Source organism: Armigeres subalbatus, chromosome 3, assembly GCF_024139115.2.
Source record: "Armigeres subalbatus isolate Guangzhou_Male chromosome 3, GZ_Asu_2, whole genome shotgun sequence".
NCBI lineage: Eukaryota > Metazoa > Arthropoda > Insecta > Diptera > Culicidae > Armigeres > Armigeres subalbatus.
The window spans coordinates 181,953,189-182,018,925 of NC_085141.1; the positions used below are offsets into that span (position 1 = coordinate 181,953,189).

Below are 65,737 nucleotides of genomic sequence, written 5' to 3' on the forward strand. Positions count from 1 at the left end.
ATAATCGGCGTTGCACCGACTCGATTCTGTCGGAACTGTTGTTATAGTTCGGGTTCCACACTGCGGAGGCGTATTCCAGTATAGAACGTACCAGCGAGGAGTACAAGGACTTCAGACAATAAATATAGGAAAAGTCCTTTGTAGTGCGAAAGATAAATCCTAACGCTCTGGAAGCCTTGTCCACGACATATGAGATGTGCAGCTTGTACGTGGGTTGGGAGTCGAAGATAAACCCCAAATCTTTCACCTGAGTCCTCCGTTCGATCGTGGAGTCAAGTAGCTTATAATCGAAATTGATTGGTTCTTTTTTCCGGGAGAACGTAATCACAGAGCACCATTCGGTTGATGGAACACCAGCCAGATAATAATTGTAGTTGATTCTGCAAAAAGCGACAAGCGTTTATCGAGTTGATCTGGAGGAACATCTTCAAATCGTCAGCGTATGAAAGCCTTGGACATTTAATTATGAAGTTCACGTCATTGAAGTATAATAAGAAAATCAGCGGTCCTATAGGTGGCTTCCTTGTGGTATTCCCAATGAAGCCGAAAAATCGTCAGATGTGCATTCGCCGACGGAGACCGACAGCTGGCGTCCAGTCATGTATGTACGGAGCCATTCTAAGAAAGAACCACATATTCCAAGCCTTTGGAGTTTTGCTATAGCGATAGAGTGGTTCAGCTTGTCGAAGGCGGCGGATAAGTCGGTATATATTACGTCCGTTTGCGCCCTGTCATTCATGCATTCCGTAATATATGAAGTAAGGCACAACAAGCTAGAAATTATGGAACGGCCGATCGTAAACCCATGTTGGTCTTCGGACAGTTTGCAGGAAAGCAGAGGTTCCATGATGACAAGTTCGAACATGGAGATTAGTATGGGAAAATTACATGGAGATTAGTATGGGAAAACGTACTTTTTTTCATTTTTGCTCTTAGCGGCTTTAATTTATCATCAATCACGTGACTCAATACGTTAGCATCTAGTCTGGAAGATGCTAAAAGACTTTGCCGAAGAAGGTACGTAGCTGGAAGGTAAACCATATGGAAGTAATCAATGTTTCTGCCAGCACTACCGGACAACCTATGGTTCTCGAAGGGCAAAACCCATCTTCCTTCTCGTCGGATTTTTTTCTTTGTGAAATGATTCCGGGTAGCTCCCATTAGCTCTAAAGCCCTATAAGATCAATTATTTTGAAATAACACTCAATTAAATTATTGGTCTACGTAGTACGGCAGTGCTGGCAGAATAAACGATTTTTTGCATATGGTCTGAACACTCAATGTACGAAGCGTTATAACTTTTTTTAGTGGACGTTCCAGCAACGTGCCTTCTTCAGCAAAATTTTTCGGCATCCTTTGGGTTATACTTTAACGCAATGTGCCAATTGGTTTACGACGAACTGAAACTTCTAGTAGTAGAAATGCAAAAATATACATTCTCCCATACTAATTTCCATACAAACTTCAAACGCGATGCGGAAAGCGAGGAAGCAACCAATCGGTCCCAAATTCCGCACAGTTGTTCAGGACCCAGAATGGCTTCGAAAAACCATTGATTTTAAAAAATGACCATGACGCCCCACTCTAATAGTTATCCACGTCTTGTCTATTTCCCTTTTGTGAACAGGAAACATGTTAGCAGTCTTCCAGCATGAAGGAAAGTGACCATTGGAGATAGATAGCCTAAACAGCGCAAGCAGAGGTGTTTATTAAACTAGAAATGTGTTTCTTCAGGAATGCAGAGGGGATACCATCGGGGCCGGTGTTAAATGAAAGCTTGAGTCGTGAAGCTGCAGTCGAGATCATTTCGGCGTCGATGTCGATATTGCTCAGTGCTTGGACGAACAGTGGGACGTTATTCGCTGCGAGAGTAACTTCGGCGTCGGCCAGCTGCTCGTCGATGAAAACGTCAGAGAATTTTAACGAAAAAAGACGACAAATGTCCTTAGGAGTTGAAGCGGCTCCATCGTGTAATGTCATTGTCGAAGGAAGACCAGATTCTTTCCGTTGTTTGTCCACAAAAATCCAAAAAGTCTTCGGATGGGTTTTAAGCTTCGATTGCACGTTTCTTAGGTATTGCGAGTAGCATAAACGACTGAGCCGCTTATAATTTTAGTTCAATCTCACATAGTAGGATTTAAGTAGAAGTGTACGATGTTTCTGAGCTCTTTGCTCAGCAGCTCAGTTTTCTAAGCTCCTTTGTTTGCCAGGAGGGATGAGAATCTCTATTGTTGATCTTTTTAGGAACGTGCCTTTCGATTACGTACTCCAAGACGTGCGAAAAAGTAAGAGCAGCATTCTCGATGTCGTAGGAGAATATCGAACTCCAGTCCATACTTCCCAACACTTCGACGATACTTTCGTGGTCGGCTTTCCGGTAGTCGTACGCTACGGGAACAGGAAAATCGTCGAAGTCGTTTTCCAAGTTCTCCGGAATAGAGACAACTAAAGGTGGATGATGCGGGACGAGTTTGACCAAAGGAGCAGGGGTCATGTAGATGCATGGAGCGACGTCTCTGGCACTCACAAAACATAGGTCCAAACTGCGTAGATTTTCGTTTGCGACGTGATTAACTTGAACTAGCGTCGCCGCGCTGTAGCTGTCGATTAACTTCAATGCCCCGGAATGGAAAGTGGAATGTTCGCCGTCGGGATAAAGAAACCCATTGTGAGATGGTTTGCATGAAACACCGGGTAAATTGAAATCTCCTAGAACAATAACTTTGTCGCTTGAGGCCATATTTTCCACTATAGATGAAACAGAGTGGCAATGAGTATCGATGTAAACCAGATCTCTAGTTCTGTCAGGAGGAATGTAAACAGCGCAAATATGAAGGAGGCGATCTTGCAGGACGATGGTCACCCAGATCTGCTCCAAGCGTTCCCATTCAGAATTTTCGATGACTCTAGCCTTCAAACCACATCTTACTGCGATTAAGAATTCCTGGAATATTCCCATCAGTATTCCTGGAGGATGGAGGATATATAGAAGATTCTCATTGGAATCCCTGAAACTTTCCCGTCAGAATCGCTGGAATATTTCCGTTGGAATTCTTGAAATGTCCATTTGCACTTGAAAAGTCCATTTTACATTATTTCGAGAAAACAACAAAAAACTGTTTTTTGAACAAATTTGCACCGAATATTTCGATTTCTTCGATACTGATCAATAGTTTTTGGCAAAACTCAACACCCTGGGGCATTTTCAGTGCAAGAGATCTAAGCAGTACTCTAAAATTGCTCTTCAAAGTACGTGGACATATGAAGTTTCTCAAACAAACGAAAAAAATTTCATGCACTTCTGAAAAAAAATTTTTTTTGCCAGAATACGTATTTTTGGACGAGGATTCAGAATATATAAAAATCTCATTTTGGCCAAAAATGTTACATATGCAGTTTCTCAAACAAACGGTTCAATTGTGAGAAGTGACAAATTTGAAGTGAGAATTGTGAAGTGAGAAATGAAAAGTGAGAAAAGAAAAGCAAAAAGTGAAAAGTAAATTGTGAAAAGTGAGAAGTGAGAAGTAAGAATTGATAAGTGAGAAGTGAAAAGTGAAAGGTCAGTAGTTAGAAGTGAAAAGTGAAAGGTAAAAAATTTGAATAAAAAAGTGAGAAGCAAAAAGCTTTAAGTAAAAAGCGAGAAGTGAAAAGTAAGAAATGAAAATTTCGAAGTGAGAAATGCGAAGTGAGAAGTGAAAAGTGAGAAGGGAGAAGTGAGGAGCGAGAAGTGTGAAGTGAATTGTGACAAGTTAAAAGCGAAAAGAGTGAAGTGAGAAGTGAAAAGTGAGGTGAAAATTGGAATTTTTTAACTTAATCTTTATTCCTTCTCATCATTCCTTCTCCTTTCTTCCTGCTTTCCTTGAGAAGTTAGAAGTGAAAAATGTGTGTAGTAAGAACTGAAGAACATATGATTCCGAAAATTGAAAAAATATATTTGGTCAATTTATTAAAAGTATCAGATTAGTTTATTATTTATTATTTGTTATACGCCAAGGCTATCGTTTATACGCGATGGTTTGAAGCAAGACGACTTAGAGTAGAGTGGGGCAAGAGTGTGCGTGGAGTAAGAATATGTTTAGATTTTCTGAAGTTTGGACAAAAGGTAAACTAGAAGGTATTCTGACCAACTACACTGAGCCAAATCACCCGCCATGTAATACATTAAAAATCATTCAATTATCTATCATGGAATGAAAAATTCATGTGGATGATTTTTTACTTGATCCTGATATATATAACAAATATCATTCGCAAACAACATTTAAAGTTACGTAATTTTTAATATTTCATAATATACTTTCAATACACTTAAGTACAGTACAATCCGGGGATTAAACCACCCGACTTGGACATTAATTTACAATGTTCTGAAAACTCATATGTGAATATGTACATTACACCCGATTCTGTTTTTACACGGATTTTTTTTACACGGCCGTGTAAAAAAATCTCATACAAAATTTTTGCAAAGTTGATCCATTTTGCATGATTCGTCGAGAAATCATAAAACTTGTTTACGGGGATTTTCAAATTTTGAACTGAAATTTTTTTTACACGGAACGTATCCTTCGTGTAAAAAAAAGAATCGGGTGTATGTGGAAGATATTGATTTGAAAAATGTATTGGAAGTAACCACTTTCGCTTCGATGGGACTGAGGATCATGGGTTCGAGTCCCATCGAAGGGAAGGTGGTTACCTCCAATACATTTTTTTAAATCAATATCTTCCACATAATGTACATATTGACATATGAGTTTTCAGAACATTGTAAATTAAATGTTATTAACACTAGGGTTTATTCGCTAAAAAACTTACTCGGATATATTCGTGCAGAAAAATTGTTGTTACTAAATTTTCAATTGGCTATATCTCAGTTGTTTTTTTAAACGATTTTTTCAGTTTTTTCATCAACCTCTTAGCCTTCTCTTCTAGTCTCTGGACATTACAAAATATAGTATCTAGGAGTGTTCATTTTTTTACTAGAGCTGTGGGAGTAATGCAACAAATTTATAAAATGCGATTTTGGAGATATACTCATATTTCAGACCGCCAGCTAAGGGTTGTGTACTTAACTGGTGGTGCAGTCAGTTGTCCTTCTGACATCAGCTGCTGATTCACGAAATGCTGTATCGCGTCAGCTATACCTAAGGTGGCAGCTCCACGAATAATGACTATAATTGGAAACTCGGTACCTGGAATGTCAGGACCCTAAATGAACCTGGACGAGTGAGCCTTCTGGCTCGTGAATTCCAGAAGGTTGGAGTGAACGTGGCCGCTATTCAAGAAGTCCGTTGGCCCAGATCCGGAGAACGTGAATTCCGAGCCGTGGACACCACGACCAACACTGCATCCAAATATAACATCTATCACAGCGGCGGAGGAAAAGATGGAGTTGGTTTCGTAGTGATGATGAAGCGAGTGATGCGGTGGAAACCCATTAGCGAACGAATTTGTGTGTTGAGGATACGGGGAAAATTCCTCAATTACAGCCTAATCAACGTTTACGCACCGACAAACGATAAATCTGACGACGTGAAGGACACGTTTTTGATAAAGCCATGGAGAGTGCCCAAAGCATGAGATGAAAATTGTTATCGGAGACGCTAACGTCGTTGTCGGTAAAATTCGATCACGGTTGTCAACTGTATCGAACGAAAGATCACATCGAACGATGCGTTACAATATCCAGCTCGACGAACGGATAAGTGCAATCAACGTTAGCGACAACATCAACGATCTATGGGTGGCGATCCATGGAGCGGTGAGCAACAGCACGAGAAGTGGTAGGCACTGCACAGAGACGACCCAGGACGGGTTGGTTCGATGTGGAGTGTCAGAGAGTAACAGACGAAAAGAACGTTGCCAGAAGCCGGATGTTGGTGTCGGGTACCCGATCGAATAGAGATCGGTACAAGGAAGCAAGAGCAGCCGAAAAACGAACCCACCGCAGGAAAAAGAAAGAATATGAAGAACAAGTGATTAGCGAGGCGCAGGAAAAAATGGAGCAGAATGATATGCGGAGGTTTTATGAGTCTGTCAATGGCGTGAGCAGAAAGACAGCGCCATCTCCCGTCATGTGCAACGACCAAGAAGGGAATTTGCTAACAGATAAAACCGAAGTGGCTGCCAGGTGGAAGTAACACTTCGAGACTTTGTTGAATAGTGGAAGTGACGGTGCATCGGTGAACAGAATAAATATTAGCGACGATGGACAAACTGTGGAGTCGCCTACACTAGATGGGGCATGAGGTTAAAAAAGCTATTAAAGAGCTGAAAACATAAGGTTGCGGGGAAGGACCAGCTCCCGGCTGAACTTCTCAAACATGGCAGTGAGCAGCTTTGTGAAGTTCTGCACCATATTATGTCGAAAATATGGGAAGACGAGGAATTGCCTGCTAGCTGGTTGGACTGCCTAATTTGACCTCTTTTAAAGAAACGGCACATACTGGAGTGTGTCAATTACCGAGGAATAACCTTCCTTAATTGAGGTTATACAACACGGCAGACTACGATGGGCTGGACACGTTGTACGTATGCCGGAAGAACGTCAAGTAAAGATAATATTTAGTAGAGAACCCGGAAGGAACGTCAAGTAAAGATAATATTTAGTAGATAACCCGGAAGGGGCCGCAAGCTTCGTGGAAGGCCGGGTACACGATGACTTTTTGCAGTTGAAGAGGACCTGAGGGCGCTCAATGTTCAAGGCGACTGGAAGCGATTGGCCCAGGAGCGAGTCCAGTGGAGAAGGTTACTCCATTCGGCGTAGGTTCATCGAAGAGCGAATGATGGATATTGGTATATGAGGCATATGAGATGTTGTGAAATCATCAAATTGTCCTGGAGTTTGAATCAAATGGTCTACCGAGTCAACCAAGGCTTCCATGATGTCTTCAGCCTCGGTACCAACCCAATTATTACCTCTTAGTATTTGTATTTCACTTGCGTCTGAATTCCAGGCATATACGATGTTGTAAGATCTCCAAATTGTCCTAGAGTTTGAGTAAAATGATCTATCGTATCAACCAAGGCTTCCATGATCTCCCGTGCCATGGGAGAAACCCAGTTATGTCCTCCGAGTATTTGTCTTTCAGTTGCGTCTCAAATCCAGGCATATGAGATGTTGTAAAATCTCCAAATTGTCCTGAAGTTTGAATCAAATGAATGAACACTCCAGCCCTGAACCCAAGCTAATTGAGCAAAATGTAGTCATGTAACTATTGTCCCAAAGCTGATTTTCCGTTATAGCACCCAAATGAATGCTACAATGTGTTTTTTGCAATTCCTGATCATAATATCTGGTTTACAGTTTGTCTTTGAGTGATAAAATGGCCTACTTTTCCATACCAACGAAATGGGTGCTTTAATGAACATTATGCAACTCAAATGGGTTGCATAATATTCATTATAACACTCATTTGGGTGCTATAATGAAAAACCAACATCAGAACAGTAGTTACATGACTTCATATTGCTGAATGAGCTAGGGGAAGTCTTCAAATAGTGTATTCTCTGCGTCGCGTAATAAATGAAATACTTTGATGGACATGACATCAAAAATTTCCAAAGGCAAGTACATCTATCGCTTCACGGCTCATCGAACTATGCAATGTGGCACGGTGAGATGGAATCTGATTGTTCTATGCAGCAAAATAATTTATTGCCATGTGGAGTAAATTAGACTATACAATTTTGGACAGATTTATCAAATTAAAGTTCATTTTTCGTCATTGCAAAAAATAGCGTGTGCAACTCGTTGCAAAACTCGGTTTTTTCAGCACTCGTAGTATTTATAGGTACAACTCGTGCTGAAAAAATCATCTTTTTGCAACTTGTTGCACAAACTACTATTATGCAACCCATTTGAGTTGCATAATGATCATTAAAATACCCACTCATTGGAATGGAAAAGTAGGCCGTTTTATCACTCAAACCTGAACTGTGAACTGAATTGTGTGTGTTTATGGTGTTTTTATGACGCCTATAATTACCATATGGGGGATATGGCCACTTCTTAGGGCAAGACGAGCGAAGACTAAAAATTATATCAAAAGTGTTTTTTTTTTTTCTTCCTAAACAATGGAGGGGGAATCTGCTCAACAGACATCCTGGGTTGACCATGAAGTGCTGGGTTAGGGGCCACCTACAATGAGGGAGGCAGGACTGCATCCCCGACCCGCTAAACCGTTTCCATTGCCGCCAAGCCCATCGTCCCTTCGGTACAACCAGAAAGTAATGCTTCAAAGGGGGGCCAGTGCATGACGCACCCTCGAGGTTAGCTGCGTGTCCTTGCTTTTTTTTTCGCTTTTTTAGAAGAACACCATGGTATCGTGCCAGCGCATTGCCGGCTTTCCAGGTGGCCTTACCACGCCCTATGTCCTCGGAAGGTGGGCAGGGTCGACTTCGCGCCTGCTTCCCTCTGCACGACTGGTATCAAGAATGATGATGCCGCGTGCACCCCAAATTGACCTTTCTGCGATAGGGCCTATTCGCCAGCACACAGAGGGACTTGCCGACGCGGTGCCTACGTCTGCCCCAGCCTTGACGAGGACCCCTTTCCGTCCTCGGGCTCGGAACCCGCCCGGTTGACCGACGATACCATGTTGTTCTTCACGCGGCCACTTGTTCGATAAAAGGATCGAGTTCGACCACAGGGCACCGGTATGACCCATGAAGCCGACTCCGAACCCTTGGACCACCTCTTATTTGCGCCTGAACTAGCCATTCCTCGAGTCCACGCGCCACCTTCTGTGTAGCTCCGAGACGATTTGGACGATAGCCGATAAAACGGCGTTCCAGCCAACTTCATCTTTACACATCCTCCGGACTAGGTTGTCCGGGGTAGTGTCCAGACCACATGTGGCAAGCATGTGGTCGCGCATTGTGCGAAAACGCGGGCACACGAACAACACGTGTTCCGCCGTTTCCTCTAAACCTACGCACACCGGACACTCAGGCGAGGCCGAGTGTCCGAACCGGTGTAGATTCTGTCTGAAGCAACCATGGCCTGTAAGGACCTGGGTCAGGTGGAAAGTGATTTCCCATGGCGCCTCTTGACCCACGTACCTATCTCCGGTATCAACCTATGTGTCCATCTACCCTTAGTGGAACTGTCCCACGCACGCTGCCATTTGACCATTGAGGCCAACCTGACAGTCCTACGGATGCCTCTCGTGCCGCGCATTTCGAAGCACTCTATGTCTTCACCGATAACGATGTCAATAGGCATCATACCGGTGATGACGCAAAGTGCATCGTGCGACACGGTACGGTACGCGCTCGCAACTCTTAGGCACATGAGCCTATACGTATTTTCTAACTTCGTTCTGTAGCAGTTAATACGCAGGGCCGCCCATACCTCAGTATGGACAGAGCAACGCTAGCCAGAAGCTTGCGCTTGCTGACATAAACCGCAAAGCTATTGGACATCATCCGGGACAATGCCACTATAGCTGTGGAGGCACGCTTGCAGGCTTGACGTGGCTACCAAAGGTGAGCTTATCGTCGATCATTACCCCCAAGAGTTTGATGGAGCGTTCAGAGGTGACCGTGCAGTTGCCTGCCCTTATCACCGCTTGTTGCTCCGACTTTCGGTTGTTAACAACAACCACCTCAGTCTTGTGGTGAGCCAGTTCTAACTTCCTGGAACTCATCCACTCCTCCACAATTGCGATCGAGTGGGCTGCAGTCAACTCCACCTCTTCGATCGATTCGCCGTAGACCTCCAGCGTAATATCGTCAGCGAAGCCGACGATTGCCACGCCCACCGGGAACTTCAACCTCAAGGCACCGTCGTACATGACGTTCCATAACACCGGACCCAGTATGGAACCTTGCGGAACCCCTGAGGTTATGTCAACACACTTCCGACCCGCCTCCGTGTCGTATACCAGTACTCGATTCTGGATATCAAAAGTGTGCTGAGTTTATTTAGAACGGGTGACACATTTCTTGCACTTCTAGGGATTAGGTTCAAATGATGCTTCGCTCGAACATGTCGTATTCCATGTTGATTTGTTAACCACTGGCTGTATGAGAATATCTGAATATGCCTATTAGCATAAGTCTTACGATTAAAACCATATCCGTTGTTTTGAAGCATCTCTGGTGCAGGCAGAAACTATTTTGATTATTTTTTAAATGTTAGGCGAATCTTAATCCTGGAGATGATCTTGTTCCTAATACAGTTGGTAATACCGCCCCAAGTCAATATATATCCAAAGATTTACATGTTTTTGATCATAGTTACGGCAAATCTCTTCAAATTATTAATAAAGATAGGCTTTAGTTGTACAACAGCTTTGGTAAATATCAATTTGTGCTGAAAAATGAAAAAATGATAGTGTCTGTGGAGCACCATCAAATTTTGCACCTTCTAAAATTCATCGAATTGTTCCAACAACAAAAAGCAATATTTGGCACATCTTCATGGTACCATTAGACTGCACCCCACCTGACCAACTTTGATAAAGACATCATCTTTACAAATTTCAAAATTTTGCGATAACATTATTTACTACTAGTTTATTTGTGGACGCTGTAGCGCCCGTGGCAAGTGTTTTTTTTTCAATCAAAATTTTCCACGTCTGTTGTCTGTGATTTTTTTCATCAAATGCTGTGTCTGGTTGTCTAAGGTTGTCACTGGTTTTGTTTTATGCATCTGATAGAAAAAAAGAATTGAAGTGTCAAATATTTTATTTTTAGAGAGAATTTCCCGCGTGCTGCGTCTGGTTGGCTAGTCACCGGACAGACAAACAGGGCTATTATATATATGATAATGTAGAATATTCCATATATCGGTATATATTGCTAACTTTTTTAATAATGATTTCATGCATACCGCTACTTACCGGCCAAATTCTAAACCAATCAATGCCTTATGTCAAAGCAAACACCTTCCTGTACTTTTTTGAAAATTGATAATTTAAGATGGTCAGGATTTTCAGATGTTAGTAACATAAGCATAAAAAATCCCTGATTTTATACCTTTTTACGAAAACCGCTTTCCACGGGGTGCCCGTGGTCAAACTTAGGTAACGTCCTGAAAGACTATTAAATTATCTCTTGAAACCACCCAAAAAAATCCGAAATTAGTCAAATGTTATAAACGCTATTAAAAATGGCCGATGTTCCCGGTTTCGTCCAATACGGTTAAATTCATGGTCAAAGTGGAACATTTCAATTAACGGGTACCACATGTTTTTTGTCGATCGCACAAATGTTAAACATAGGATTTTCAAGATGAACCCTGTTGAACATTCAACAGTTTATAGAAATATGCATTTCATTGTGATCAAAGTCTACTTTCGTCAACATTATTTTGTACTCCACGCCAATAGCAATAAAACCAACTAGTCCAAGAAATTTCACAATAATAAAGATTAAAAATTAATTTCAAGAACCACAGGGTACGTTTATTACAGTATACATGTTTTTGATACGCATTTAACCATATTGCGCTTAAATCTACATAGAGAGATACTTCATTAAATCCAACGGGTTCAATTTCATATTTTATAACGATTCAATGCGAGGTCAACTTGCATTTGAATAAGAGCTTTACTTTCCTCGAAAATTTCCTTCGCCAGCATTTGACGCTTCTGCTCCAGTAAAGCATTTTCCTTGGCGTACTGGCCCACCAACCGTTCGTAATCTTCGTTGTCACTGACGCTGCAGTCCAAACTACTGGGACCGTGGTTTATTACGCCATTATCGGTGACCAACAATCGCTTCATTCGAACAATTTCTGCTCGCTCTGCATTGATTCGAGCCTGCAGTTGTGCCTTCCAGTTTAGTAACTCTTGATTCTCTAACTGTAGGCGAATCAGAAGCAGATAGTCAGGATGGTTTTCTGGAAGCAGCATGAATCCATTGTCCGTTACAGTGACTTTATCGCTTACTCTCGCTGGGTCGACATTTTTGGGAACAACGGTCTGAGGTGGGTCCGACTTTATGTGTTCAGGTGATTCAATCTCACTTATTTTCTGTTCGATTAACGCAGAATCTTCTGGCGTCTCGTGGGGAGTATTTTTCGTCTCGGTGTTTGTCGCGGATTCGGTCGATATGCCGGCAACGGTTTTAATTGAAGATTCGTCATCCGAACATGACAGCTTAGCCTTTTGCAAATCCATGGACATGTCGCCATCCACCGTGTCATCCAAACTTTTTTGAGCGCCATCGGATTTTTTCTCGAACGATTTAAGTTTTCTCTGGAATGAATAAAGATAAACACGTGAAAATAGGTCATGGCCAACAGTACATCTGCAACATCAGTCGCATACATTTAGCTGTGTAATGATTCGCTGCACTTCCCACAGTTGCTCCTCTCGTTTCTTCGATACAAATCCTGCATTCATTTCGGCGTGTATTTGTGCCAAAAGGCTCTCCTGTTTTCTCAATTCGGTAGAAATTTCCTCCGGTGTTTCCGGCAGATTAGGACTTGATGCAGTAATCGGTGGAACATATCTGAAACATAGCAAAACAAAATATTCGATAATAAATTAGTTCGTCAGTGCAAAAAAATGATACAATACTTGGCAAACAATCGTGAGAAAAGTGATAATTTGTGCTTCTTGAATCGCTTCATTGATCACTCGACTGCAAACCAGCAAAACGACTGAGTAATTAATAAGAATTGCTTCACAAGCCATTGTCACCTTTCCTGTGTAAGGTTCCTAAACAGCAGACGTTCAAAAGCAGAAGAGCCACGTTATCTTTGTTTGTTCAACGCGACGACAGCATGTGTGCTTATGATTGTATCTTTCGGAAGAGTTTTATCTCATACAGGTAGACGCAAGCATCATCTTGAACACTGTTGTAGTAGGTAATGTAACTGTTCTGAATTGAGCTGCAATTACGCAAGTTGATGCGATATTCTCAAGGGTTATATAAAAATGTCAACGAATGCTGCGAGCCGGCAATGTTCCAGTAGTGCGATACGATGCCAGTAAAAAAAGGAGAAGAACATATGATATTGAAAATGCGTGATTGAAAAATAGGTTGAAGGCAAACATAATATTCAATTTCATGGTAATTGTCGCAATTGAATCGTAATTAACTGCGAAGAGTAAATTAACAATATCAGGAACTCTTTCTCTAAATTTTTGTATTACTTATGGGGGGATAGGAAGTCTGCAATTTTCTTACGCTCCGTACAAATCAAAAATAATTTACATGAAAAAAATAGTGTTCTATTACTAGACGCGCTCCCTCACTCGATGGAAAAACTGACTTGTCTAATCAGTTTCCTCGTTCCTATATTTTATTTATAAAAACTCAAAAAAAAACTTTCTAGGTCGTATTTCTAGAATTAATTACTTTTCCAGATGTTCCAGAGTTTCTGAAGCACCACTTAGTAGCCTCCCAGGGACAATGGAAGGTTTTTGGAAAGATGTTGCGGTCATTTTGCAGCAAACATTGTTTTCTGGACCGTTACTTTTTGTTGACGAATTTCAAATTTTTTCCTTTACTTTGGATGTTCCGGAGTTAATGGAGGACCGTTTAGTAGATTTTGTCCCTCACGTTGCCAGAGCAAATGGTGTATAAAAAGTTACAGAAGTCTAGGACGATTTCCAATTTGGTCACTAATCCGGGTACTCCGAAACTTCCATAAGACCACTTGATGGCCAATTGAATTCAGTTTGTGGTCCTTGCATTGATTTTGCTCTCACAATGCTACAATAAGGGATCTTCAAAGTCGTGGTTTTCTAGGACGGAATTTCATAATTGTCCACTTCTCCGGATGTTCTGAAATTTCTGAAGGGTCACTTATTGGCCATCCGGAGTCGATGAGTGTTCTAGAATATTCCATAGAATGTTCCATAGAACACTCATCGACTCCGGATGGCCAATAAGTGACCCTTCAGAAATTTCAGAACATCCGGAGAAGTGGACAATTATGGAATTCCGTCCTAGAAAACCACGACTTCGAAGATCCCTTATTGTAGCATTGTGAGAGCAAAATCAAAAAAATCAAAAAAGTTGCACGATGCAGCTTTGTAAGACAAATTATCAAATTTACAACTTCTTTGGAAGATCTGGAACTTCCGGAGGACCACTAACTGGTCTTCCGTGATTAATGGGAGGTCCTTGGAAATGGTTTTGCTGTCATAAAGCCGCGGTAGAGCGATCAAAAACCAGAGGAGCCAAAGTCTTAGCCCGTCAACGATACTCGGCTCTTGAGAAGGAAGTAAAACCACAGAGAACAGACATGGATGCTCGAACAAAATTTCGTTGAAAACGTGTGTAAAGATTTAAATCGCACCTCAGCGCCGCCAACGCAGGCTGCCCGACATAAAAACTCAATTCCACTAAGTGATGGCGTTGGTATACACTTAATAAACAATGTAGTGCTGCCACCTAGGAGCGAGCCTAGGAGCAATTCGGAATGAACACTAGCGCTAAAAAGTAAAACACGGCAAATTTTAACCATATTTATCAGCACACTAGCACCGCGCAACGGGGGCATAACGACATACTTTAAAATGACCAGTACAAACTTTTACACAAGCACGCGAATGAAGATGAACGTCTGTTCTCTGTGGTAAAACGCTCATGTCGACGGGACAAGCGAGCGTGGGCAGATTCTCTGGCCGACGAAGGAGAGAGAGCCGCCTCAACCGGGGGCAATCGCCTCCTCTACGATATCTCACGACGCTTAAGCGGGGCGAAGATGAATGCAACGATGCCTGTGAAAGACGCGAATGATCAGTTATTGACCAACCCAGTTCGAGCACTTCGAACAACTTTTTCAAGTGCCAGCCAGGCCATCACCCCCTCGACATGATCTGCCTAGGATCCGACGTATAACACGCGTCAATACCGAAGCTCCATCACTGCTAGAGATTCAAACAGCCATCCAAAGCATGAAATCGAATAAAGCCCCAGGGGTCGATCGCATATCAGCCGAGATGTTCAAAGCTGACCCCATGACATCCGCTCAACTATTGCATCGTTTATTTCATAATATCTGGGACACCGCAACTTTCCCGGTCGACTGGATGCAAGGTATCTTAGTGAAGGTGCCCAAAAAGGGTGACCTCCGTTACTGTTCCTCATCGTAATCGACGAGATTCTGGTAAATGCGATTGACCGTGAACCAAACCGCGGGCTGTTATGGCAGCCTATAACCATGGAGCACCTAAACGACATCGAATTGGCTGATGACGTTGCACTCCTCGCGCAACGGCGCTCTGATATGCAGAGTAAGCTCAACAACCTTGCCGAGCGCTCCTCTTCGACAGGTTTAGTCATCAACGTCAGCAAAACCAAATCGTTGGATGTAAACACGGTGACTCCTTCCAGTTTCACAGTAGCCGGGCAACCAGTGGAGAATGTTGAAAGCTTCCAATTTCTTGGTAGCCAAATGGCGTCAGACGGCGGTACCAAGATCGACATAGGCGCACGGATCAAGAAAGCAAGGGCTGTCTTTGCGAGTTTAAGAAATATCTGGAAAAGTGAACGCACCAAAATACGAATTTTCAACTCTAACGTGAAATCTGTGCTGTTATACGCTAGCGAAACATGGTGTGTATCAGTGGAGAACACTAAACGGCTGCAGGTGTCCATTAAGAGATAACTGCGTTATATAATTCGGGCCTGGTGGCCTCACAACTGGATCTCAAACAACGAGCTCCATCGTCGTTGTCACCAGAGGCCGATAGCAACAGAAATTCGGGATCGGAAGTGGGGCTGGGTCGGCCACACTCTACGTAGGGGCGGAAACGAAATCTGTAAACAAGCATTAGACTGGAACCCAGCGGGACATCGCAGCAGAGGCAGACCCAGAGGCTCATGGCGACGAAGCCTCAATAAAGAAATAAAAGAAGTCGACCGAAATCTAACCTGGCAACAAGTTAAAGCGATAGCCGGGCAACGCTCAGGATGGAGATCTTTCAAGTCGGCCCTTTGCACCACCGGAGGTGTACAGGATGTGTTAATCGTATAGCTCAGGAATTTGAATTTTCTGGCGGAAGTGATTATGTAGCACAATGAAAACGCGTGTATTAGTCTTCAACAAACAAACATTTTATTAACTAACTTAACATTCGAATTTACTTCGCGAGAACCGCACTCTTCAAAGTCTTCTAGTGGACTGTTTCCTGTTGCAATATGCTTTGCGTTCACATTGCCTATTTTCGGGTACTGTACTTCCTGTTTCCTCCACTCTATCTAGCGAGCTTTCAACTTGGCGCGCGAATAAAAATCTACCAAGAAAGCTCATGTCAAAAACTGACATTTGCGGTCCTCTGCAGCATGAATTTATCGCTCAAATAATTTACGGCGCTCCAATTTAATTAAAATTCAATAAAATTACTCTACATTGTTAATGTTTCCTCTGACATTCTCCCCCGTTAAGGCCTCTGGCTCAACAGATGGAAGGAATGCAACCTTAGTTATTGCCCTTTTGTACTCTCCAGTCGTAGTTCGAACAGTCACCACTCGTACCGCTCCGTCGTCACCAGGATGAGCTGCAATAACCCGTCCTCGTCTCCATTGCTGTGGGGGCAGATTTTCGTCTAGTAGCAGAACTAATGCGCCAATTTGGACCTGCTTCACACCGCTGTTCCACTTGTGTCGGGTTTGCAATTGATGCAGATATTCCTTGGACCATCGGGACCAAAAATGCTGTTGCATCAATTGAATGTGTTGCCATCTACTCAGTCGACCCACCTTCTCGTCGTGTAATGCCGGTTCCGGAACTGTCAATCCCAAACGCCCAATCAGAAAATGGAATGGGGTTAGAACCGACATGTCGTTGGGATCATCGGATACTGGTATCAATGGTCGCGAATTCAGTATCGCCTCCGTTTGCGCCAAGAATGTTGTCAACTCTTCAAATGTCAATTTCACTTCACCGACAACTCGTTTGAGGTGGTATTTCATAGATTTAACACCAGCCTCCCAAATACCTCCGAAATGAGGACTTCTCGGTGGAATGAAGTGCCAGCAAATGCCTTTTACTGCACAAAATTCCTCGACCTTCTTCTGATGCTGCTGATCTTCAAACAATTGCCTTAGTGCCACTAGTTCGTGATTGGCACCTACGAATGCTGTTCCGTTGTCTGAAAATATATCACTCGGCAGACCTCGTCTGCCAACGAACCGATGCAATGCAGCGATGAAATTGTCCGTAGAGAGATTCGAGACAACTTCAAAATGAATAGCCTTCACCACCATACACACGAAAACTACCACATATGCCTTGTAGAGCTTTGGACTTCTTCCTCCTAGCTTCAACATAAAGGGTCCAGCGTAATCAATCCCAACCTTTGAAAACACTGGCGCTGGTTTAACACGGGATTCCGGAATATTTCCCATGAACTGACTTCCTATGGCTGGATTGCATCTTCCACAGATTTGACACATTGATATCACTTTCTTGATGATCGTTTTCACCTTCACTGGCCAATAACGCTCTCGTACGATGGCCAGCATTCCTCCTTGACCGACGTGATGATTCTCTTCGTGTAGCTTCCTTATTAATATCACTGTCACGTGGTGCTTCTCCGGAATTAGCACTTGATGTTTACCATCATATGGTATCGCCGAATATTTCAGGCGACCTCCAACTCGTATGAGGCCATCTTCTCCAATGAACGGAGCCAGGTTGGACAGACTATGTCGCTTGCCTGACTTCGATCGTAATAACTTCAACAGTTCAAAAAACACTTCTTGCTGAACCAATTTTAATATAACTGTTTCCGCCATAGCCATGTTTTCTGCATTTATACTAACGTTCATCTTTTCTTTCTTTAGGTGAATGAATCGCAGCACATACACCCACGCTCTTTGTAGCTTTCTATAATCGCTTATGCGATCAAACGAAATTGACGGAACTTTGCTGATAACCGCTAAACTCTTCACTATTTTCAGTTCCGGCAACTGTTTTTCTTCAAATGCTTCCAGTTCTTGCACATCGTATGCTTGTTGCCACAGAAATTCTGGACCGTTCCACCACATTTCATTCTGCAACAAATCATTCGGCATCGCACCTCTCGAAATGACATCAGCTGGGTTCTCTTCGGATCGAACATAGTTCCAACTGCAGCCTGGCGTGAGCTCCAATATAGCTGCTACTCGATTGGCCACAAATTGGTTCAACGCCAACGGAGATTTCTTCAACCAACATAATACGATCTGCGAATCACACCACAAATTAACTTCATTGAAATGGAGCGCCATCGACGTTGTAACTTTCTGCACCAACTCTGCCAACAACTTGGCGCCGCACAACTCAAGACGTGGAATTGTTAACGGCTTCAATGGTGCTACTCTGGATTTGCTAGCAACCAGATTTACTTCCACTGTGTCATCTGCTGCTATGCTCCGAATGTAGACTACTGCCCCGTACGCCCGCTTGGAGGCATCACTAAAGCCGTGTAGTTCGATCCAAGTAGCCTTGCTTTGAACAACACAACGTCGTTTCTGCTTGATGTTAATTGCTGGTAATTCTTCACGGAAATTTTGCCAATGATGCATCAACTCATCCGGAAGTGTTTCATCCCAGTCCAGTCTGAGACGCCAAATGTCTTGCATGATCATCTTGGCCAATGCAATTATCGGTCCCAGTAATCCCAACGGATCGAAAAGCCGACCAATATCCGATAATACTGCACGTTTTGTGGACGACACACGTTCTTTGGTTACCGGTTGGACGTGGAAAGCGAAATAATCTTGATAAGGATTCCAAATCAAACCAAGAGTCTTGATTGTATTATTAATCCCAGATTCCTCAAAACAGACTTGTTGCTCTTGAAGCTCTTCTGGAATCGCTGCAAGTACTTCATGGCTGTTCGAGCAGAATTTATGAACACCAAATCCTCCTCGGCTCAATAGCATAGAAAGCTCATTGTACATGGCTTTACTTTCATCACTGTTTCGCCACCGGTCAGAAAATCGTCAACATAGCTGTCCTTCTGGATTACCGCAGAAGCGAAAAGAAACTTCTCGCCTTCATCTGCAACCAACTGCATCAGCGCCTTCGTTGCGTGATACGGTGAACTTGCTACGCCATACGTAACTGTCTGCAGCTCAAATATCTTCATCTCGTTCTGTTCGTTGCACCACAAAATCCGATGATACTTGCAGTCTTCCGGATGCATACCGACCTGTCGGTACATTTTCGGAACATCAGCTGTCAGTACCACTTGATGACCACAGAATCGCAATATTACTTCAATCAAGTCACTTTGGACGGTGGGTCCAACCATTATAGTGTCATTCAGCGATACTCCGGAAGTCGTTTTAGCCGAAGCATCGAAAACAACTCTCGTCTTCGTAGTCGAACTAGATGCCTTATACACCGCGTGGTGTGGTATATAATACCCGTCTTCGCTGGGATCATCAACTTGCTTCATATGACCAAGAGCGAGGTACTCTGCCATAAACTCGGAATACTGCATTCGCCTTTCAGGATTTTTTCGATAAGGAGATCATCAGCCGCTCGTAACGCTTCTTCGCCCCAACGAAAGAATCACCAAGTTGACACTTTTTGTTGTTGAAAGGAAGTCGCACCACGTAACGACCGCACTCATTCCTGGCATGAGTCTGCTTGAAATGTTCTTCGACGACTGCCTCTTCCTCTGATAAGTTAGAACCAAGACGAACATCCTCGATTTCCCAAAATCTTGCCATAGTTTCACACAACGCTTGTTCTTGGCGACCAAACTGGCATATGCGTGCACGCGGTACACTCTTCCTCATTTCCACTGATCCTGCAACGATCCAACCAAACTCCGTTTCTGCTAATGTAATCGCACTGTTCTCTATTTTCAGGCGCCCTTTCTTCACCAAGTCGAAAAATATCTCGTTGCCGATGATGAGGTCAATATCTCCTGGCGAATAGAATGATGGATCAGCCAGTCGCACTCCGGTTGGCAGTTTCCAGGACTTTGTGTTGATTTCCACTACTGGAATACTCGATGTTATACTCGGCACAATCAAGAAATCCAACACGTTCGTTGCGTACGAGCTGATTCGAGAAAGAATCTTCGTTGATAAAAGATGTTTCACTTTCGTTTGCATGTCGTTGAGACCGCTGATTGGTACGTCGACACGATTCATTTCCAACATCAGTTTGTTAGCCAATCTCTCTGTGAGAATGTGACTGTCTGACCCTGAATCCAACAATGCACGACACTTGACGGTAGAACCACCATTTCCAACCATCAAGACCTCTGCCGTTGAGAGCAGCACTTGCCGCTTCGCTGATCCAATCTTCGCACACATTGCAGTTGCACGCAAACCTGATTCCTGTTTGTTGCCTTTATCCGTTGTAGACTGTGGCTTCTCATTGCTCTTCGGTAGACTCGCTTCGTATTTGGGATGCAATAGACTATGATGCTTGCGACCACAGCCTTCGACCTTGCACCCTTGGTCAGACTGACATTCACTGACCCGATGTTTTTGCTTCAAACAGTTATAACACAAGCCTGACTTTGCAGCTACAGACTTGCGTTCCTGGACATCCATGTTCTGGAACCGACTGCACTTATAGATGACGTGCTCATCCTGACAACACGGACACATGTCCTTAGCCGTTTGGATGAACGACTTAGATGGCTGTGCTGATACCTTGTTACCAGCTATCACGACTCGCTGTTTCCCTTGGACCGTTGACTGCTGTGGTACCTGTTGCTGCTGCGAGCGGTTTGTACGTTGCAGAACACGTCCTCGTTCACGCAGGAACTCCATGAACGTTTCGTAATCAGGAACCTCTCCTCGTGGTACCTTCAGCTCCCACTGCTCTTGTGTTTCCTTGTCCAGTTTTTGTAGAGCACATTCAATAGGATCAGCTCACCTAATCCGTCAACAAGATAATTGTGCCCTTCCAAAGCGTCGACATGCTTCGAACATGTTTCAACCAGTTGCGAAATCGACTTTCCTCGGTTGTCCTTGCTAACCCTTGCGCAATCAAGAATAGCATCGACGTGTGTATCCAGTATCAGCCGTTTATCTTCGTACGCATTTTCAAGAATCTTCCAAGCCTTCTCGTAGTCGTTGTTGTTGACGACGTCTTGGTCGATCTTGTCTCTCGCATCTCCTTTCAGGGAATGACGCAAGTGCAAAATCTTCATTGCAGGTGTCTCGTTTGGGTACTTCGCCATGATGCTTTTGAAGAGGCTCTTGAAACTGTACCAGTTCTCCGGTGTTCCATCAAAGGTTGGAAAGGGAGCATGCAACTGTGGTGCTGCTGCTTGTACCACAATCGGCTGTTGGATACCTGGAATACTTAAACTATTTGACGTACCTTGATTTACGCGACGTGCGTCTTGCGCTTGGGCAACTCGAGTTTGCAAGTCAACGTAAAGTTCGTTGTGTATCTCCTCGAATGCCGCATACTCCTGGCGTATTCCAGTTCGTTGTTCCTTCGGCAATAGGGCGGACATGTCGGCATGAATTTTATCAAACTCGTCCGCGCAACGCCGCAATGTTTCAAGGTGAAGGTTAAGCAAATGTATGCTGACACCTTCTCCTCTCAACGTCTCCTTCATGCGTGTCAGCTTCTCCTTGATGAGATCACGCCGATCCGATAACACTTCTATTTTGAATTCCATCGCTTTCTTCTCCTCGCGCACTTGCTTTGCAATCTTCTGGTCTGCCACCGACGGAACTAGTGGCTCTTCTTCACTTTGCGTGCCCGTTAACGCTTCCAAAATGTTTCTTTTCGTTATTTGTTTAAACACTCCACGGGGTGTTTCTTCTTCACTCATGCTCAATCGTGTTCACTCTTGTTCAATCACGCTCGCGACGTGTCACGGACACATGTGCCGCAGGAACACTTTTGAAAGTTCACTGTTTTCTGTGGCCTCGGCCACGATACGCACCCGGTGCGCTCAATTGGTCAACACTCGATTTAATTACAGCCATGGGCTGCACCACGCGCACGACGACACGACTCAACTCACAGCGTTTAGTCACGGACTAAACTCGCTTCGCTTTGCACACGGTGCAATCAGCTTCGGAAAAGCGCACTTTACGATTTTGGCAATTACGCACACGGTGCGTCGGATTTTGCCACGGACACAATCCAGCCAATCATTGATCACGAACCAATTTCAACTTTCGCTACGAGCAAAATCGAAACGCGGATCGGCCACATGCCGCACTACTGCACACGATGCAGTCAATTTTCCCGAATACTATGCCATGGGCATAATCGTCGTTGTTCTTTCGGTCACGGACCGCACTTTCACACATGCACCAGCTACAACTTCGAGAAACTTCCAGAAAATCCAATCACATCATCCGGCTCGGACGGACCAAAATGTTAATCGTATAGCTCAGGAATTTGAATTTTCTGGCGGAAGTGATTATGTAGCACAATGAAAACGCGTGTATTAGTCTTCAACAAACAAACATTTTATTAACTAACTTAACATTCGAATTTACTTCGCGAGAACCGCACTCTTCAAAGTCTTCTAGTGGACTGTTTCCTGTTGCAATATGCTTTGCGTTCACATTGCCTATTTTCGGGTACTGTACTTCCCGTTTCCCTCCACTCTATCTAGCGAGCTTTCAACTTGGCGCGCGAATAAAAATCTACCCAAGAAAGCTCATGTCAAAAACTGACATTTGCGGTGCTCTGCAGCATGAATTTATCGCTCAAATAATTTACGGCGCTCCAATTATTAAAACTCTATAAAATTATTGTACATTGTTCATTTTTCCTCTAACAAGATGCATAAGTAAGTAAGTAAGTCTTATATTAGAGTTCGTTTTGGAATTGACGTTTTTTCGTATACATAGCGTACAAGAACGGTAAAACGTTGTAGTCAGATAGACTTTTTTTTATTGTCTTTATTAGGGAGAATTTCAGCCCGAGGCTGGCTCGTCTCCGAGTCAGATAGACTGTAAAAACGTGCAAAAGTAATGAAATATTTGTATAAATGTTCAAAACCATTTCATGACACAAAAAATTACCCAAATCGAGTTTTTATTATTGTGCGCAGAATTAGCAACATTGTGCGCAGAATATGAAACATTTCAAAATATGTGGACAGAATTAGGAACCATATGGCAATTTACAAATCGATTAATAATATATGTTCTTACTCAATTTTATCGAAATTTTCATGATTCACAGTCTTCCGCGGACTATAGTTACAGATATACTACATATATTCATAAACCATTGTGGTTTCTCGATAACAACGATTTTATTTCAAAATTTCCTCAATGCGCAGAACATGGTACCTCCACGGTACGACATTTTAAAAAATCATGCTATTTATACAAGATGTTCAAGTTCCTCAAAAACGTCCTTGGGTAATGGGTTCAGACCACAGTATCTACAAGTTCAACCACGACTTTTGCATTGTCCTCAGCATCCGAGGTAAGCAAAAGCTGATTTAACCCATCACTTTAAACTAATTTCCTCGTTTATATGACGTCATTTATTCAAATATCTGTTGATCACATTGAACTAATGATATAGGGGCAGTAGAGGTAATATGAACATACGGGGCAATATGAGCCACCCTCATTTCGAGCTTATTGACAAGTTTTTTCATGTAAAAGTTATATTATCTTTAGGAGAATGCTCCACATATTCCTCAACGTGAAAACCGCATTAAAATTCAATTCGAACATGAAAATGCACTTGAAAATGTAAATTTTTGCAGCATAGGCCAAATTAATATAAGATTTGAAGTTTATAAATGAGGTATTGACACAAAACTGATTAAAATACAGGTCAAAAATGCATCACAATCAAAAGATCTATTATAATTGAATATTGTGCACACATGTTTGTAGTGATGCAAATCTCAGCTTATCATAAAACTTTTTTTTTCAAAACCAGTCTCTATAGGGCAATATGGGCTGGGCATACCTGCACCAAATACAAGAATATTATCATCTATGTAAGATTCATTACGGATAAATTACAACACCGCATTACTGCGATCGGAACAGAAAATATGACCTTTGATCAATTGAAATATGGCTTTTCAAACGGTGAAGAGTGGCAAATCAGTTCGGTCCGCTGCTGTTGTGCGGTTTATTAATTTTATTTGGTATGGAATACTTTAAACTGTTGTAGGAATATCATATTCTTCCATAGTACCTCACTTTTCTCTCCCAAAAAACGTTTTGGATGGGTGGCCTATACTGCCCCAAATGATGGCTCATATTGCCCCGTCGGGAACACATATTGAAATTAATACATTTTTAAACATGCATCCCAACAATTTCCAAACGCATTTTCACCATTCTCGACGTAATATGAAAGGTAACACTCCCTAGTATAAGTCAACTACATTTGAATGATGATTGTTTGTGCTTTTCAGCGCTTTTCGGAACGATTTCCTTAGGTGGCCCATATTTCCTCGATCACCCCTAACCAGCAGGACGCTTAGGAGAGCCTACTGTACTGCCGTTCTACGCATAACTGTCCCATGTATACAGTGTAAACTGCGTCCGAACTGCAGAACTTGATCAACCTTCTACGTTGACCCAAGAATCTCGCGACTTACTCCCCGACGCTTTCCCAGAACCACAGACTCGACGAACAACTGTGAGGGATTTCGGATCGCTGTACAAACGCGACTAGCTCGTTTGGTTGCTATTAGTAGACTAACTCATATTGCTGAAATTGTTACATCTATAGCAGGGGGTGTTCTATATCCATACGCACACAGCAATAATCGATTTGCCCGTTAGCACCCACTACAAAATAGTTCACAATCGGATACCTAGATTCACCTGATTTCAAATTAGGTATTAGGGGCCCTCTTTAGCCGTGTGGTAAGACGCGCGGCTACAAAGCAAGACCATGCTGAGGGTGGCTGGGTTCGATTCCCGGTGCCAGTCTAGGCAATTTTCGGATTGGAAATTGTCTCGACTTTCCTGGGCATAAAAGTATCATCGTGCTAGCCTCATGATATACAAATGCAAAAATGGTAACCTGGCTTAGAAACCTCGCAGTTAATAACTGTGGAAGTGCTTAATGAACACTAAGCTGCGAGGTGGCTCTGTTCCAGTGTGGGGATGTAATGCCAATAAGAAGAAAAAGATTATTCAATACAAATTCAATGAGTATCCCAGCAAACCATATGTCGTATATCAATGGACACAAAAAATCGTATATATGTGGAGATATAATCGAAATCGTATATAATTCTGTATAAGATTGTTCCATGCAGATAAAAAATCCTTATTAATTACATGTTTCATCACAAATACGATTGGGTTTATTAAGTCGTATAAATGTTTATACTTTTCCGTATTCAATAGCATCGAATCGTAATAGGTGAGAAAATTGATCATAATTACGATTGTTTCCTGAAATGCGCCTCAATCGTATATCAGTTTTTGTCAAATCGTTAATATCACCTATATTTATCGTATAAACAGATGTTAAATCATGTTATCGCCAATATCGTATAGTACGGACAATAGTCATATTTAAAAAAGTAAATATTTTTGTGAGTTTTGTTTCAAAAAACAATACAACGAAAATGCGTCAATTTTTACTGAACCATAAATTGAAAAGCATGAGAAAATCCGGAACATACAGCCGATTGTTGCGGAAATACAGATCATCGTTTGAATCAGCTGCTCAAAAACGCAAAACTCAAATGACAGATATTCCGAAGGTTACGGAGGCTCGTCAACAGTCTGAAATGGATGTTCTGGAAGCTGAATCGGCGTATCAAATGATTGCTAATTCCAATTTCTGTAGAGAATCGGATGGAGATTATTTGGAAACGGAAGGTAATAATAAGTATTTCATATTTCATAGGCAATAACTAATAATAAAATGTGTGATAATTCTCTTTTAGGCACCCGATCGGACCTTATCGGATCTCTCCAGGATTGGGCAACAGAATTTCACATATCACAGTCTGCTATACAATCTCTCACTCAATTGCTGAACTCAAATTTGAAGTTAGATCTGCCCAAAGATGCTCGAACAATAATGTCCACACCGCGGAATTTGGTGATAACGCCCATGGAAGATGACGGTTTCTATTGGCATCAAGGACTAGAACGGTGCCTTCTCAGAGCGTTGAGTGGTATACAACAATCTATAACTATTTCATTGAACATAAATATTGACGGCCTACCAATATACAAAAGTGCTATGAAGAACTTTTGGCCGATACTGTTCAACATTCATGAGTTTCCTAAATTACAACCGTTCGTGATCGGTATTTTTTATGGAGTTGGTAAACCTAAAAACGCCACTGAGTTTTTAAATCCATTCATTGAAGAATTGGTAGCGCTACTGAACTCTGGTCTACAAATTGGGGACAATAAAGTAATTTTGAGAGTACGATGCTTCATTTGTGATACGCCAGCACGCGCTTTCATTAAAGGAGTTATGAATTTTAATGCGAAGTACGGATGTATCAAATGTACTACTAAAGGGACATTTTCGCAAATATCGAGAACAATGGTATTCCCTAACTGCAATGCCTCTTTGCGAACTAACGAGTTATTCAGAGCCAAGGAATACTCCGACCACCAACGCTGCGACTCACCACTAATCATGCTTCCAATAAACATGATTGAAGACATAATTGTGGCTGATGCGCTGCATTTATTAGAATTAGGAGTTATGAAGAAACTTTTGAATGGATGGCGAACAGGTTGCATGTCAATGAAGACAAAATGGAGTACTTACGAAAAAAAGGAGATTTCTAAAATTCTGGTTAGTGTACAGTTTCCCATGGAGATTCATCGTAGAATGCGATCTCTTGACTTTGTATCTCTTTGGAAAGGACTGGAATATCGCAACTTTCTCAATTACGTAGGTGTTGTTATATTGAAGGACTTTTTGCCGGAAAAATACTTCACTCATTTTCTTATGCTTTTTTGTGCTGTTCGCATATGTTCGGTAAAACTATATTCGAATTTACTTCATATTGCGCGTTCTCTGATCAATGATTTTTTGAATGATTTTAAGGTTCTCTACGGGGTTGAGTTCATGACGAGCAACATACATAATTTGTGTCATATTGTCGATGAAGTTTCGAGATTCGGGCCTCTTCCGACACTTTCTGCTTACCCTTTTGAAAACTGCCTACATTCGATGAAAAAGATGATCAGAACAGGGCCTAACCCTTTGGCACAAATAGCAGGTCGTATTACAGAAGCAATGCAATCAATAGAGCCTGTTAATATCAACCAATACAACATTTCCGTTGATACTAAAGGAAGACAGACTTTTGTTAACACTGAGATTACTAGTGAATTCCGTCTGGTTGTAGAACAGTTCACACTAACTACTTATTTCAAAGACAAATGGATTCTGACTAACGACCATCAGATTATGGCGTTTACGAAAGTAGTGAAATTGCAATCGAACTATTTCATCGAAGGCAGGAAGGTCCAATCCAAACATAATTATTTTGAAAAACCATTTAAATCATCGTATTTGCATATTTACATTGCAGATTTAATTTTGGATAGACCAAGTGTAATTGATATTGATTTTATTTTTTGTAAGCTAGTAGCCATACACAGAGTGACAGGGGTGGTATTTATACCTCTCATACATACCATAAATTGATTGCAATTCGGTATTGGTATAATTTCTTCAACATGTTTAATAACTAACCGATGCTTCATTAGAATTAGTTCCTAAATTTTGTAAGCTCATATGTAACTCAAATGATATCTGACAATAAACAAAATATCAAACCCTTTGTAAAAAAGCAATTTTTTTTCAAATATTATATCCCCAAGAAGAAATCCAAACTTAAGAAATCCAAACTCGACATAGTAGTGATACACATTTCTCGCATTTTCATTTTCTTCTTCATAACAATGGCCGACTTTGCCCCCGGTCGAATGCAATCTGTTGCAAGAATATCGGTTGAGAATTACTATAGCAAAGTTGTCTAATGCTTTTCTTAGTCCTTGTGCACACACATACATATACACATACACATGAACAGACAAACAGTTGCTCAGTTCGTCAATTGGTATATAATAGTATGGGTCTCCAAGCCGTCTATAAACAGTTCGTTTTTGGAGTGAAAAGATATCGTTCGATACAATTTGTTATATAAAGAAGGCAATAACTAATCGAATGTTAATGTTTTGAAAGCTATGAGTAGAAAACTATATTATTATATAGCGTTCCAAAGCTTGCAACCGTTTATTTCGCGACATACCACAGTGGGCAGGTTAGTTATGAATAGTGCTTAGATGAAAAATCTCTATTGCCTTCAAGGCAGTTTTAGTAATGCAATATTTATGCTACACAGCATCTCTTTGGGCATGTTAGCTTATGCATGTGCCGAGATGGAAAGTTGACTTCAAGACACAGCGACTAAGTCGATTATTTCAATAGATAGACAAATCCACCAAAGAACCCACAGTACAGTTTGAATATTTGAAATTACCTCAACTTTCTTTTGTCATAAGACGGGTTTGTACAATCCCATTTAATTCTACCACTTAATTGTACCTTGACAGATACGTATTTCGACCTCTACACGACGACCGTCTTCAGACTCAACAAGTCGAGTCAAGTACGAGACACTGAAGACGACCCTACGATTGAGGTCGAAATACGTATCTGTCAAGGTACAATTAAGTGGTGGAATTAAATGGGATTGTACAAACTCGTCTTATGACAAGTGAAGACATTCCACTAAAAAGCTCAAAATAATTTTCTAAACTCTCTTTATTTTTTCAAAAACACTGTACAGAATTCCATTTTATGTGTTCTTAAGTTTAACGAGAAAATCATAAATGTTTCATTTAAATTATTCATCATTCCAAAGAAACTTCGTTGGTCTCCATTTGGTCATCAGCATCATCTAGCTCGATATCAGCGTCATGTTCAAATGTTGTATCTGGATCCATTTCTCCTTGGCTGCTGTTGAAGGGCTCCGTATGGTCACTTGAATCATTAGGTTCTTCTTCGTGATGAGTCATATCATTCAGATTATCGTTTTTCTTTTTTATAATCTCCTTGCGTTTACGAGTTGGACGGCATGATGACTTACGTAGTCTTTGGTTTGTGCATCTCGATTTGCTGTATCTGAACAAACGTGTTCTGCAGAATACTTCTAACTTCTGAGCTGTATATGTGGGGTCGCCAATACGAACTAGCTTAAGTAGCAACTGTAGAATATTGCCAAATTCTCTAAAACCCCTTTTGGATTTCTCGCCGCGACTGATTCCGGTCCATGTGAAGTTATTCCAGAAGTCCCGTGTAAACAGACAATCAACAATCGTGTAGCACGCATTATTTCCGTTGCTTTCATATGAATTTGGGGGGATGATGCGTGTGAAATACTGTAGCTGAAATAAAAAAAATGTTACAATATCTCGTTTGCCATAATATAGGTTTTGTTTCCATATATGCGGTAACATAGCTTTTTGACGAAAAAACGAAACGACGAAAAAAAAAATGGTCTCACCACTTATTGCTATTTATAGACGAGTTGTATTAACGACTATTATAGAAGATTGATATAATCAAATTTTCAAGGAATAAAACATGGATCCGATCATATATCAGGTTTGTCTAAAATATAGGTGATTCATAATACCGTAGCTCAGTACCGTAATAAATGGAAATAACAAGTACATTATAATTACATATTGGCTACATAGTTCTTCATTACGTAGTTTCACATTCCAGTCGTGGAGCTCAACTTCATTGTTGATTCGAGCATGTTGTTCCACCGGGTGGTCAGAAGGTTCGGATGTTGTAGTAGTAGATCGCGCTTGCATTTCCACCAGTGCAGTCATGCGAGTGAAATGAGTTTGAAAACACTCCTCTACCGCAGCCTTAACACTGTTTTGGATGAATTGCTGTAAATCCTTTTTCAAGTCCGCATAAGTTATTGCTCCGTCATTATCTAAAATTTGAGTATTTTTTATATGTTTGGATGCTTGCAGAAGATATGAAACACGACTCGTTGCACCAGTCAGAAAAAGCCACATCGCCGAAAGCAAAGCAGCACCGGTGACGGAAATGTAGGATTTGACAGTTCATATTTTTTCTGGCACATTCTGCTACTTCCGCTGTCGTGATGGTGTATTATTTTATAGTTTCTTTTCCGCAAATAATTGGCTCTTACCTGTAAGAACATGGTTTTCCAAATTAGATTGTTGTTCCTCGGTATTCGTCAAATAGATTATTCCGTTTTCAGAGCAATAAATAGGCTCTATCTCCTGCTGCATCGCCTGGGACGGAATCGATTCTACAATATATAAAAGAAGCAAATATAATTCAATTCATTTTGATGTTTTCAAATAATTGTACATACCCAAAACTACTGTCTTTGGTTGTTCATCCGATGTTTCGTGTTGAGATTGTCCCAGAGACACAACAGAATAGGGTGTTGGGCTGATTTGGTATTGGGTCAAAGGAGCATTTTTAATTCCTGACGGTCCCGCCACTGGCTGCGTCACTTTCAAAGTAGGTATGGAGCTTTGTGATGACGATGATTGAGGGGCCTGCGACCCAGGTGACATATTTCCTGGCGGTATCAAAACTTGTGTCAATGGTTGCTGGATTACAACTTGCTGAGATATAGTGGCTGCATTGTCCTGCGCAACGAACTTCGATGTCGACGGTTGCTTATATTGAAAAGCCATGGAAATGGACGGCGTTGAAGGTCGCTTGAAAATCGATTCACCCGGTAGCGGATGTATGATTTCTTGACGTTTCTGCTTACACATTTCACCAGTAACCACATCCATGGTATCAAAATGTTTTTTAGCTCCAGCTGTAGGTTTTTGGATGCTGCTCAGCGGATCTGCAATGGCTGTTAATAGGATAGAGTAAAGATTTGATCGATATTTTAAACAGTTTTTCCTTACCTGCAAACATAGCGTTATAATCTTTTGAATCCACAGGTTTTGACTTGACGCTTTGTTTCAAAATCTTTTTTTTACCTTCTACGTCTGAAACTTCTGTCTTCGCCAAGTCGTCCGCTGCTCTTTCAGCCGCCTCAAAGTTCCGAAACTTTTTCCAAATAATCACGGGAATGCGTTTAACCGAGCCGTGGAACTCAGTGCCAGACTCGCGCAGCTTCTCAATTTTTTCATTTGAGAGCTTTGGCCACAACAAAATACCGTTTTTTATCCAGGACATTGGTACCGTAAGTACCTGAAACTTTTTGTTCTCTATGAACTGTACCACAGCAAACATGTTTGTAGCGGTGTAATCCACCTTTCAGATTCATAAAGATCAGTAACAGGGACAGTTACCTCGAATGAATATGATGAGAGTCGAGAGAGTAGAGAGTGAGCTAGAAGTCATAACATGTAACGAAATAGGACTGAATACACGAGATCAGAAGTTCTTAGACTGTGAACACGAACGCATGTTTTATTCTTATTTTAGCCGAAAGTACCAACCTTTTCAGTGGCGACGAGGACAAAAAAAAGTGAAAAATCTTAATTAACTTTATCGCGCGTGAAAAGTGAAGTGGGTGTTTGGAAGGAATATTCCGTATTCGCGTGGAAAGTTCTTTCGCGTAAGTTGTTTTTATCGTGAATCCCACCACATGTCAGCGTAAGCTACATTACATCGTAAGACTGTTTGCAGTTTGAAATTTTACTCCAGACTTGTTTTGCCGTTAAGGTGGTTGAATATCATAAAATTCATTTTTCCTAACGAGCCGCAAAGCAATTTATCTGTGAGCAGATTCAAAGAGCATATTTAATTCGGTTAAAATAGAAAGCTTTTGAGAAAATATCTTTCACGAAAACGCCATTTTGGATCTAACAATAGGATTCCCTTTCATTATTTGGCCGTTTTTATTTCTGGTGTGTTTCTCACCATTTTGTATTTTACTTTTGTTTATAGTGAGCACCTATAGAGCGTCAACGCCATTTCTACCGCAAATCTGAGTGTCATCCTTTGGATACTTTACCTTACAAAAGTATACCGAGTACACCGTGAGAGTCACACATTGAACGGTTTTCCAGTGAGTACCAGTGAGTACAATTGTAATAGCGGTGGTGTTCCGTTTCCACGGTTCCTATCTTACCTAAAAGTGTGACGGTGGGAAGACAGGTGCGGTGCATTGTATGCATGCAAGTGCATCCGCAAGTGCTATCGAAGGTTTGTTCTGTGAGGTCGTATACGCGTTTGCAACCAAAAAAAAGGGGTGTTGCTGCTGCTGCTGTTTGTTTGCTGTTGTTGCTGTGGACCTGCTTCCGTGTTGTTGCTGCTGTATTTATCTTTTGCTTCGTGGGACCCTTGTTGCAAATATATCGACGTCGACTCATTCTGAGTAGGGTGGTTATACATATAATTGACATCGTTGTCATCAGGTATGTGGTTTTATTTCTTATATTGAATGCAATTTTACCTCAATACCCCAACGTAGTTCTATGCAACGCAAGTATTTTGTTATTTATAGTATTTTTAGTGCCTCGCCTAATAAAAACAAAGACAAGATGTCTATTAATCCTACATCTGAGCCTTTTATCCCCGGTACTATTCCCTTTTCCCAATATCAAGAGCAATTAGAGTGGATGTTTGAGCATAATAACTATACGGAAGATAGTTATAAAACCTCGTTTTTGGCTGTTTGCGGTACCGAGGTGTTTTCTCAGTTAAAGCTTCTGTTTCCAGGACAAAGTTTGAGAGAATTAACATATAAACAAATCACGGATAAATTGAAGCAACGCTATGATAAAAAGGACTCAGATGTTATCCATAGTTACCGATTTTGGACACGTCGGCAGGGGCAATATGAGAAGGCAGTAGATTTTGTTTTAGACGTTAAGCATTTAGCAGAACAGTGTGAGTTTGGCGATTTTAAAAGCAGAGCAATTAGAGATGTGCTAGTTATCGGCTTGAATGATCGAGGTTTACAAAAGAGACTTTTTGATGAGGATGATTTAACTGCGGCCAAAGCCGAAAAAATAATTGTTAATCAGGAGCTTGCTTCTGATAGAACACTGATTTTAAGTACCGATGATGATAAAAAACCTGGTATAGTAGCTCGTTTAGGTCGTAAAGATGATAAACCTTATCGCCAATCTAGATTCAGGAGCAGAAGTAGAAGTGACAGCAGAAGTTGGCCCAGTGATAGTCGCAGAATGACAGATATAACAATAAGAACCATTATTCCGAAAAACAATTTGTGTGCTCTTATTGTAAGAAAAAAGGGCATGTTAGAAAATATTGTTACCGACTAAGAAACAAAAGCCCTCGCAAATCTCAGACAAGTGTAAAGTTTTTAGATTCTCCCAAACCGTCAAGTTCGGGAACTGATGGATTATTCAAGCGTTTAAAGGAAGATATGGAGTCAGATTCTGACGATGAACTGCCGTGTATGATGATTGCATCTGTGAATAAAATCAGTGAACCTTGTTATGTAGAAACAATAATTGAAAAGAAGAGAATAACTATGGAAATTGATAGTGGATCGGCTGAAAGCGTTATCTCCGAGAATATGTACATGCGGTGCTTTAAAAATCTGCCTCTAGAATCATGCAATAAGCGTTTAGTAGTTATTGATGGAAAAAAGCTGAAGATATTGGGAAAAGTTGAAGTCTCTGTGCAGTTAGCAGGCACCCGTAGGAAACTATTTTTGGTGATTTTGCGCTGTGAGAATGATTTTGTACCGTTAATGGGACGTACCTGGCTCGATGTTGTTTACGAAGGTTGGAGGAATGTTTTTGGGAAATCGATTGCGGCTATGGAAAGGATCAATGCGATAAATGACGAAGAAAAATTTTTTGAAATAAAGCGTGTCGCTAGGGGGAAGAGTGATTTCAGCTCATAAACGTCAACTAAAAGTAGTTCCTGCCTCTCGCCGGAAGGCCTCAAGGACTTTTGCTTTCCAAGGAGAGAGTGCTTCATTACAAGCTGGGAATGCTACAGCAGAACAGTTGTCAACGGAAAATTGTGTCGAAATGCCAGCGGTTGCAAGCACCAGTAAACGTAGAAGAGAGGAGGATGACGATTCGAATTCGAGCACCGATTTTTATGGCTTTGCTGCCGATTCATTTATCTTCTCTGGTGAGGATTTCGAATATGTCAGTCGGAATCGAACTGCGCAACCGGCTGAAGAGTTTAGGCGTTCGAAAAGAAGATGTGTGAAGAAAAAGAAAGAAGATTATGTATACTATTGAAATTAACTGTTATCGAATTCTCAGTTTTAGACGTAAGTTGTTTTGTTTTGAATTTGATCTGTCGAATATATATTTATTGGTCTCTCAACTAAACGGTGAAGAAGTTGTAGCGGTGTAATCCACCTTTCAGATTCATAAAGATCAGTAACAGGGACAGTTACCTCGAATGAATATGATGAGAGTCGAGAGAGTAGAGAGTGAGCTAGAAGTCATAACATGTAACGAAATAGGACTGAATACACGAGATCAGAAGTTCTTAGACTGTGAACACGAACGCATGTTTTATTCTTATTTTAGCCGAAAGTACCAACCTTTTCAATGTTGAATTTTTGAACCGAAATCTAATTTTTAAAGACTCAGCCGGATGCGGACGATGCGTGTTTCTTATTTATTCCCTGTGATGTCACTTACCAGTGCAGGCAGAAGTGTAAATTTTTTACTAAATTGATTAGAATTGAACATAATGGGTAACATAATAACAAATTTATGCATACTTGAAAACAGTATTTTATGTTGTTAAGGTACTGAGTGTATTATAGCGTTGAAGTTTTTAACTAATGAAAGTTTTTTAAATGAATACATGTTTTTGTACAAAATCATTAAACAGAGCGAAAATAGCAACATTGTACTTGCATCTTGCTTTCTGTTACTCAGATCGTATATCTTGAGAAAAGATCGGATATAGATACGTGATATCTGTGTAATCGTATTAAAGGTTATGATTAAGGTATATAGTTCTAGTAAATCGTAAATCTAGTCCAGTTTATCCCCGTGTTTGTTGTTATTTTCTCTAGTTTGTGATTTTTTATCGTAAATGATTTCATCGAATTGCAAAGGCTAAAAATGCTTCAGTAGAATAATTCGAAGAAAGTCAATGCCAAAAATCGCTATCAAATGCATGTTTCAGGTGATGCAATGCTATAACTGGTTCCTCTCAATATGATCGTCGAAGGTTCGATACCCACGAAAAGTAAGTTATGTAATTAAATACCAAGTTGAAATAATCTTTAAAAAGACAAAATAAATAAATCGAAAGCATGATCCTTGAGCATAGAACAAAAAAAAACTTTATTAAAATAAGTATACCAAAGAACTTTTTTTTTTATTTAATTACCGTTGCCTTTTACAGTCGCATATCGGTTCTTTAAATCGTAATTGACATGCAAAAATCGTATACATGTTCCTCAAAGTCGTTTTCTTTAATGTTTCCTCTACACTGAATTGCAAAAAAAATCGTATTGATGTAGTTATTAAATCTGATATATAATACGATACAATCGTAAAGTGATCTTAGAAATGTCGTAAAATCGCATATAATAATAAATTAGATTGGTACAATCGAATGTATGCTGCTATATGGCCTCCACTTTGGGATGTATATGCCGCTTTTGTGCAATCAATACGATTCCTTTGCTCTTATATAAGTCCGATTAATTCAATTGCAACTTTGATATAGAAGACAAATTGCTAACTGGGATATCAGTATCAGAGTTCAAACACTAATTCACATTGCCTCTATTACTCGTTATCTGTTACCGCATCCGAATCGTCCACATCCACCAGTTGACACCAACGCCTGATCCGATCAACTGCATACACCGTAGTTCTCAGACGGTTCTAGTGGTGCGCGCCTGGTAGATCCTCCAATTCGTATCGCATTCGTGCGCAGGTTTAGAGGAAACGGCGGAACACGTGTTGTTCGTGTGCTCACGTTTTCGCACAATACGTGACCACATGCTTGCCACATGTGGTCTGGACACCTAGACAACCCGGACAACCTAGTTCGGAGGATGTGTAAAGATGAACTTGGCTGGAACGCCGTTTTATCGGCTATCGCCCAAATCGTCTCGGAGCTACATAGAAGGTGGCGCGTGCACTCAAGGATGGCAAGTTCAGGCGCAAATAAGAGGTGGTCCAAGGGATCGGAGTCGGCTTCATGGGTCATACCGGTGGTCATGCTCTGTGGTCGAACTCGATCCTTTTACCGAACAAGTGGCCGCGCGAAGAACAACATGGTATCGTCGCTTTCGCGGCGTCGGTCAACCGGGCGGGTTCCGAGCCCGAGGACGGAAAGGGGTCCTCGTCAAGGCTGGGGCAGGCGTAGGCACCGCGTCGGCAAGTCCCTCTGTGTGCTGGCGAATAGGCCCTATCGCAGAAAGGTCAATTTGGGGTGCACGCGGCATCATCATTCTTGATACCAGTCGTGCAGAGGGAAGCAGGCGCGAAGTCGACCCTACCCACCTTCCGAGGACATAGGGCGTGGTAAGGCCACCTGGAAAGCCGGCAATGCGCTGGCACGATACCATGGTGTTCTTCTAAAAAAGCGAGTTAGGATGTTCGGTGCTGCAAGGACACGCAGCTAACCTCGAGGGTGCGTTGTGCACTGGCCCCCCTTTGAAGCATTACTTTCTGGTTGTACCGAAGGGACTATGGGCTTGGCGGCAATGGAAACGGTTTAGCGGGTCGGGAATGTAGTCCTGCCTCCCTCGGTGATCCCTAACCCCGCACTTCCTGGTCAACCCAGGATGTCTGTTGAGCAGATTCCCCCTCCATTGTTTAGGAAGAAAAAAAAATCGTATCGGTCGTTGTCCAACACAGCTTTCACCACGAAGGGGCCCTTTCGCCTCCAATTTGCGACTGTGGCCCATCGCGGTGAGATTTCGTTCTACCAACACCATATCACCTACCTCGTAGACATTCGGCAACCTACGATGTTCGTCGAAGTACTGCTTCTGTATACGCTGCCTTCTCTCAATTGCCTCCATCGCTTGCTGTCTCAGCTCCTAAGAGTTTTCCACCGCGTTGTTCACCCCGTCGTGCAGCACCAATACAATGGCATTATGATGGACATCACGTGGCTTGTAGGATAGCACCGACGCACTTGGCGATAAATTGGTCGTCGAATTCAATACATTGTTGATTGACCACTGGATCTTCGGTAGATGCTCATCCTAAGGAGTGTTTTGCTTTCCCACCATACAACGAATAGCATTAAGCACAGTTTGGTTTGCTCTCTCGGCTTGGCCGTTTGCTCTCGGTGACCCAACGGCTGTCTTGATGTGGGTAATCGCGTTCACCCGACAATATTCCTCAAACACCTTGGCCGTGAAGGCCGTGCCCCGATCCGTTACAATGCGACTCGGGGTGCCAAAGGTAGCGGTCAAATCCTCAAGAAAACTCAGCACCGGTCCAGTTTTGGTGGAACGTACTGCTCGGACCACCACAAATTTCGAAAATCCACAGGTTAAAAGCACTACATAGGAGTTTCCTCGCGCAGATCGAACAAATGGACCTGTGTGATCCATGTGCACCGTGCTGAAGGGGACGGGTTCTTTCGGTACACTGTGTAGGTACCCTTACGGTCTTCCACCTTTACTTTTGTAGAACGCACATTGTGGACACGCTTGTATGTAGGAGTGGACATACTTGCGCATCTTCAGGAACCAGAACTTCTGCCGCAATCGCTGCAACATCTTCTCTTCAGCGAAGTGACCCATCTCGTCATGGTAGGTGTGAACCAGCCGCCAACGAACTCGAGTGAGTACCACGAAACACTTCTCACCTTCCACTAATCTCACCAATCTGTACTGCTCCAACCGATAGTTCTGTTTAATTTGCCTCTCTTCATCACTCACGGGGTCTCTTCCTAATACATCTATGATATCACACAAGCGGGCATCTTGTCTTTGTAGAGCCACAAGAAAGTCAGTATTGCTCACCTAGATAGACATCATATCACACATGACTGGATCCACACTTCTCGCTTCTTCAACCGAGTTTCTGCTTAACGCGTCGACGTGCCTCATAGAGCTGCCTGGTCTGTGCTCCAGTCGAAAGTCATACTCGGTGAGCTTCAAAAAACACCGACCAATTCGAGCATTCATGTCCCGTTTCGCGTAAGCGTCTTTTACCGCACTACAATCTGTTCGCAACACGAAAAACTTCCCGCTCAAGTAATGGTGAAATCGTTCCACGCTTGAGACCACCGCTAACACTTCCAGCTCATAGCTATGGTATTTTCGTTCCGCTTCTGATGTTCTCTTGCTGTAATAGCTGATCGAGCGCCAACCCTCTTCTGTGTGCATTAGCAAAATTCCTGCTAGCCCGTCCTGTGATGCATCTGTGTGGAGCTTTACCTCACTATTCGGGTCAAACAACACTAATAGAGGGAGCTCACTCAACGACTTTTTCAGCTTTTCGAATGCTTCCATTTGCTCACTTTTCCACTCAAACTTCGCCTCCTTCTTCAGCAGTGAGAAGAGAGGGGCTGCTACGATGCTGAACTGTGGGATGAATCTTCGAAAAAATCCCGCCAGCCCAAGAAACTGCTGGACCTGTAGCACACTCTCCGGCACCGGGAGCTCCGCGACAGCACGAGTCTTCACCGCGCCTGGCCGGATTCCTTTCCTCGACACCTCGAAACCCAAAAAATCAACTGACGTCTTAAAGAAGTGTGACTTCTTGAGATTGATCGTGAAACCACTTTCTTGGAGCACCTCTAACACCTCCAACACTTCTCCTACGTTTTTCCCACCAATCATCAAGTCATCGATATAGGCCACAATTCCCTCTTTTCGGAGTTTTCCCGTCAGCTGGTTCATTGCCCTCTGGAACACAGAACAGCCATTGGCCAACCCGAACGGCATCCGAAGGAAATGGTAATGTCCGTTACGAGTCGAAAATGCAGTACACTCTTGGCTATCCTCCGAAACAGGGATTTGATAGTACCCCGAATTCTTGTTCAGCAGACGGTAATCCACCGCCATCCGGAACGTACCGTCCTTCTTCGGCACCATCACAACTCTGCTTTTATACGGCGAATTAGACTCCTCCACAATACCAGCTTCCACCAACTCTTCCACTATACCACTCAGAGCAGCTACTCTCGCGTACTCCATCCGATGAGGCTTCACATACACTGCTTCAGAATCACTCAGCACGATCTTCATTTCTGTTCCCCTAAGGGGGGTCCCGTAGCGTAGTTGGCTACACGTTCGCCTCATAAGCGAATGGTCATGGGTTCGATTCCCAGCCTCTCCAACAAACCCTTGTCAGTCGCCAGAAGCGCAGTCCGTACGGTGGCATTTTGGGGAACGCGCCTCACCGACACGGCTGCCTGATGACGACTGACAAAACTGTTCTTCTCGGAGGCATTCCTCCAACGTTCTTCGATTAATGGCAACCGAACAAAGCAACGATCACTGGATTCACCACATGGACAAATGAACACAATGGACTCACGATGATATGGACTGGCAACGACAACAATAACGAATTATGAACATCTAAAAATAGATTCTGTGTGGACTCTGTACAGCAGAGTACCACAGTAGATCACGGCACAGAATGCCTACCAAATAAATATACGAATAAAAAAAAATTTTGTTCCCTTCGCGACTCCTAACTTACTCATACTCTTCGCAAAACAAGACCGGTATTGGTTCACCAAGTCCAAAATCTCTTCTTTCAGTCCCTCCACATTCAGATCCGCAGCCTCGATTCGCGTATACTACTTACTACTGTCGATCTTAAACATCGACCCATACTTCCGCGGCTGAACCTCTACCATCATCTGGTTTGCTTCCACCGCCTCGGTACTGTGAACACTATCACGTCGGAACTCAACTTTTCCGTTGCGGTTTACCATCACTATGCCCTCTTGGTTTAACATGTCCCGTCCGAGAATTATCGCAGTGCTCTGTACCCAGTTCGGAACGACGTTGAGCTTCACCGGTACTGCTATCCCGTCCAGCTTCACACTCGATCTCACAACCTTGTCTACGTTCACTTTTTTTCCACCGAACCCGACCAGAGTTGTATTTGTCACTTCACTGTTGCCGACTTTATTCGCGACTCTTTATAGTAGACACTTTACAGCCCGAATCGATCAGAGCGTTCAGTTTGATTCCTCCCACTTCCACCCATTTCACGAAGTTGTTTTCTTCATCTACCAGTTGCATCCTCGCCAATTTTTCGACATATGGCCACTAACACCCCAGTTGTAGCAGCACCTTCCCACCTGAGACCTTTCAACTGCGCTGGGGCAGGCTACATCTTTATGTCCCGACTGATTACATCAATAACAGTTCACCACCTTCTCTATCTTCTTCTCGGCTACTCGTGTAGTAGTTGACTCCGAAGGTGTATCGACCATACCCTCCATACACTTCAATTGTGAGATCAACTACTCAACCGTTTCAATTTCCCCCCAGCTGTACTCGGCATTTAGAGACGAACTCTCCCAAACCACCGATTGTATAATTCACTATTACAGCTTCATCTAGGCCAGCACGCTTTCCGAGGGCTACTTGCGAGTAAACGTACTCTTCAGTCGTTTCCTCTCGCAGTATTCTACGTTTGGTCATCTGAGTGTGGTATCGCGTGATGACGGATACGCGCGCACTAATATCTGCGAAAACAGCGTCCATGTATTCACTTGATCCTGTACACCAGACCACCACCATTTTGAGGAACCTTCCAGATTCAGACGAGCACAATGCAGCTTGGTCGCGTCATCCCAGCCATAATGTGTAACCGTAAATTCGATCTCCTGAATCCACTCTTGTGCCGACAGACAAGTTGCTTCTTTCGGGATGAACTTGTTGACTAGCTCTTTCAACTCGCGAAAATCTGGTCGTCGAACAACTGCCTGGCGCAGATTCCCTCGTCGCGATGGTCAGCCGCTGCTGCAAGCGTTGTATTTCGGCAACCTTAGCCTCTAACTCCGCCTTCAATGCCGCAGCTTCTTGATCGCCGCTTCGTGACATTTTGCCTTTGTTTCGTAACGTCACAAATTGATCCCTACGACCGGAGACTGTTACGTTTTCACTACCGTCTCCTTGATCGCACTCACTTTCGTATTCCCCAGAACTGGACATACGATCAACGACACCGAATTTTACTGGCACCTACTCGTGGCCACCATGTGCTTCAATTGTCCACGCGGTTCTTTTGTTTCCGAGATCTACTGTCCGAGAACCTTTGTCCGCGATCACGACCCGAACTTCACCACGCGGGGCTGTGTATTCTGTCTACAGCTTGTAAACTGCGTCCGAACTGCAGAACTTGACCAACCTTCTACGTTGACCCAAGAATCTCGCGACTTACTCCCCGACGTTTTCCCAGAACCACACACCCGACGAACAACTGTGAGAGATTTCGGATCGCTGGACAAACGCGACTAGCTCGTTTGGTTGCTATTAGTAGACTAACTTATATTGCTGAAATTTTTACTTCTACATCAGGGGGTGTTCTACATCCATACGCACACAGCAATAATCGATTTGCCCGTTAGCACCTGCTACAAAATAGTTCACAATAGGAAATCCCAGCAAACATGGGACAAATATTTGTATGACGGCAGTATAGGCTGTGTAACACAGGGGTTAGACAAAAAGGTTGAGATAGGCAAAATTTTGTCTAAATTCAAATCAGCATAACTTTGCGTAGAATAATCCGATTTTGATAAAACTGGGCCCATCGGACGCGGAAACACTTTTAGTATTCGGTTCCCATCCAAAACCTTAGACCGGAGATTCCGGGGTTTTCAATGGTATGTTTAAAGTGCATTTGTTCTTCTTGTCATTTAATGTGACGTTTACTTTCCTCATGTTTTATGCTTTCCCCAGAAACTAGAACTAATATTCTGAACGTCACATAAAATGACAAACAGTATAAAAAATGCATTTTGAACATACCCTCAAAAAACCCAAAACATCTTTGGTGCCCAAGGAGCGATCAGCAATTTTAGATGAGGACAGAATACTAGAGTGTGTCCGCTTCTGATGGTCCCAGTTTATCAAAATCGGATTATTCTGTTATACTGTTTTGAATTTCATCAATATTTTGCATATCTCAAGACAAAATTTTCAAAACGACTTATCTGCTTTTGTAAACAAAGATTCAAACGGCGATTTGACGAATCTGATAGCTCTCCCACGCAAACTAACACCATCAACAGGTAGCGGAAGCCTTCATCTACCTATTGGTGGTGTTGGTTTGCGTGGGAGAGCTATCAGATTCGTCAAATCGTCGTTTGAATCTGTTACGGATATGGTTCAGAGTGAAAAGGCTTGTACGTCTGTTCTTCACTAATAGCTTTATTCAACTGATGAAAATTAGAGAGGGAGTCAAGGTGGTTACATGTGAGGGATGATACACTCTAATAAAAGATTATACAATACAACATCCTCTCTTTTCTCAAATAATGAATTATTTTTCCATTACAAAGTCATTATATTTGCTTGGTAATTTTCTGTCACGTTTTGGTCTGTTCGTCACATCTGTGGTCTGTTTTGCTGCACGGTTAAATCCATCGTGTGGTGTGTTACTGATGCGACTGTCACTCGTCATCAAAGTCATCGAATCAGCTGTTGTGGTAGCGGGAGTAGTCACTGCTGTCACTGACGGTGTTGTTCTGTTTGTTCTTTCAGTATTTTTCCTCAAAATAGGTGGTTCCAACTGTTCAGATTGAGATTCAGTTGTTCGGTCAACCATAAAATTATTGGTAGTGATATTGTCACTTCGTACACACCCGGAAGTTGTTTCGATAGGGCTTAGTGCTGGTTCTTTACGCGGTTTGATGTGTACTAGGTCCCTCCTGTAGTTTGAACCATTAACATCCACCACATAGGAGCGATCATTCAGTTTCTCACTCACGATTGCTGGAGTCCAGAGTTTGTTGTTTTCGGGATGAGCTTGAACATAAACTGGTGCACCAGTTTGCAGTGTGGGTAAATCGCGAGATTTCCTATCATAATAATATTTTACCTTCCTTTTGTTTTCTAGGATCGATTCTGGAACATTGTCTACTATGTGCGGACTGTATTTGTCAAACGATGCAGGCACACCACACCTTGTGCTACGCGAAAAAGTCTGCTTACTGGGCTGCTTCCAATTTTATTCGGAATATTCCTCCAGTGGAGCAAAACATACCATATGTCCTGCCCGGTTTCCTCTGCTTTTTGTAGCAATCGTTTCGCGATTTTTACCGCTGCTTCAGCTTTACCATTACCTTGCTGGTGATGAGGAGAAGACGTCGAGTGCTTGAAGTCCCATTTTATAGACAAATCCTTCATCTCTTCGTTAACAAAATTTGTCCCGTTGTCTGTGTTGACGATCTGAGGGATTCCATGGCGGGAGAAATTCCTTTTGCAGCTTTCAACGAGGCTTTTGGCTGTCATGTCTTTCAGAAGATCAAGTTCAATGTAATCTGAATAATGATCTACGGTTACTAGAAATTGATGCTTCTTGCCGCGATAGGTTGCAAAGAATACATCCATCGATACAGTTTGCCACGGATATATTGGAATTGCGTGATTCTTCATCGGAGGTTTCTGCTGACTCGGAGAAAATTTGGCGCAAATAGTGCATTCCTTCACAACATCCGTAATTTGCGCGCTCATTCCTGGCCAAAACATGTTTTCCCGGGCGAGTTTCAGAGTCGATTCAATACCGTTGTGACTTACGTGGACTTTCTCAATCATGGAACGATGTAGTGCATTAGGGATTAAAATACGATCACCTCTGAAAGCTAATCCGTCTTGGGTAGATAATTCGCTTCGATACTTGTAGAAAATTTTGGCGGCTGCAGGAACTCGCTCGATGGTGTTAGGCCAACCGTTTCGGGTATAATCGATTACAACTTGCAAAGCTGCATCCTGCTCCGTAGCCTTAATGATGCTATCCAAGCAACTGTCGGAAACACTCAGAAAGCTGCTCATATTATAATCCTCTAGTTGTCTGAAGATTTTGTAGATATTCTGTTTTCGATATTCGTTGTGTTCGGTTGAGTCATCATAAGGTGCACGCGAAATAGCGTCCGCCACAACATTCTCCTTTCCGGTTACATATTCCAGGGTGAGCTGATAGCGTTGCAAATTCAACAGCATATGTTGCAACCTTTTCGGGGCTGTGAGCAATGGCTTGTTGAATATGTTGATTAGAGGCTTGTGATCGGTTCTTACAGTTGTACAGGGTTCCCAACGATCAGTTGATCAAAACGAACGCATGCAAACAGAATAGAGAGCAACTCTTTCTCTATTTGAGCGTAGTTTTTTTCCGTTTCGGTCAGTGTTCTGGACGCATAGCCAACGATTCCATCCATCATATAGCCACTCCTAGCCCGAAGCAGCTCGCGTCACACTCGATAATTAGTGGTTCATTTACGTCGTAGTACCGTAATGTTGCGATGTTGGATACGAGCGATTTCACTCTAGAAAATTCCATATCTTCTTGGTGTGTCCATTGCCACGTCTCCTTCTCCGAAATTAGTCGCCGTAGGTTGGAAAAGCTGGCACTAAGGTTAGGAATGAATCTGCTGAGGTACGTGACCATCCCAATGAATCGATGTAATTCTTTCCTGTTGACTGGGACCGGATAGTGTTCAATAGACGAAACCTTTGTATAATCGGGTTGCAATCCTTCGGCAGTGAGAACATGCCCATAAAATTTCACGGACGTCTCACAGAGTTTAAGTTTTGATTTATTGAGTTTCACGTGGTTTTGCTTCAGTCTGACCAGCAGATGCCTCAAATTAGAATTATGATCACGAAGTGCTTCTTCTATTGTTGAACCTCTGCCAAAAATCAGAACGTCGTCCGCTAAACATTCGATACCTTCGAGACCCTGGATAATCTCCTGCAGCTTTGACTGGAATATTTCTGATGAGATACCGAAAGGAAGTCTCAGCCAGCGGTTACGACCAAAGGGTGTCCAAAACGATGATAGCTTTGCTACTTGGCTCATCTTGCACAACGTGCCAAAAACCTTTTCGTGCATCTACGGTTGAAAAGACTTTCGCTTGACCTAGCTCCGGTAAAATTTCATCCAAAGTAACAAATTGAAGGTTGGGTCTTTTCAAAGCTTTGTTCAATGGTATAGGGTCGAGGCATATGCGGATGGATTCAGATTCCGAAGATCCACGCTTGACAATAAGAATATTACTCACCCATTCAGTATGCCGATACTCTCTCGTAATGATGCCGTCCTTTAGCAACTGGTCTAACTCTGCCTTCAACTTTGGTCGCAGCGCGATCGGGATTCGTCGGGGTTGCTGTATCACTGGAGGAACACTGCTATCGATCTCCAAGCTCACTTCTCCATCCATTTTACCATATCCACAGAAAACTTCGCTGAACTGTTCGATAATTTTCTCTGCTTCGATGCGATATATCTTCATGACATTTTGATCACTTTCTTCCGGCTTTGCTTTGATAGGTATCATGCTGACAGTGTTACAAAACTTAATCAAACCGAACGTCGTGCAGACTTTCAGCGACAAGAGTGGCCTGTGGCTGACGTCAACGACTTGTAGTACAAGAAGATACCGTTTCGTTTGGCACATGCAAGGCAGCTTGACTTGACCCAAGACACTGATTATGCCGCCTCCGAATGCTTGAAGTTTGTATGGGGAAGGCTGCAACTCTGGATCTGGTTCTCCGGTCAATTTACATAACCAATCGTAACCTATCAAGCTGGTGTTGGCACCTGTATCTAACTCGCACTTCACATTTCTCCATTTGTTGCCAACCTTCAGGAACACTTCCGCCAAAACATGTCCTCCCTTCTTCGAATTGTCAAAATCTTGCCAATCTCCTTTCGATTTCAGAATCCTCCGACCGCTCACTACACTCGTTATCCGAATCGCTGTCATCCGAGGTGTCTTCGTTGATTTTCTTGACTCTGCGTACACGATTGTGTTTCGACGTGCTTGACGTATTCTTCCGACAAACTTTTTCGAAGTGATTCTTTCCGGAACACATTTTGCATTTTTTTCCGTATGCTGGACAGGAGCCTTTTGTAAACGTATGCCAGTCGCCACAAAACTTGCATAGACGAGATTTTGACGATGAGGCTTTTACCTTGTTTACCTCCGGCATTTTGTCCGTCGAAAGTGTTAGAACGTGCTTTGCTGTGATCTCCTCTACACGGCACATATCGATAGCCTTTGCTGTAGTAAGTCCGGTTACAGTGAGCATTTTAGATCTCAGATGTGGCCACTTATTGGATGTGGCTAGCTTGTAGGTGATCATTTCAGCTTCAATAATTCCAAATCTGGCCGGTTTGGCTAAAGTCTTCAATCGAGTCGTGTAATCGTCAATGCTTTCCGCTGCTGCCTGGCTGGCTGTGAAGAAATCCATCCTATCTACAATGATATTCCTGGTACGTGTCACTTTAAGCTTTATTGCCGCCAGAACGGTATCCGGCGATATTCTGTCTGCTGCTGTCAGGTCAAAGTTGCTGAACTTTTTTAGAGCTTCCGTTCCGACAACTGACAACAGAAAGCTTACTTTTTTTGCATTTTCCGTGGCTGGCCAGTCGTCCATGCCAACCGCGGTGGCATAGTTCTTCCAATTGTCTTCAAAAAAAGAAAAATTTTCGTCCATGTCTCCTTCGAGAGACAATGGAGGTGGAAGCGGCACATTTTGAGGTATTGGTGCTACCCCTTGGGGCCCATTCTGCTGCTGTAGCAGCCTTTCAAAAAGTTGAGTTTGATGTTCCAGCAATCTAGTTAGCTGCTCCATTTCGATTCGATACGTAACCGAAGTTTAAATCGCTTCTTTTACGTTACTTTAAACGCGATCTCGAGTTTTCTAATGCCCGACGATTCCAAACGTTTTTTCGAACTTTATACCGCGAAAACTTCTGACACCATGTTACGGATATGGTTCAGAGTGAAAAGGCTTGTACGTCTGTTCTTCACTAATAGCTTTATTCAACTGATGAAAATTAGAGAGGGAGTCAAGGTGGTTACATGTGAGGGATGATACACTCTAATAAAAGATTATACAATACAACAGAATCTTTGTTTACAAAAGCAGATAAGTCGTTTTGAAAATTTTGTCTTGATCTCAACCTTTCCTGTCTAACCTCTGCAAATTGTCTTAACGTTAGGCATAAGAACGCTAGGTATACTGATGTTAGATATAAAGACGTTAGGCGTAAGGACATTGGGTTACGCAAATAACCTACCGAAAGGATATTTGATATTTTGCATCTCTGTATATATGGAATCACATGAGAATTGTCATTCCATATATACAGAGATGCAAAATATCAAACAGCAAACAGCGAATTTAGCATACCCTATCTGAATCCTCCGTTTAACCATTCACCCATATGACTATTTAAAAGGATACCAAGCACACCCGCACTTACCTCAAAAGCTCCGTTTCCGCAAATAAATGGTTGCAATAGCACAGCATAGCCACAAACAAGCGGTGCGACATCTGCAAAGTCGGACTGAGCAACATCGCAATATTTTGTGCGTTCATCTTCGTGTGAGTCTCGTTCTGGGTGACGGCGTCCAGATGAAGGATTACCCACGCCAACAGGGTTCGATTACAGCTCGGCAGCTGCTCAACCAATCCCACCAGTTCCTGTTCCTGCTGTGATACCTGCGAGTGCGAAGCAGCTTCCTCGAACCGCGTCGATAAATCAGTGGTCAAAATCGGTTCGGGAAGCTCACGAAGAAACAGCTTCAGTAGTCCACAAGCGGTGGGAATGTCAAACTCATCTACGTAGCTTCCGTCGCGATTGTTATAGAACTTCTTCAGTTGCTGTAGCTTTGATTTTACAGCCTCTACTTTATAGATTTGGTCACTTCGTAGCCCGTGGTCTTGCAGGTAGTCAATGCAATCTCGAACCACCAACGGGAGGTTGATACCGTCATGGCACCGACTTCGTTCTACTGCTAGTCCAAGCGATACTCCGAAAATCGGCTGAGCATCTCCTAATTCTAATACTTCTTCGCTTATGCTGCTTTGCTTTAACTTTTTGTCTTTCTTGTCCTTTGACTTATCTTTTTTGTCCTTCTCTTTCTTATCTTTATCTTTCTTCTTTTCTTTTTCTGGTTTTTCTGGTGGTTTAGAATCTTCTATTTTATATCCCTCGGGTTTTTCTTTTTCACGAGATTTCTCACGTTTTTCCTTACTTTTTGAAGGAAACTTGAAAGCCTTGGATTTCTTAGATTTTGATGGGCTTCTAAAAAGAAAACAAAAGTTTTAGTTAATCAATCTTGCCAATAGAACCACTTTACAAAACTTACTTCGTTTCCAATTCTTCCTCCGGAGAGCTTTCACCTTCCAAAGTGGCATACGCAGTTTTCTTTTCTTTTTTGTCCTTCCTGCGACCAATTAGAAGTTCTTTCTTGCTCACCTTTTCCGCGTCGGCTTCAGCAACTATTGGGAATTAGAAATAAGTACCTAGTTTAAAACTTTATCAATCATCAATTGAAAACTTACAATCTTTGTCATCTTTCTTGCTTTTGCCACCAGTCTCCGATGCGTACAGCCCGGGAAAATCCTTTTCAACGTCAGGGCTATCGAAATCCATAACGCACTATTCTTCCCTGACACCGAGCCAAGTATAATATTTTGCAAGAGAACTATTTTTAATGTTACACACTATATCATTCATAAGATGTCTATTTTTTTTACAAAACCTTAAATCCTGCGACATAAAAATCGATATCAACACAACTTCTAGCAATTTTTTTGATTTTCGTTTATTTTGACATGTATCAGCTGATTTTGACATCGGTCATTATCGGGATCAGAACTCACTGATGATCATTTATTAGGGGGAAATCAGATAAAACGCGACCGCGCGATACGAGGCGACTGTGCAATTTGACTGTTCTTTGATAACAGAAAACAAAAATCGATGGTAAAAAAAGTAAAAAGTTGTATACAAATATATCAAAGATACGACCGCAAATTGAACATAGAATTACGTATAGTGCGATAGCGGATACGAAATTTGATCGTCAACATTTTATGCATGTTCATGCCAGATGACTAATAGCCGAAATGTAGGCAATTTACTGTTAAAGTGCAATTTCAACATTGGTTGGCGAAATTGAATTGTTCAATAGTTAAATGCATTGAATCAATTGTTTACAATAGTTGTAAAGAATCTTAGAAAGTTTACTGATCGACTCATACCATCTCCGGAATCCGTTGAAAAACGTCTGAGTTATTGGCTCGTACTTCCTGTACTTCCTGACCTCTTATCGTACCGAAAGACGTAATTCTTCGTCAAAAACTGTTTCGTATATTGATACCTTTAATAAATTTTTATATTTTGATCGGCTCCAAGCGCTCTATAGGTACTTCGCCAAAATATCATGATATTTATTTAAAACATAAAAATTTTGCAATGGCAGGTTTTCGTCGACTATGATTTACACCTTCGTATCAAATTAATCGATGATTTTGATGCCGGCATCAGAAACATCCCGAATAGAAATGAACCATTCATCAAATCGGTAATATCTGGGAGATAATATAGACGAATCCAAGTAAAAATAAGAAGAAGACACACGACGGTGTTAACTTTGACAGATCCTACAGTACAGCATAGGGAGATAATTTTAAAATGCTTATTATAAATTCTAGACAAATTGTAATTAAAATCTGATTGAAGTACGATACGGAAAAAGTTCTGAATTACATATTCGGAAGCTTATCTCAATTTTTCGAATATTTTCCAAAAATGTATCTATCATACAGTTCGGAACTTTTTCCGTATCATACTTCAATCAGATTTTAATTACAATTTGTCTGGAATTTATAATAAGCATTTTAAAATTATCTCCCTATGCTGTACTGTAGGATCTGTCAAAGTTAACACCGTCGTGTGTCTTCTTCTTATTTTTACTTGGATTCGTCTATTACTGAAATGTACGGGAAACAAAGCAGAAGGCAAATCGATAACTATAAAATAGTTTATAGCGCATACACGCTGAAATTGGTTTACTCCAATTAAGGTACATATTAGTCCTTCCCTCTTCGGAAGTTATTCGATAGTATTATTATCATTTACAAATCGATAGTTACTATTAACAAATTATTAACAATTCGAATGAAAAAAATATTGAAATTCACTTCTGTTTCTTCGCGTTCTCTTCGAACGCCACGGCAGGCCATCGAGCGCCAAATTCACGTACTTTCGTTTTCGATTCGGCTTAACCGGCGGCAATTCATCTTCTCGTCTCTGCAACTCGCGCTCCAGGAATCCCCGGAAAGGCACCTTGCAAAGCTCCTCGCCGATCGTACTACGTGGTGGTGGTGATGGACCGGGATCATCGACATAGAGATCGACATACACCACCATCGATCGGCGTCGCTGAATACCCACATCGTCAACGAACTTCATTTGGCTTCGGTTCGCCGTAGTTGTTGTCCGTTGTCCAATCGTTATCTGGGAAATATTTTTACAGATACGTTTAAACAAATACGCTTTTAACAATTTAGCCTGATGACGATTACTATTCTTGTACCATAGAGCATCATTAGCCATCAGACTATCCAAAGGATTTTCACTAGGCATTTTACTAATATCGGTACTATATCCAGTGGTTATTTCATCACTACGGTTATCACAATAAATTAATGGTACGATTTTATTGTCTTGGTATTTCTTTACATTAATCATATTGATTAACAGTTTAAAAGTATGGACTAAAACTATTTGAGAAGAAATAAATCCTTCCATCGTCACATTGTTTTCTAAATTTATTAAAAATAGTCCAATTAGATCCTCCAGTTTTGCCTTTAAGTATTTTGGGTCAAGTAGAAACATTCTCACTACATCTTTAACTTTACGAACTAGTCTCTTCCCCTTGCCATTCATAGCGGGATTACATGGAAGACTGTCCAAAACCCATATTCCTTGCCTCTCAAAAAAATTCTTGAAATCATGAGGATTTAATAGAGGACCATTACCTGACATTCTGTCTGGAAACCCAAATTTAGCCAAATATGCTAACAGTAGTTTTATCAATTCTTCACATTCATTTTTATTTTTCCTCCGTTCAACTTCCATCCACTTTGAAAAGCCATAAGCGTTCAATAAACAAATGTAATGCTTATAGTAGAAATATTCTTGGTGTATTCTATCAAAAAGTGTTGTGGAAGGAGTACATTTCAAATTATTCAACTGTTTTGGTTGCTCTGCCATAACAGCAGAAGCATCACAAGCACTAACAATCTTTTCCAAATCAGCAACTGACTGCTCCAATGGGAATCGCAAACAAATATCAGCACTATTATCCCTTATTGCATCTGGAACGTCAATAGCTTTCCTATAAATAGGTGTGTCAATTTTTAAAACCAACTCGGCTTCATTACCTTTAATAGGAGTCAAAAAATCTTTAATGAAAACATCAGACAATTTAGTCTTGACATAAATCATTAAATCGTTGTTCTTGTGTATACTTATTCTGTTTCCAGTTACTTGTTTTTCAAAACTATTACGCCAGTTGGGAAAGAAAACATCCAACCAGGTTCTCCCAAATAAAGGAACAAAATCATGATCACTATCCAATACCAGAAGTTTTAATTTTGCCTTTATATTCCGAAAAATTACCGAAACAATAACTTCTCCAGCAATTTTCAATTGGGAACCGTTTACCACTATTAAACTATTGGAACTTTTTTTAAGTGGAATATCGAATTTAGCCAAAAATAGCTTCTTACCAATCACGGAAACGTCGGAGCCACTATCAATCTCCATCTGCACATTGATGCCTTGAATATCCAGTTCTAATAAACATGGATGACTTTTGTTAATGGAAGAAACATGCATGCACTGTAATTCACCTGGATCCGAATCATCACTCTTGTCTACCCAACAACTTATCATATTCGACAAATTATCGTCATTTTTCGCACAGGTTTTTTCAAAGTTGATGTTGTTGATCGAACTCCTCTTGAATTGTTCCAGCTTCGGGCACCTCCTTCGAACATGTCCTCGAACTCCACAATAGTAGCACACTCGCTGGTCGATTACTAGTTGTTCATCGCTCTTCAGTTCCACCGGGTTAACCACTGCATCCAGATACCTTCTTCGCTGTTCCTGGAGCCGCACTTGTCTAACCCGTCCGGTCTGTGAACGATGATTCACACGATTGCTGTACCTATTGTAGGGTTTTGTGTTGCGCTCGTCATCACCTGAAAAATGTCTATAGCCTGCTCGGCTCTTCACTGGACCATGCCTTCGATTTGAATCTGTCATACGTTGAAAAAGGTTACCACAACTTCCAAAAATAGAAGCGATTTGTTCAAAAGAATTGTCTTGTGTTAATGTTTTTGCATCAGAAGCAGCTAACTCCCATGTAGATAACATTTTCTCAACTTGAGCTAGATTCAATTTGTCCCCATATTCCGCTAATAACTTTTGTCTCAAGGCGTCATCCGACAAGCCAATGAGAACCCGATCAAGTATGCGATCCTGTTTATCACGTTTAAAGTTACAATACTCAGCTTGGAGTTTAAGCGAAAAAAGAAAATCACTGGCTGTTTCACCAGGTTGCTGTACTCGGGACCCAAATTTAAACCGTTGAATCAAAGCTGTATCAGTTTTGTCTAACTTTTGTTTGAGTTTATCAATCAGTTCATCTAACGGTGCATCATCAAGCAACTGTTCACTAAAGTACAAATTTTGAGCCACTTCAAAAAGATAATCACCTCCAAGAAGGAACATCTGGTCTTTCTTGTCGGCATCTGCTACTTTATTGACACGAAAATGGTACCCAAGCCGCTTGAACCATGATGCGAAAGATTGTCCTTTACGGTACGGATCGATATTTGGTGCTACGTACGAAATCATTTCTATAACTTTTAAAACCAACCAAAATAATTCAATTTGAATAAAGAATAACCCCAAAATAACTCGGATAAATGTTTCAAATCAATTTGTTACAATGATACCAAGCACACTAATTAAAAGGATCTTAACTGGTTTCAAAAAATTCACGCACAACTAATTAAAAGCAAAAAACTTCCATTGATTATCAAGAAAAATAGAAAAAATCACCAAATAAATATATCAAAACCGTTTCACGTTAGTGTATCCGCCATTCATGCGATAAACAGCAATTTGTCCAATTATTCTTCTACACAGTGCCCTCTTTCACAAACAAATATAATCCAGAGCTATAATATTCACTTTTTTCTCAAAACTTTCAAATTTCAAATAAAAGAAACAATGTATAATCAAAAAGGACTTACCGCAATACAATAATATCAAACCCGAAAAAATGCTTTGCTCCGGTAGTTTCAGCGGGTTCTAATTCCAGAAGGAAAGGAAAAACTTCCTCTTCGCCGGCAATCGCCACTATTTGGAAAATAGAGAAGAACACTAATTAATCAACCTGATAATTGGTTTCAAAAACCTTTTCACTCTTCCTTTGTTGTTCCAACCCTTTGTTAAAAACGTAAAACAATAGGCGTAGTTTTAATTTAGCATACAATTATCACCGGCTAAACATAAAGAAAAGAAAAATTGATTATTTAATTATATGAAAAAATCTTTTTCACAACTTTTTTTTTCCGTGTTTTGTTGTTTGTTTTATTTGTTTCAATGAAAGAAAACACTATCGTACACCACAAAATGGTGTTTACGAGCACTAAAACGTGCTACCACTAGTTTTCACCGTCTTCACAATCCCGTTTTACTTTACCTATACCTTTTTCCCGGAACGTTCCCGTCTGATTTATTCCGTATCTCTGCCACCTGCTCTGCAACCAATACTTTGTTGCTGCTGAAGATTTTCTCGCCGCCGCCGAATGGCAACGACACTATCTTCACTGTTAAACTCCGTCCGGCAATGTCGCACCGGGAACAGCACAGCTTTTAACACACGCACTGCAGTTGAACCGTTTTCCTCGTCGCCAATGAAATGTACACTGACAAAAATCCAATCATATCCATTATGTGTGGCACACATAAATTTTGACTATAGCATTTCCCACATAATGGCTATGTGAATCCGCATGGCATATATGTGGAAACACACATAACCCTTATTAACTAATAACCTTTATGTGGATTCTCTTATAGAGGGTGGTTATTAACGCACACATAAAATTTATTTGTAAATTTCTTTAGATTTTTGCCAATAAAAATGTGTGGATTTTTATTAGTGTACGGGAAACAAAGCAGAAGGCAAATCGATAACTATAAAATAGTTTATAGCGCATACACGCTGAAATTGGTTTACTCCAATTAAGGTACATATTAATTACATATTCAGTTTCTATCAGGGATGCCAGGGGATATTTTCAAATGTCTTCGCAGTTGAGTTAAAATGTCTTCAAATGTCTTCAATGTCAAAATTATGATATCAGTGAAAAAATTTCAAAATCCAATAGATTTGTAATTTCAATCAACTCCTTGTTTTATGTATCGTTTATTTTTACACACTCAAATTGTTTGAATTCAAGAGAATATTCTTTTAAATCTTCATGAGTAGGGAAATGACTTTCCCTTGGATTTTCTAATGAGTGTTTAAATATAATTCCAACGGTTTTTTCTAACTGAATTTCCTTGTGGAATTCTTCTGAATTTATTTTTGAAGAATTGCCTGTAGGGATTCGGAAAAATTCACCGTGAAATACTTGAAGAAACTTCCATAGGATTGGAACATCCAAAAAAATTTCTGAAGGAACTTTCAGATAAATTTCTGAAAGAACATCCGGATGCTGAAATGCTAATGGAACTCCCGGAGGAATTACATGATAAATTCCGGAGGGATTTTCTGGAAGAATTAATGAAGGATTTTTCTGAAGAATTCCTGGAGGATTTTCCTGAGGACTTCCTGAAGGATTTTTCAGAGCAATTACTGATAGGGTTTCTGAAGAAATGTCTGAAGAAACTTCCGGAAGAACTTCTAGATAACTTTCTGGAGGAACTTCCTGAGGCATTGCTCAGGAATATTGCACAGAAATTTCCGAAATAATTACTGGAGGAAATATCAGAGAAACTCCAGAGTATAGTTCAAGAGGTATTATTGGAGAATCTTTCGGCAACATTCTCGGAGCATCCTCGGGAGCATCACCAAGAGGAATTCCTGGAAAAACTTCCGGAAGGATTCTTAGAGGAATTTTCGAACGAATGCCTGCAGGAGCTTTGTGAGCAATTCCTGGAAGATCTGCTGGAGGAAGTCGTGAAAGAAACAAACTGAGGAATTTATGAGGGAGCGATTGGAGGAATTTCCGACGGAATTCTTGGAGGATCTAACCGAGAAATTTCTGGACGAACTTATGGAGAAGCTGCTAGAGGTACTTCCAAAGGAAACTGGAGAAATTTTCTGAAAAATCTCCAAAGAAATTGCTGCACGAATTCCTGGAGGAATTTCATGGAAAATTTCAGAAGAATACCAGAGATGTATTTACTGGCGAAATTCTTAAAGGGATTCTCAGTTAAAATACTGAAAGAGTGCCCAAAAATATTTCTTGGAAAAATATCAAAGGAATTCAAGGAAGAATTCAACACGGGACTGTAACGAGTTTACCCTGAACTTTCTACTGAGTTTTTAATAAAAATTCTGGCGGTTGTTTTTAGGAAATTCCTCTTGTTTTTTTCAGATTGTTCTCCTGAACAAATAAAAATAATTTACGGTGGCTATTCTGAGAAACATCCATTTAACTCCAGAACAATTTCAATTTCTTGTCGACATTCGTAAGAATTTTCTATGGAAACTAAAGAAAATTTTCTGAGAAAATGAAAATAATTTCCTGTGAAAATTTTCGTAAAAAGAAGAGACATCCCTTAACTTTCAGACAGAACTGAAAGACAGAAAGACAGACCAATTTAGACAAATTTCTTGTGAAAATAAACATGAATTCTTTGTAGGAGTTCAGATGATTTTCCTGCAAGAACTTAGAAATAATTTTGTGAAAATTAAGATGAATTTCTCGTTTAAATTTTTGGGGAATTCCTTTATTGCTTTATTATAAATTTTCAAAATAATTTTAAAGAATTTCCAATTTCAATTCTCTTGAAATTTTATGAGAAATTCCTCGGACTATTAATGGGAAATTCTCTTGATTTTACACGATTTTTGGGCCTCAAAATAAAGAATCGATATTTAATTTCTTTCAAAGAACGATGAAGTTAATCATCCTGAACGCGTCAGTTTTCTATTTGACTCAAACATCGAAAGGAACATTGTTTAATTTGAAATTTAAAAATAGATGAAAAATGCTTCCTCGACATTTTCGGTCTTGTTTGACGTGCGGAATAATATGATTCAAACGCACTATCAAAACACCGCAGGGCACTTGACTCAACCTTTGACAGTTAAAATATGGGCCTGACGTTTTGGGCTGATGGTTCATTCGTTCTGAAATGTTGCACAGCCCAAAATTTGCCTTAATATGTCTTAAATAAAAAATATTATTTTTACTGATTTAGACTTTCACCAGATTTTTTATAACTTTGGTTCAAGTATTCCTGACTATCGTTTGCAATCATAAACGAGGTAGGGCTTTGAAACCCAATTCTCCTTATTTTACACGAATTATTTTTTTTAAACGAATTTTTATTAATTTTTTTTTAAATCCACGGAAAAATCATCGAAGAACTCGATTTATTCTTTTTCTCGACGGTTATTCTGGGATTACCGAAAAGATCAAAAGAATTATACATGAATTTAAAAAAAATGATTCTAGCCCAACAACTCATAGCAAAATTCTTTTTTGCCATATGAAATAAATTAGATCGGTCATTGCGTTCTGATACAATGATCGAAACATCTTTTTAGCAGACACGTCGAAAACGCCACCGCTACCAAATTTAAACGAATGCTGCCATCGGAAGTTTTTTAACCAGCAAATAACTGAAATGCGTTGCAGTTGTCAACCTTATCAACCGGCTAGTGTGTGTTTTTACGTTTGAAATTTTATGAAACATTAGTCTAATATGTATAAATTTTGAAATATTTCTATGATCTGCATATAGAAGTCACAAAATTTATAAGTCAGTCATCAAATTATATTTTCTATTCGCTGGCTAGTTGATTTCCCTCAAGTATCTTTAAATAAGAAGGTAACTTTTCAAATATTTTAAAAAGTCTTCAAAATGTCTTCATGAAATAAATGTCTTCACAGAGATTCAAATGTCTTCAAATTGAAGACATGTCTTCAAATCTGGCATCCCTGGTTTCTATTCCTGGAATGATAATTCTTCAAGTAATAGCGTTTTATGATTTTATGATAGGGGCCCTCCTTAGCCGTGCGGTTTCGCAGACCCCTGGGAAGGTCAATTTAAATGGGTGGTATCGGATTAGCGGGGTAATACTGTGTTAATGATATTGATGACCAATGTTATGGATTTTATACAGGTTCGGGTGAGAGAGCGCAAACGTGTTCGTGAAATGTCGGAATCAGTAACAGTGTTTGTTTCGCACGACGACGGCGGTGGCTTGGGTGTCGGAAACAAAAGAACGGTGACGTCAAACTCACACCTCATGAATGAAATTTGGTGTGAGTTTGACGTCAGCAATCAGCTGATCAGAAATGTTTACACTTTTTGAGCTACTAATACGAACAAAAGGCACGCTCAACCGGACCTGTATAAAATAAAGACATTGATTGATGACGCGTTAATAATGATTCAAGAGTCACTCAACACATATGTCACTCAATTTTTGTCACTGCAGGTCACTGGCAATAATTCAATACCAAATTTTCAAAACGGCTTATCTGCTTTTGTAAACAAAGATTCAAACGTCGATTTGACAAATCTGAATGCACTCCCACGCAAACAAACACCATCAACAGGTAGCATAAGCCTTCACCTTCGCATTGATGGTGTTGGTTGCGTGAGAGTGCTTTCAGATTCGTCAAATCGACGTTTGAATCTTTGTTTACAAAAGCAGATAAGTCGTTTTGAAAATTTGGTATTGAATTATTGTTTACTTCCAGTGTTTTCTGTTTTCAGTCACCCAAGTGCAATAATATTTTAAAAGTTTTGCAATTATAAAGTGATTTATCGTTACTTACGCATAAAATTATGTTCTAAACCCGAGGTGACAACGTTTAAATTGTAGTTATCATGTCGTGGCTACAAGACCTGGCCGGAAAGGCAGAAAATATTCTCACAAAAATAGATCAAAATGCAGCGACAGTTCTGACCCGCCAAACAAATGAAAATGGTGATGTGGAAGCCGTGGAATCCCTTTTGGAAGTCACAACCGTTCCCGCTGTTGAATATTCTTCAGCAGTAATCTTGAAACCTTCGGCTTCGAAAGCACTTTCCTTGAATGTGAAAACTTCATCTCCCAGAGGAATGGTTAGATCTGCGTCTTCGGCGTCACACGAAAGGAACATTTTTGTCGATATTGAGGGAGGTTCCGCGAAGTCTGAGAGACAAACATCATCTCGGAGAAGCTCCATCAGTTCAAAAAAAGATGGAACTGTTATTGAGTTCAATGCCACTCCAGAGGTCAGTAATGCGGCTTCCAGTACTGGATACACATTAGAAAAAGAGCTGGCTGCAACGAAAATCGTTCTAGCGGAAATTAAATCCGAAAGAGACGAGTTGAAAATCGAGTTAGACAGTGCTCAAACGCAATTAAACAATTCTGACCAAGAAGATAAGATCAAAGAGCTGGAAGCTTTGTGTCAATCATTGATTGATGAGAAAAATGAGATGTTTGTCAAGCAAACCCTAATAGAAGATTCCAATGCCAAATACATCAAATCGATATCGGAGCTAGAATCGATAGTTTCGAAACATATTCAGAACGAACAAGAACTCCAACAAAAACTGAATATCGCTAAAACGGAAACTGATAACGCCATTTCGGAATTGCAACAGTATCGAGTGAGAGCCCATGCAACCCTTCAATTGAAGGAGAAAATGATCGAACAGTTAAAGGATAACGTAATCCCAAACACCGAGAGTAGGAACGGCATAGTAAATTCTGAGCAAATTATGCTTATTGAACTGGAACAATTGAAAAACGAACGGCTTAATCTAGTTGAAGAGATCTCCGTTCTCAACGACAAGTTTGAACGGAGCAAACAGCATTGGCAAACGACGGAGCAGAGACTCCGAGGCTCCGTGAGTGAGCTGGAGGGCAAGGTAGAAGACTTGCAGCAGCGGTTAAACGTAGAAACTACCAAGCTGCACCAGCTGGATGATGACATGAGCATCAAACAAAAAGAATTGCTTTCAGCGCGGGAGGAAATCGTCAAGCAACGAACTGCATTTTCCCTTCGAATTCATGAGAAGTGAGTGTTTGCTTAGTAGGAAACTGTTTTGGTTTCTAAGAGATAAAATACCTAATTTTAATATGTAGAAACCAACATTATTTCCTCAATTCTTCTATAATGCTACTTATATTTGTTGGTATATGTTCTAAGGATGTACTTCAGCAAAGTTGTCCCACTTCCACGTCGCTTTTCTTCGGTGGCTGTACCGCCCATGATTGCATATTTTTAATACTCGCTTTTTTTTCCTTTTGTGAAAAGCCTGTGAATCGTTCAGAAAGCTCAATTTACTACATCTAATCCCACAACAGTAAAATAAGCTTCACTATCTTGCGGTGACTAAAATGGGTTTTACAATTAGAATAAAATTAGTTATAAAATGCAGTCATAATATCTGATGAAGAAATATCATGGATGGACAAATGCTTAACTGCTAACTTAGATAGACAAACATCGTTGGTGGAACAAAGAGACAATTAAATGAAGTACCGCTAGTCGGATTATTCTGAGTTTTTGTTTTCTTTATAGAGAAGCGGAAATTACAAAGCTGCGCAACAGAATGCACCATCGGCCCACCAGTCCCTCTTCGGATTTGGAGCTCAGATTATCTTCTCTCACACAATCGCTAGTGCAGAAACAGAATACCTTGGAATCTGTTACCGCCGAGAGGAATGCGCTGCGTCTTCAACTTGAGAAATTGGATGTAATATGTCGATCAATTCGTTAAAACTGTTAGGTTTTGCTAAAATGATTCTACTTTTCCAGACTCAATACCGAGGAGTGGTCTCACAAGTCCGACAGCAACGAGTGCCATACACAAGTTCCAATGAAACAGATGATGGTGAGTAAAGACACCAAATCGGTGGTGATGAATTCCCATAGGAAAGATTTGCATTTTATCGTCCTTATATTAAACTTTTCAATCATTTAAAAATAATTTCCGTTGAATTGTTTTGCAGCCAAATCACAGGTACCGAACTTCATGGTCGAAAATCCCTTCGACAACAAAATGGCAAGGCGCGTGAAACGGGCCTACTCGTCGTTGGATTCCATCGGCATACGGCTGGGTGTGTTTCTTCGTCGATATCCGTTGATTCGGATATTGGTCATTTTCTACGTTGCCCTACTGCACCTGTGGGTAATGTTTGTGCTTCTATCATCCACGCCGGCGTAGTTCAAATGAACAGGTTAAGGTTAGTTCAAAGGGATTGTCGTTCTGGTATCGTAGTACAAGACTTTCGTAATAATTATGCATGTTTATTATTCATTTGAGGAATGCTGTTTATCGTCCCGACCTTATTGAAGAAATGCCTCGAATCCTAAAAGTTTTATTTTTATTCAAATGGTTTATTAAAGGCTCACTCCTCCAAAAAACGGCTTTACAGAGTCCGTAATCTAATATTACATTTTTGCCTTTCTCGTATACTATGTATACGTAAAGGCTATAATGATCACTCCAGAAGAGGCTTGGAGACCCATAGTGTTATATACCAATCGACTCAGCTCGACGAATTGAGGTGATGTCTGTTTGTGTGATGTATGTATGTATGTTTGTTCACGTGTATATGTGTACAAAATTTTGTAGACACACACTGCAATACTTCAATAGCAAACAATGGGACAGGATTCTTATGCCAAATTACAACAAGTTCCATTCGACTAAGAATCCTGTCCCATTGTTTGCTTTAAAAAATTGGCCAAATTGGACTATGGGATCAGAAGTAATGGCCAAAATACTATTTTCTATGCGCAAAACACACTAAAAACACTCACTCACTTTTTTTTAGTTTTTTTTTTGCACGAGAAAGGCACCAACACCGCTAGGTGGATTAATCGGGTTTTTTTGTAAACGAGCTTCCCGCTAATATTTTTCAAAGAAATTACTTTTTCCTTTGACGACATGTCAACAATGATCTATCTCTGGGCTGAGGTTGGGAAACACTAATGAGCGCGAAAAAAAAAAATGAAGAATATTCGGTATTCGATTTCTTTTCAGGGAACGATGAAGTTAGGGAGTGAGTGCTAGTTATGGACCCCTTAACGACGGAAACTTACTTCAATCGCTTCGCTAGTGTAAGACTCATGACAAATTGCCATTCTGCAGCACTAGATGACAAGCAACAGGTATCAGCATCGCGTTTCGTACATAACACATGGTAAAACATTTATTTTTACTACTAAAAAATGTATTTTAAAATTATGTAGCCAGGTTGCCTATTATGGCCACCCCCGGGTCCATAATACGCAACATCGAGTTTGTTTACATACGTATTATGGTGCCCCCATTTGATTTACATGTTCCATTTCCACATGTTCCTGTTGCCTATTATGGACCTTCCCTTCTGTGCTAGTAATGGACCCTTTAGCGCGTTTACATTCATAAATTAGTTAATATAATATATTAAGTTAATATCATATATTAGAACAGGATCCGACGGTGCCTTGCAGTTGAGGTCTTCCATAAGTCCAGCTAACCATATTGCTTCGGATACTGCTGCGCTCAGTGCAACATATTCGGCTTCGCTTGACGACATGGAAACTGTAGCTTGTTTGCGACTTACCCAGGATACTGTTGATCCAAAAACTTTGAACAAAAATCCCGTAACTGATTTGCGGTCTTCTGCATCGGAAGCCCAGTCGGCGTCTACGTATCCTACGATTGGTTTACTATCTTCATTTTTTGTGAAATGTAGACCCATTGTAGCTGATCCCTTTAGGTATCTGGCAATGCGCTTGAGTGCCTACCAATGGTTATTCGTTGGTTTTTGTTGGAATCTTCCCATATAGCTGACCGGATAACTCAAATCAGGTCGCACACACAGCATTTGATACATCATACTGCCGAGAAGCTCCCGGTAAGGCTGGGAGGTACAACATCCTTCGCGTCTTAGTTGGAGTCCTTTTTCCATCGGGGATTTGCTTGGATTACACTCAGCCATGCCGAAATTTTCCAGGATTTTCAAAGCAGCTGTCTCTTGAGTTAACTTCAGTTCAGTACGGTTCGAATTAAATTCAAACCGCATGCCCAAGAAAAAATTTGTTTCGCCACAGTCGGTCATCTCAAACTCTTTTGTAAGGCAGTGCTTCAATTTTTCGATCGTTCGTATGTTTCTTCCGGCTATCATGAAAGAGGTCATCTACATAAAGCACTAGATAAACCTCATCACCTTTGGCGGTGGACACGTAAAGGCAGTAATCTCGGTTTGATCGACGGAACCCTAGTTTGAGCAGCGTTGAATTGAACCTGTCATTCCAGCATCGTGGAGCTTGTTTTAAGCCATATAGGGATTACTGAAGTCTGCAAATCGTACCTCCTTTTGCTTCTTCGCCTTGGGGTACTTCCATGTAGAGAACCTTCTTCAGCACACCATGGAGAAAAGCCGTCTTGACATCCATATGGTGTATATGAAAGCCCTGATTGATGGCAATAGCTAACACCACACGAACCGTTGACAGTTTGGCTACTGGGGCAAACGTATCTTCAAAATCAATTCCTGGACGTTGGAGGAACCCTTTTACCACCAGTCGCGCTTTATATCGAAGTGGTCGATCAGCCTCGTCCTCTTTGAGCCGGAAGACCCATTTTGTCTTGAGAGGCTTCACACCGCCAGGATTCTTTATCAGCTTCCACACATTGTTGGCCTTCATTGAGTTCAGCTCGTACTGCACCGCTTGGTACGATCACGATCCTCAAGGGCACGATCCTCACGGGTATCAATCTCATTATAAGTTTCGGGAGCATCTGATGGGATGGGAAAACCAACAGCATTTGCGCTAAACCCAGTAAGATAGTTGAGAAACCGGTGAATCGGCGCTCCCGTTCGCTGCGCCTCGTGGACTGCTCGCCACTTGGACCAGAAGACATGTCCAGATCTGAATGCGAAGGTAGGGCTTCTTCTTGTACCTGCGTTCAGCCGGTGTCACATTTCTTGGCAACGCAGAGGTTGAGCTTCGATTTAGCAGGTACACGGCCGTCAACACGGCCTCACACCACAGCGATTTTGGAGAATTGGATCTTATTAGCATAGTACGTATCTTTTCTATCAAAGTTCTGTTGAATCTCTCCGCAACTCCATTTTGCTGCGGTGAGTAGGCTACCGTAGGTTCAATCTGGATTCCCATCGCTTTGTAATACTGCTTCTGGCTATTCGAACAATATTCACGTCCCTGGTCTACCGAGATCTTGTTACCAAATCCTGCTGTTGCCATCGCCGCAAACTCTTGAAATACTTGAAATACCTCTGATTTCTTTCTTAACAGATATACGGCAGCAAAATGAGAATGATCGTCAATAAACGAAACGAAGTAGCGGTGTACATCCCAAGACATAAGTTCAATCGGTCCACACACATCAGAATGGATACGTCCCAACGGTCGAGTTGCCCGATCTCTTGCACCATTGAATGGCTCCCGGCTGTGTTTACCAAGGACACACACGTCACAGAACTTCAACTTCTTCGGTTTGAAACATACACCGAGGGCAAGATTTTCACGCACCAGTGTACTGCCGTTATACGCATACTTGTCCCATGTTTGCTGGGATTCCCTATATACATGGGACAGTTATGCGTATAACGTCAGTGTAGCCATACCGCTTTCACTGATGTGACCAAGCCGACGATGCCACAGTTCAGCACACTCTACTTCAGCCAAGCTAGCTTTAGCTCGTTGTACCCCGCTATTTCAAGAACGTAAAGGTTTCCTCGTAGATGCGCCGTTGCAATAGTCTTACCGTTTATCTTCAGCATCACCATCTTGTTGTTAAAGACAACTTCAACACCAGCCTTGGTTAACTTCTTCACCGACATGAGGTTGTCGCTGAGAGTCGGAACGTATGGTACATCTTTCGCGTGCATCAGTGACACCTGCTTCCTTAGCCACTAGGGATTCGCCATTCTTAGCTATGTCGATGTACACTGGTTGCTTCAAGGTTTCTACGATTGAAAGATGGTACTTCGCATTAACCATATGATCGCTGGCCCCGGAGTCCAGCAGAAACTCGAGCTTTTCACCGCAGCTCTTCCGTTTTATCGCACTGTCTGCCATGAACACGACTGACCTTATTCCTACAATCCTTCTTCATGTGACCAAGCTTGCCACAGCCATGACATTTTCCGTTAAACTTCCCGCTTCCATGTCTCCGGCGTTGATTTCCAGCAAATGCAGTAGGTTTTTCTTCATAACTATGCATTCGATCCAAACGCTTCGATTCATCACTAAGCAACCGGGTCTTCATCACCTCATAAGTCAATTCATTTTCCGGAAGATTTTCAAGAGCGGTCATAAGGGGGTCTTACGACTCCGGCTGCACAAACATCGCTTTCTTCAAGATTTGAGCCGGCAACTCGGAGTTGTCGAATGAGATCCTCAAACTTTAGCAGGTGGACGCGCAATGATGTCCCTTCCTTCAGTTGAAGACGAGCGATCTGCTTCCTAATTACCGTTTGCTTTCCGGCCGATTTCTTGGCAAACGTATCTTCAAGAACCTTCCACATTTCTTTGGTCGCATTCTTTTCTCGGATACATCCCAAGTACTCGTCCGACACCAAGCTCACCAGCAGGGATTTCGCCTTACAGTCCATTTCCCTGAACTTCACAGTTTCGTCAGCCGCTGCTGGAACATCCTTCACCACAGCGTCCCACACCTTCGAGGCTTCGATTTACACTTGAACACGAAACTTCCAGGTATCGTAGCCAGTTCCAGAAAACTGAGGGATTCCGTGAACGGCCACTTCTTTCTTGCTGTCGCCCATAACCTATTGATACGTCCGTAGAACTTTGCAGTCAAGAAAAGACCAAACTTCTGTAACTTGGAACAGCTCTTTATTTTAAACGTGTGTTGGGATTAACGGTTTGAATTGGAATGAAAAAAATAGTCCGTAGTTATTAGTTGGTATAAACATCTGGAAGTCACCCTTAGTGATCAACGATTGCTTGATCCGTAACAGGTCCATTATACGCACGGGGTCCATTACTAGCACTCACTCTCTAATCATCCTAAACGCGTCAGTTTTTCTTTCGATTCAAAAATCGAAAGGAACATTGTTTAAATTGAAATTTCAAAATAGATGAAAAATGCTTCCTCGACATTTTCGGTCTTGTTTGACGTACGGAATAATATGATTCAAACGCATTAGAAAAACACCGCAGGGCACTTGATTCAACCTTTGACAGTTAATATATGGACCTGACGTTTTGGGCTGATGGTTCATTCGTTCTGAAATGTTACACAGCCAAAAATTTGCCTTCTTAAACACAAAAATATTATTTTTACTGATTTAGACTTTTACCCGAGCTTTTACCAGATTTTTTATAACATCGGTTCAAGTATTCTTGACCGATGCACTATCGTTTGCAATGATAAACGAGGTAGGGCTTTAGGACACAACATGTGAAAGATTTAGTTTGAAAAATGTATTTGAGGGTAATCACTTCCTTCGGTGGGGTTTGATCCCACAAAAACAGTACGCTAGACAGGTGCTTTCCCTACTAAGGTACGAAGGATCTTCGGTGCCCTCCGCAGCTCAGAAGGCTACTGATGAGATCAAATTTCCAATACCAGGAACGTAGCCGAACTCTCGCAATCTATTTAAAAAACATTTTTTTCCCACGTATTGTTTTGCGCGATGCCAACCGAGTAGGATGAATATTTAGTTATGTCTAGTATCCATACA

The 65,737-nt window shown here is 41.4% G+C and overlaps 3 protein-coding genes and 1 long non-coding RNA gene across 5 annotated transcripts; 1 reads left to right on the forward strand and 3 right to left on the reverse strand.

Moving 5' to 3' along the window:
* Positions 1-11,389: 11,389 nt before the first annotated feature.
* LOC134219192 (ralA-binding protein 1) lies at positions 11,390-48,572 on the reverse strand. Its single transcript, XM_062697892.1, has 5 exons — positions 48,306-48,572; positions 48,110-48,242; positions 47,221-48,045; positions 12,279-12,462; positions 11,390-12,206 (listed from the first exon to the last, which is right to left on the reverse strand). Exons 1-5 carry the CDS (start codon positions 48,394-48,396, stop codon positions 11,505-11,507), a joined length of 1,935 nt encoding a protein of 644 aa, XP_062553876.1. The 5' UTR covers positions 48,397-48,572; the 3' UTR covers positions 11,390-11,504.
* On the reverse strand, positions 28,645-31,064 carry LOC134223618 (uncharacterized). The gene is made up of 5 exons (XM_062702809.1): positions 30,790-31,064; positions 30,234-30,734; positions 30,045-30,167; positions 29,560-29,822; positions 28,645-29,259 (listed from the first exon to the last, which is right to left on the reverse strand). The coding sequence occupies exons 1-5, from the start codon at positions 31,061-31,063 to the stop codon at positions 28,726-28,728; spliced, it is 1,695 nt and encodes a 564-aa protein (XP_062558793.1). The 5' UTR covers position 31,064; the 3' UTR covers positions 28,645-28,725.
* A 1,199-nt stretch (positions 48,573-49,771) lies between the features above and the next one.
* On the reverse strand, positions 49,772-53,732 carry LOC134224012 (uncharacterized). Its single transcript, XR_009982805.1, has 3 exons — positions 53,528-53,732; positions 53,076-53,181; positions 49,772-50,265 (listed from the first exon to the last, which is right to left on the reverse strand). It is a non-coding gene; the product is annotated as an uncharacterized LOC134224012 (long non-coding RNA).
* Positions 53,733-57,757: 4,025 nt separating this feature from the next.
* LOC134225944 (golgin-84) lies at positions 57,758-61,367 on the forward strand. Of its 2 annotated transcripts, XM_062706401.1 has the most exons (5): positions 57,758-59,084; positions 59,592-59,766; positions 59,829-59,904; positions 60,023-60,256; positions 61,060-61,367. In XM_062706401.1, exons 1-4 carry the CDS (start codon positions 57,904-57,906, stop codon positions 60,235-60,237), a joined length of 1,647 nt encoding a protein of 548 aa, XP_062562385.1. In that variant the 5' UTR covers positions 57,758-57,903; the 3' UTR covers positions 60,238-60,256; positions 61,060-61,367. The 2 variants fall into 2 exon arrangements, with proteins under 2 accessions (XP_062562385.1, XP_062562386.1); XM_062706402.1 differs by lacking the exon at positions 61,060-61,367 and having other exon boundaries at positions 60,023-60,335.
* Positions 61,368-65,737: the final 4,370 nt, after the last annotated feature.

Bases quoted from the DNA above. Each gene is read 5' to 3' on its own strand.
- LOC134219192 (XM_062697892.1), bottom strand. From the start codon at position 48,396: ATGGATTTCGATAGCCCTGACGTTGAAAAGGATTTTCCCGGGCTGTAC. The intron at 48,243-48,305 runs GTAAGTTTTCAA...AATTCCCAATAG, and splicing joins CAAGAAAGATGACAAAGATT to TTGCTGAAGCCGACGCGGAA. The intron at 48,046-48,109 runs GTAAGTTTTGTA...TTTTCTTTTTAG, and splicing joins GAGGAAGAATTGGAAACGAA to AAGCCCATCAAAATCTAAGA.
- LOC134223618 (XM_062702809.1), bottom strand. From the start codon at position 31,063: ATGTCCTGGATAAAAAACGGTATTTTGTTGTGGCCAAAGCTCTCAAAT. The intron at 30,735-30,789 runs GTAAGGAAAAAC...TCCTATTAACAG, and splicing joins TTATAACGCTATGTTTGCAG to CCATTGCAGATCCGCTGAGC. The intron at 29,823-30,044 runs GTAAGAGCCAAT...CTCAAATTTTAG, and splicing joins GGAAAACCATGTTCTTACAG to ATAATGACGGAGCAATAACT.
- LOC134225944 (XM_062706401.1), top strand. From the start codon at position 57,904: ATGTCGTGGCTACAAGACCTGGCCGGAAAGGCAGAAAATATTCTCACA. The intron at 59,085-59,591 runs GTGAGTGTTTGC...TTTTCTTTATAG, and splicing joins TCCCTTCGAATTCATGAGAA to AGAAGCGGAAATTACAAAGC. The intron at 59,905-60,022 runs GTGAGTAAAGAC...ATTGTTTTGCAG, and splicing joins TTCCAATGAAACAGATGATG to CCAAATCACAGGTACCGAAC.